General features: G+C 35.8%; 1 pseudogene; it reads left to right on the top strand.

Moving 5' to 3' along the window:
• The first annotated feature begins 27,536 nt into the window (after positions 1 to 27,536).
• LOC122753677 lies at positions 27,537 to 51,023 on the top strand (annotated as a pseudogene).
• Positions 51,024 to 72,089: the final 21,066 nt, after the last annotated feature.

Here is a 72,089-nt window from a genome sequence, read left to right on the forward strand (position 1 = left end):
AACAATAGTAATAGATAGTGTTTATATAATCCCTTATACCTAACCAAGAATGTTCTTCACAATAGCCCAGCAAAATACCATACATTTTGGTCATCATCATCAGTCCTCATCATCAATTATTATCTTCCTCCGATCATCAGTCAATCCATCCATCCAACCAAAAATCAATTATGATCATGCTACATTACTCTTGCCTCTGCTTCACATATTTTCAGTTACTATTGTTTCTCTTTATCCTATTCCCTCACCACTATATTTACTGTTTTCTATCTTCTTTTACCTTATCCCTCCTAAAAAGTGTTTTGTTTCTGACTGCCCCCTACCCTCTTCTGCCCTCGCTTCTTTCATCCCTCTCTCCTAATCCCCTTTCCCTCCTACTTTCCTCCAGGGTTAGATAGATAACTCCACCCAATTGAGTGTGTATGTTGTTCTGTCCTTGAAACAAATCTGATGAGAGTAAGGTCCTTGAGCCAATTCTGATGAGTGTAAGGCTCATTCACTGCCCCACTCCTCCCCTATCTCTCCCCCCACTCCATAAGCTCTTTCCTGCTTCTTTCATTTGAGATTTCATCCCATTCTACCTTTCCCTTTCCCCCTCCACCAGTGCAATCCTCTCCTCTTTCAATTTTACCCTAAAGATGGCATCATGGCAAAGCTAGGTGACACAGTGTAAAAAGTACCTGCCCTGGACCCAGGAGGACCCTAACCAAAATTTGGCCTCAGACACAAGACACTCACCAACTCAATGACCCCAGTCATGCCACCCAACCCTGACCACTCCATGAATAAATAAATTGAAAAATAAGTGAATGAATGAATTTATAAATAGATAAATGGATAAATAAATAAATGCTTTACAGATATCATTCCTTCATAATCAATTCCCACCTGTGCCATGTGTCTAAATTTATTCCTATCATCTGCTCTAATACTGAGAAAGTTCCTGTGAATTAGAAGTATTATCTTCCCATGTAGGAATGTAAACAGTTTAACCTTTTAACATCCGTCATGATTTCTTTTTTTTTTTATTTACCCTTTTATTCTTCTCTAGGGTATATTATTTGAAAGTAAAATTTTCTATTCAGTTAAGGTCTTTTCATCAAAAATACCTGAAAGTCCTCTTTTTCATTGAAATCCCATTTCCCCCCCAGAACGATTACACTAGGTAGGTGATTCTTGGTTGTAATGCCAATTCTTTGGCCCTCTGGAATATCACATTCAATGCCCTCTGATCCTTTTATGTAGAAGCTATTAGATCTTATGCTATACTGACTGTGGCTCCACAGTATATGAATTGTTTCTTTCTGGCTGCTTGAAATATTATCTCCTTGACCAGGTAGCTCTGGAATTTGGCTATAATATTCCTGGAAGTTTTCATTTTGGGATCTCTTTCAGGAGGTGATTGGTGGATTCTTTCAATTTCTATTTGACATTCTGCTTCTAGAATATCAGGGCAATTTCCTCTAACAATCACTTGGAAGATGATGTCTAAGCTTGTTTTTAGATTATGGTTTCCACATAGTCCAATAATTTCCTTTTTTTTCTTTCTTTCTTTTTTTTCTTCTTTACTGAGGCAACTGGAGTTAAGTAAGTTGCCCAAGGTCACACAGCTAATAAGTGGCAAGTGTCTGAGGCCAGATTTGAACTCAGGCCCTCCTGACTCCAGTGCCACTGCTCTATCCACTGTGCCACCTAGCTGCCACTGTCCAATAATTTTCAAATTATCTCTCCTGTATGTATTTTCCAGGTCGGCTGTTTTTCCAACAAGATATTTCACATTCCATCTATTTTTTATTCGTTTGGATTTGCTTTATTGTGTCTTGATTTCTCATAAAGTCATTTGCTTCTATTTGCTCAATCCTAATTTTTAAGCAATGATTTTCTTCAGAGAGCTTTTTTACCTCCTTTTCCATTTGGCCAATTTGGCTTTTCAAGCTGTTGACTTTTTTTTCATGGCCCTCCTGCATCACTCTCATTTCTCTTTCCATTTTTGCTCTACCTACCTTACTTTTCCTTCTATCTCTCTTACTTTATCTTCAAAGTTCTATTTGAGTGCTTCTATGGACTGAGATCAATTCATATTTTTCTTGGAAGCTTTGGATGTAGGATCCCTGATGTTTCTATTGGTTTCTGAGGGTGAACCTTGTAAAGAATTAATTGTTATTTGAGGTTTTTATGCCTCAGAGCGTACTGGCCTGGGGCTCTGCAAACCACATGGTGGTCCACCCACTGGTTATAACCATTTCGAGGGCTCTGCCACCTCATGTCATCATGACTCGCTGAGGCCTACATGGGCCTGGCAAAATTATAATGATGGGAAGCCTAGTAAGGGCAGTCATGTGACTGTCAGAGCAGCCATCCCATTGGTTGGGGCTGTATGGGGTGTTTCTAGGTTTGGGGAAGGAGAATTGGGCATTCTAGGTGGAAGCTGGAAAGCGACCAGTATTCTGCTGCATATTTTCAGCTGATTGCTGGGTGGTGGTATTTTTTCAGGTATTATAATTTCCCTTTCCCCTGTTTGGGTGTGTGTGTGTGTGTGTGTGTGTGTGTGTTTTTAAGTTCATTCTCATTAAAATAAACCTTGTTCTGTTTTGAGGGAGGCTGCCGGTCTCCTTCCTTGCCCCAATATTGCGGCGAGCCGCTTAGCTAGCACTTCCCAATTAAAAATTGGTCCCCACAACCTCAATCTTCCTTGCCACTAAAGAAACGTTCTATGGTCTGCATCTTTCTCTGTCTGCTCATCTTGCCCATCTTTTACTTGATATTTAACTCCTTCTTAAAGTGGGGCACTACTTCCAAGATATACTGTTCCAAGCTTCAGGGGGTCTAAGGTGGTACAATTTAAGGAGGAGCAGGTTCTTCACTCACCTGGCCTTTTCTCTAGTCCATAGATAACCCCAGGCCAACTTGGTAATTGACTAGGCAGCAAAACTTTGTGTGCTGCAGTTATTACCTTTTATGAGTCTGTGCCCCTCCCCCACCTGGGCAACTGCCACTCAAGCCTACTTCTTGGTTCCCAGCAGGGTTGAAACACCCAAGTACTTCCTCAGCACCAACAGGGACCCCAGTCATCTCCCCCAGTCAACTGCTTATTCCTCTCACAAGGCCATGAGCATAGTTCCAGACAACACTGGCACTGCAGCTGATTCAGAGACTCCAGGGGTCTCTTTTTCTGGCTTGCCCTCCCTTCTTTCACCCTTCCCTCCTTATCATTTTTCCACCTTTTAATCAAAGATAACCTTGATGTATGTGGGAATATTATTCTTATAAAAGTTTTGTGGTTATGAAAAAGTATGTATATAATTTGATATTACTGATAGCCTCTCCATCAACTTTTTAGCAGAGCAGTTTCTATTTTCCCTAATAATTTGGTAGCATTTCTTTTTTCAGATATAGTGAGAGTAAATGTTTTTTAGCTCTCAAGATAGTGTGTCACTTCAAACAAGGCTGTCTTCTTTTTATACCTTATTGGTCTACTTACTTTTCTGTTTTTCTTTTGTCTAAAGATATTCTACTTTTACATAAAACACAGTAAGGGTGAATTGCAAATATATTTTTTCTTTCATTGATGGAGAAATTGTTATAATGTAAAATTTAATTTAACCCTTCCATTTTTTTCTATGAGTTCATTATTAGAGTTTTAAAAATAATCTACTATAATTGTGTGTGAGTCTAATGTTCCTATAAATTTCCAACACTTATCACTAATTAATTAGTTAATATTATTCATAAATTTTTATCACCTTCCTTCATAATATTTTCTAAAAATGAACTTATTTTTCTAAATGTTTGTTGATCTTGAGTGCCATCTAGCTCCCCTTAGCAAGGAGATCACATATATGATTTATGAAGAAATTTCTAGGATAGTTTGTCCTCCATGTTGTGGCAACCGCTTGATATCAACCTTATGGTTAGTCTGAATTGAAATCTACTTTTTATTCATATCACTTTTTTGCCTTGATAATTTTTTTCAGTATTTCAGTTCAGTTTGTTTTGAGTATATATTGTGTCTTATCATTTTTTTTCATTCTAATTTAGTGTTGATTTTTATTTTACTAGTCAGTGACACAAAGTATTGATTCAGAATTGACTTCTGCTTTGGTATTCATTTTTTCCCCTGTTTAAGTGAAGGACTTTTCATATTTTATATTGTGTTATCCTGTGGTCTCCAACTTAACTGACTTCCAATTTTTTTATAGGACAAAATATTTATGAAGCATATCTATTTTCTTTGAAACCTATAAACCTTTCATCTATTTGTTTCTGTTCCTGACCAATATTTTCCAATATTTTCCCATTACTTTACATGTAATTATCTTTTCATAATAGTATTTCATATTTTTTAAAATTACCTTTATTTTGGAGTTTCTTATCAAATTCTACAGATGTTGCAATTAACTTCACTGGTCTTTTTGTTTATGTTCATTAGGAACTCTGAAATATAAAATGATTCTATGTTACCTAAATAATTTTACTTGTTGCTTTTGGATTCACAGTAAGATCAATATAACAAGGACATTCCATTTCTTGTTTTCTTAGATATATATTTTAGATGAAAGTCCTTGTTTTGAGCCTTACCTGAATTTTTTGCAGTTTTAGTGCAGTCTTCTTTTTTAAATGCTGTTACTCAAATATTTCTCCTCCCCTAATTTATATGTACATGAGTATACATATATGGTTCTATTGGTCTTGCATAATGACTACTTTCACCTTTTGTATTCTCTGATTTTCTTTTCCTTATTACTAGACATCTTTTTGCATTTAGTTTCTCACCCAAAGGTTTAGGTTTTTTTTGAGGTACACTATATGTAAATGCCTGAAATAAATAGCTTCAAGAAAGAACTTACTCTGCCAGCCCCATCCCACCCCTGCCCTTCCCCCACTCCACCCTTCCTTCCTTCCTTCTTTCTTTTTTATTACATGCTAATTCAGTTACTAATATGTGAAACATCCTTTAATTTCAGAGGTGGAGGGATGGGGGAAGGTTTAGAAAGAAAAAAAAATTAGATTCTGATCACAAGGGAATATTCATTCTTGTAGATCCTAGAAGTCCCCCCCCCAAAAAAAAGAATTGTTTATTAAAACACAAGAATGGAGAAATATCAAAATAATACTTTCTGTAACATATCTCTTCTGGACAAGAAAGACAGGGAGTAGAATACAGGTGGATATTTCAACACATGAAGAATGTTGATTGGGAGTAGGATGGTTGAAAAATGAGAAAGCAAAAGAAACATATATCCATGCACCACAGCTGTGGAAATTTGGGTAATAGCATCAAATAACAAATCAAACAAGTAGCTATTCTCTAAGGTAGGATGAAGATATAAGAGGCATTTTTAGATTGGTGATTCTATAGAAGCAACAAGCAAGTAAAAAGGCAAATGTCAAAATAGGTCAGCAGAAAGATAGTAAGTGCCCTATCTGTCATATTCCTATAGCCCATAACAATATCCCATTTGACTTGGGAAGTTTCCACCACAAGCAGTCCACCACCCATTTCTGCCAGATCGTTGAGCCCAGAATTCCATGGTAGTCTAAGCTCTAGGAGACTTAGGAGTCATGAGGGCTTCAGAATTACCTTTATTATCCAACAGTGTCGGTGGGAAGTTGTGTGGGGATAAAATTCTAGCTGGTTTGTCTAAAATATCTAATGAGTGGTCTCCAATAAATTATAAGCTTTAGCAAGACTTAGACTTTTAAGCATTTATTAAGGAAAATAAGAATTTGGTGAAGAGAGAGAGAAAGAAGCCTAGATTAATCTATCTATCAAAGGGAATGCACATTTTAGCTCCACTCTCCACAAGAGTCCTGACGAAAGTGAGCAAGCCACCCCTTCTTCATCCCACAAGCCTCCTGTGAAACCTGGAACATCCCATTCCACTCACACACACACACAATTCCAACCTAATTGCTAGTAGCCTTGATTAACAGTACCCAAGAGCAAACATCACTTCCTGATGCCAAGGAAAGCCATATGGCTTGCCCTCAGATGCCTTCTTTTTATGGCAGAGCTTTCCTACAGTAACTCTCCAGCAGGTGGCATCATTCCAATTATTACAAAGTTCAGAGTCACTGTCAAAAATCATTATTCACTGTATGTGTATGTATAAGATATACATGTGTACTATATATATATGTATATGAATATATGTGAATATGAAAGCAAGTCTATATATGTGCATATATACATATATGTGTGTACATATTTGAATGCATGCGTATGCATCCATAAATACACATAATATTTGGTATAAATAAGAGTAAACCTAAGAGAAGGAAGAGAAGAGTGGGTATGGGGGAAACGTACTAGTTTCCTAAAGATTCAACTGTTTGAAAGCGTTCTGAATCATTTGTAACTTAAACGGACCTCTCCAGAAGCAAGTGGGGGGGTCATTTTACATTAATTCAACGTTTCAAATTTGCCCCAACACAGGATATTTTAGTTTTAAGTTTTAATAGTTTATCTGCATCTTAGTACAGTTTTAGTCCAAAAGTCTTCATACACATTTAAACTTTAATGGGTTTAAGTTAAAAAAATGATCTTGAAAGCAAATTTTATAAAATGATGACTACTTACTATATACAGATTACTGTGCTATGCAACAAAGTATCACTCAACTACTGCTTTCTGAATTTAACTTGTATATAATAATAATGTTACACAGTAAGATGAAACTTTCTTGGGACTGCTTTCAATTTAAAGTGATATAAAAATTAAAATAGAAGAATAAACTAACAACAATTTTAATCTGTATTTTCATTCATATCATTGCTTCCCTCCCTCCATGACCATAAATAGCTCCCTAAGAACACTTACTCTGTTGAACTGCTTTATAACTTTTCTGCAAATGAGTGTTTACAGCCTCTTTAAAACATGTAGTAATGGCATACTAGACAGTAATTGCTCCAGCAAAGTAATCATTGTCAATTCATGCAATGTTCACTTAGTTGTTTTTTTTCCCCCCACATGGGCATAGTTATGTGAAGATATGTAATAAAAGCATGTGACATTTTATCATTTACCTTATTGAGGCAATATGTTATTGTATAAATAAAATGTGGGAGGCAGAGGGTTGTCATCAAAAGAGCATTGGACCTGGGAATTGGGAGATGTAGGTCTAAGCTCCACCATCCTCACTTTATAACCTAAGAAAATTTTCTGGCCAAGTCACAAACTCCTTCCACTTCCCATATCTATTCTGAATGTCTTTCTTCAGTATAAAGGAGAAGGCAGGATAAATTAACTAAATAACTGAGATTGCTTTTAGCTCTAACATTATGATTTCAAAAAAAATATTGAAGAATATTTAACTTAATTCAAGAATTTATGGTTTGAGCTGGATGCCACCTCCACTGACAAAGATAATAATTACTCTATAGAACATTATTGATTAGTTCTGAAAGTTATAATTTTTTTGAGGGGGAGGTGAGGCAATTGGAATTAAGAGACTTGCCGAGGGTCACAAAGCTAGTAAGTGTCAAGTGTCTGAGGGTGGATTTGAACTCAGGTCCTCCTGACTCCAGAGTCAGTACTCTATCCACTGTGCCACCTGGCTGCATCCTGAAAGTTGGACTTTTAGAAGGATAAGTTGATTAAAAAGCAGGGATGTGTCCAGACTGAGGACAAACAGGATTATTAAAGAGCTTGAATCCATGTTGTAGGAGAATGTAGAAAGGGGGGAGGGGGGAAGTCTCTTCTGGTTCACCTTAATTTTCGTATCTTCCTGTTTAGATTATCTCCAATTTATCCTGTTTATATTTGTCTTCTTTGTACATAGTTCTTTGCATTCTGTCTCTCACATTAGAGTGTGAGGTCTTTGAAAGCCACCTAAATTTCAATAACCTTCTAGTCCAACCTGAACCAGAGTAGGAATCCCTCCTATAATCTAACATACTTGACAAGTGATAATCCAGTCTCTCTCTGAATTTATGCAATGAAAAACTCATTATATCAAGTGGCAGTCCAATGTACTATGGGGCAGCTATGGGTATTTGGAATTGAAGGGTCTTTTTTCCTCTGGAGATTCTAAGAACAGATAGATTCTTTGCTCCATGTTAGTTCAGGTTGTTTCAGTTGCGTCTGATTTTTTTTTTTCTTGACCCTCTTTGTATTTGTTGTTGCTGTTGTTTTTGTTTCTTTGGTTTTGGGTTTTGGTTTTGTTTTTTGGCAAAGATATTGGAATGGTTTCCCATTTGCTTCTCCAGATCATTTTATAGATGAAGAAACTGAAGAAAATAGAGTAAAGAGATTTGCCTAGGCTCTAATTATTAGTGAATATCTGAGACCAACTTCAAATTCAGGAAAATGAGTCTTTCTGACTCAAGATTCAGGCTTCTTTCCACTGTGCCACCTAACTGCCAAACTATGAAGTCACTTCAAACTCTAAATCTTTACTCCTATGCACTTTCCAAATTATCCCGAATTCAAATGCATTATACACAATGTACTCTCTTACCTACCACTCTGAATACACCATTCTACTGAAAACCCTTTAGAAAATGGCCATGGCCATATAAGCAAATATATATATATATATATATATATATATATATATATATATATATATATATATATATTTTAAATCCAAACTCAAGATGCTTACAATACAACTCTAATTTACTTTTATTTACCCTTGTCTCACACTGCTTCCCTTCCTTTATTCTACATTATGATTGAAGTGGATTAATTCAGCAGAAATTAAGGAACTAGTTCTAGTTTGTTCTTTATTGAGGTTAAAAACAAAATATTTTTTTTCTTCCTGTTGAGATAAATAGTCACATTGTTGAGACAGACTCTACCTAAGACCATTTCATAGGTTTCTAATATCTTCTTTATAATTGTGTTGATTAGCATATCTTTAACAACAGTTTGGATATGAAAGTACAATATTCTATAATTCTCTGAGGCATTATTTTTGTCTAGAGATACTTAGCCATTGATCAAAGACAGAGGAAGACTTTTCTGGTTAATAAAATGTCCTTTTCAGAGTTGCATTTTATGGTACATGACATTATTCGACCTCCTGTCTCTCATTGCAAAAAGAAAATCTGCTTTAGGAGTTCAGCAATAATATCTAAAGGTTTTTCTGCTAGCTGAGCCCAACTGGAATCATTAACATTTGTAGTTCTTGACCAGGAAGTATGTATTGCACTGTGGTGTGAGCAAACAGTGTTATAATTGGTGCCATTAAAATAATCTCCATAGTCTGAGGTGTCTAATCTGTGTGCCAAATTTATTTCTCCCCTCTCTAATGTCTTAAAATAATTTTCTGAAGTTCCTAGTAAATGTTCAAAGTTGTTTGTGTTTCAAAAAGCTGTTTGCTTTATCAATAAGTCAATTTACTATATATACAGTATTACAAATGGAAAATAATGAGATGGACTCCTAATTATCACTAACAAAGTTATGATAATTACCAAAATCTTGATAGCAATAAACCAACCTGCCATCTGAATTATGCTTGAATTTTTCAGAAATGGAAGCTAAGGAGAAATATCAGTTCATTAAATGAGACACAGAGTAATTTACTTGCTATAATCAAGTTTTAATGCACTAATTAGAATTTTTAAGTCTTCAGCACAATATAATATTTTCCATATTTTGTGGGGTAATATTTCCCAAGAATGTTACATTCATTAATAATGTATCCATAATTATAGCTATTAGATAAGAAAGGGATTTTGGCTATGTGTAAAAGGAAAATATAAAATGTAATTGTGACATTGTGATTATTTTATTTTGGGATTAGTGATACTGACATCTGCTTCATAATAATATTGCAGTACCTTTGGTGCATAGAACATTCCTCTTCAAAAAATTTCAAGTACTTTTCAGATGTTATTAATTTAATTTTGTAACATCTGCAAGAGGTAGGTAGTAGGTAGCATTATATTCTATTTACATACTTAGTCACTATATCTTAAGAAAAGGAAGTATCTTGTTCAAACATAAAGTGGCAAAAAATAGAGCAATAGGGGCGGCTAGGTGGCATAGTGGATAAAGCACCAGCCCTGGATTCAGGAGTTCCTGAGTTCAAGTCCGGCCTCAGACACTTGACACTTACTGGCTGTGTGATCCTGGGCAAGTCACTTGACCCCCATTGCCCTGCCCCCCCCCAAAAAATAGAGCAATATAGTAGGTTCTCTCATTATGGACACAGATATATTAAAAGCAGTTGAATGTGATGTGGAGGTTAAATGTTATATAGTAAGATATTTCAAATGAATTTCAAGTGACAATTGTGAATTGCTGCCTTGTTTGTAGTGGATGAACTTGCCTAAATTCCCATAGTACGTTATTTCCCATAGTAAATCATTTCCACAACTCAGGTCTTCAGTGTATTATCTAAGGTACAGTATTCCCTGTGGGATTCTCTTCATTTTACAACATTAAAGCCATTAGTTCAATCTTAAGAAAATGAAGTATCTTGTTCAAACACTATGGGTGTGTGATAAAAAGAGTTATTACAAGGATATTTTGGAATCATCAGAAGCAGGTAGGTATGAGTTCATACTGTGATATTCACTTTTTTTTTTTGCAGGGTAATTAGGGTTAAGTGACTTGCCCAGGGTCACACAGCTAATAAATGTGTCAAGTGTCTGAGGCCAGATTTGAACTCAGGTCCTCCTGAATCCAGGGCCAATGCTTTATCCACTGAGCCACCTAGCTGCCCCAATATTCATTTTTAAAAATATATTTATTTCTTTTTAATATTCTTTTCTTTTTAATTTTTCTGTTCCTCCCTTCCATTTTTTCCTGACAGGCAAGGAAATTATATTGAATATATTTGTGAAATCATGTAAAATATTTCCATGTTATCCAAAAAGCCAAAAAAAAAAATAAGGAAAGCAAGAAGATTTATACTTCAATTTGCACTCAGAATTCATCCTGTCTCTCTGGAGCTGGATAGCATTTTTTTCATTTTGAGTCCCTTGAAATTGCCTTGGATTGTTACATCAATTAGAGCAGTCAACTCTTTCCTAATTGATCATCATTTCTACATTGCTGTTATTGTGCACAGTAAACACTTAATTCTTCTCACTTCACTTTGCATCAATTCATATAATTCTAGCCATGTTTTTTTCCCCTGAAACCATCCCCTTCATTTGCTTTAACTCTTCATGACCCTGTTTGGGGTTGTCTTGGCCAAAAATACTGAAGTATTTTGTCATTTCCTTCTCCAACTTATTTTACAGATAATAAAATTAAGGCAAACATGGTTAAATAACTTGCCCAGGGTCACACAGCTAGTAAGTGTCTGAGGCCAGATTTGAACTAAGGTCTTCCTGACTCCAGGATCAATGTCCTATTCACTGTGCCACCTAGCTGGACCCAACAAAATATTACTCCATCATTAACATATGGCATGATATGTTCAGCCATTCCCTGATTGATGAACATCCCCTCAATTTCCAATATTTTATCACCAAAAAGGAGTTGCTTTAAGTATATGTGTATACATAGGTCCTTTTCTTTTAAAAAAAATCTCTTTAGGGCCTAGATCTTGTATTGGTATTGCTGAAGCAAAGTGTATGAACAGTTTTATAGCTCTTTTGGTATTGTTCCAAGTTTTTGTACAAAATGAGACCAGCTCACAATTCCACCAAGAGCTCATTAATTTACCTATGTTCACTCATTCCCTCAAGCATTTGGCATTTCTCATAGCTGTGAGGTGATACCTCAGAGTTGTTTTAATATGCATGTCTCTAATCAATAGTGATTTACTATTTTTTCATGAGTAAGATAAATTTGATTTATTCTTCTGAAAACTATCTGTTTATAACTTTTGACAATTTGTTAATGTGAGATGTCTCTTAATTTTATATATTTTGGCTCAGTACCCCAGATTTTTGAGAAATAAAGTCTTTATATGAAAAACTTACTGAATTTTTTATTTATATTGCTTCACTGTCTATAGTATTTTTAGCAAAATTTAGTTTCTTTTCTTATTTTTAATTATGGCTCTCTTTGCTTTTGCTTTGTTAGAGATTGTGAATGGTATCCTTGTATTTTTTTCTTCACCTGAAGCATAATAGATTCTTCTTCTGCCTTTATTTTAATTCTACATGTTTGTTTCTATTTCAAGTGATTTCTTATAAATAATTTTTTTTGTTGGATTCTGCTAATTCATTCTATTTGCTTCCATTTTACAAATCATCTCATTCCATTCTCATTTATAATTAGGTTTTCTAACTCTGTGTTTTCTCCATCCTATTACTTCTGTTTATCCTTTTCTCTCTTTTTATCCTCTTCTTCCTCAAAAGTTTCTTCTGATCACTGTCTTCCTTGATCTGCCCTCCCTTGCATAACTCCCTCCCTTATCTCTTTTTTCCTTTCCTCTCCTATTTCCCTTTTGGTAGGACATATTTCTACACTCAATTGAATGTGTGTGTTTGTATGTGTGTGTATTCATGTAGTTTTCCCTATTTGAATCAATTCTGATGAAAGTAAGATTCAAGCTTTGCCCATGAATTCCCTCTAATTTCCCCCTCTATTATAAAAGCTCTTTCTTGTGAGCCTCTTTTATTAGAGAAAATTTTCCCATTTCTAACTCTACCATTCCCCTTCCCTGAGTTCATCTCTCTGTCTCACTTCTTAATTTTTTTGAGATCATTCCAAAATAACAGACTCATGTTAATGCCCTCTATGTGGATTCCTTCTAACTACCCTAATGCTGATAAAAATTCTTAAAATTTACATGAATCACCTTCCCATATGTGAATATAAACAGTTTAACTATAATGAGTCCCTTATGATTACTCTTTCATGTTCACCTTTTTTATGCTACTCTTGAGTCTTTTGTTTGAATGTCAGATTTTCTATTCACTTCTGGTCTTTTCACTCAAAATGCTTGAAAGTCCTCTATTTCATTAAATAACCTTGTTATACCTGGAAGATTATACAGTTTTGCTGGATGGGTTACTCTTAAATATATTTCTAGGTCCTTTGCTTTCTTTAATATTATATTCCAGCACACAAGGCCTTTAATGTGAAAGCTGCTAAATCTTGTGTAATATTGATTATAGCACCACAATAATTAAATTGTTTCTTTCTGGCTGCTTGCAATATTTACTCCTTGACCTGTGAGTTCTGGAATTTGGCTATAATATTGCTGTGGGAGTTTTCATTTTGATATTTCTTTCAGGAGTTTATTGGTAGATTAATTTGATTTCTTTTTTACCCTCTGAATCTAAACTAATGGTGCAGTTTTCCTTGATAATTTCTTTAATTATAATTCCTGGTATCTTTTTATCATGACTTTCAGGTAGTACCATAATTCTTAAGTCATACATCCTCAATCTGTTTTCCAGGTCAGTTGTTTTACTAAAGGAAATTTCACATTTTCTTCTTTCTTCTTCATTTTATTGTTTTTTGATGTGTCATGGAGCCATTAGCTTCTATTTGACCAATTTTTAAAGAATTAATTTCTTTGGTAATATTTTGTATCTCTTTTTTTTCTTTTGGTCAATTTTGGTTTTTTAAGAAGTTCATTTTTCAGTGAATTTTAGTACTTCCTTTAACCTTGGGAAACTTCTGGTTTTTTGTTTGTTTGTTTTTTCAGTGTGAATAGACTTTTATTTTCCAAAATATATGTAAAAAAAAAATTTGACATCAATTTTTTAAAAACTTTGTGTTCTGACTTCTCTTCCTCCATCCCTTCCCACCCCCCCACACCCACAAAAACTCAAGGAATTCATAATAAGTTATACATGGGTAGTCATAGAAACCATTACCAGGATAGCTAGTTTGTGAGAGAAAATAGTTTTTAAAAAAAGAACTTCAGATTAAGGAATTGTCAAAAACAAAAAAAAAAATTAAAAATTTGTTTCCCTCTGTTTTCAGATGGATTGCAATTTTCATGAGTCCTTCAGGGTTATATTGGATCATTGCCTTTCTGAAAATAACCACATGCTTCCCAGAGATCATTTTACCCTATTGCTATTAATTTGTATATAGTACACTTCACTCTGGTTCAGTTCATGTAGGTCTTTCCAGGTTTTTCTGATAGTATCCTGTTCATCATAACCTATATATATAGTACATTAAACTTAACAAAGAATTTTCTTCATATTAGCCCAGCAGAGTAGGTACCACACATTTTGCCATTATAATCAATCATCATGATAATTTCCATCCATCCTATTCCTTTCCCTTGGGGCAAAAATATATTACTATACCTACTTGAGTACATATGTTAGTCCCTCTTTGAGCCAATTCTAATGATATTAAGGTTCATTCATTCCCCCACTCCTTCCCCCTCTTCCTCTACCCTCCATAAACTTTTTTCTTGTTTCCTTCATGTAAGCTACCTCTCTCCAGATGATCTCTCCCCTCCCTCCTCCCCCAGCCTATTCCTCCTACACCTTTACCCTATTTTAAAGATGTCATCATGGAATAATTAGGTGTCACAGTCCACAAAGCACCAGCCCTGGATCCAGGATGTGCCAAGTCCAAATTCAGCCCCAGACATAAGACACCCCACCGTATCTGCCTCACAAAGAACGCAACATAAATACCTTACAGATATCATTCCTTCATTTTCAGTTCTGACCTGTATCTTCTGTGAATTCCTTAATGAAAAAGTTCTTATGAATTCAAAGTATTATCTTTCCAACTAGGAATGTAAACAGTTTGATCTTTTATTATCCCTCATGAAGTCTTTTTCCTGTTTACCTTTTTATACTTCTCCTGGGTCTTGTATTTGAAAGTCAAATTTTCTGTTAAGTTCAGGTCCTTTCATCACAAATGCCTGAAGGTCATCTTTTTCACTGAAGTCCCATTTTTTCCTATGAAAGTGTATACCCAGTTGTCCTAGGTATATGATTCTTGGCTATAGTCTCAGTTCCTTTGCCCTCTGGAATATAATATTCCATTTCCTCCAATCCTTTTATATAGATGCTGCTAGATCTTGTTTTAACCATATTGGAGCTCCACACTCTTTTAATTCCTTTTTTCTAGCTTCTTGCAATATTTTTTCCTTGACCTGGGAATTCTGGAATTTGGCTATAATATTCCTGGAGGTTTTCCTTTCAGGATCTCTTTCAGGAGATGATCAGTGGATTCTTTCAATTTCTATTTTCCTTTCTGCTTCTGGAATATCAGGGCAATTTTCCCTGATGATCACTTGGAGGATGATTTGTAAGCTCTTATTTTGGTTATGGTTTTCAAATTATCTCTCCTGGATCTCTTTTCTAGGTCAGCTCTTTTTCCAAGGAGATATTTCCTAGATCCCTCTATGGTTTTATTCAGTAATGTTTGCTTTACTGTGTCTTGATTTCTCATAAGGTCACTAGCTTCCATTTCTTCAATCCTAATTCTTAGGTAATTATTTTCTTGAGAGTTTTTCTATTTCTTTTCCCATTTGGTTTTTCAAACTGTTGTTTTTTTCTCATGACTTTCCTGAATTGCTCTAACTTCTCTTTCTATTCTTTCCTCCATATCTCTAAATCTTCCTTCTATCTCTCCTACTTTCTCTTCAAAATCCCTTTTGAGTTCTTCCATGGCCTGAGACCGATTCATAAGTTTCTTGGAAGCTGTGAATGTTGGAGCATTGACCCTGTTATTATCTTCTTCTTCTGAGGGTGTATTGTGCTCTACTTTTATTCCAAAGAAGTTTTTGATGGTCTGCTGCTTTCTCAACCTACTCATCTTGGCCGGCTATTTCTTGGCTTTTAACTCCTTAAAGTGTAGTGCTGCTTCCAGGTCACACTGTTCGAGCTACATTGTGGCCCAGGGTGTGATTGGGCTTCTTCTCAGCCTGCCTGACCTGTGAGTAACCATGGCCACTTTCACTTTGACCCAGAAACAGAAGTCTGATTAAATTCTGATTCTCTATGGTTGGAAGCTTGCTGTGCCTTTGTCCCTCCCCCACTAGGCCACCACCACTCAATTCAGCCCACTGGTTCAGAACCAGGGTTTTTCACCCAAACTCCAGCAGAGACTACCTCCCCTTCACCCCAGCCTACCGTTGAACCTCCTCACCAGTCTGCAAACAGAGCCTCAGAAGCTGCTGGTGCAGAAGACTCTGAGGCACTCTGGAAGCACTGTCTGTTCCTGGCTGGGTCTGGACTGTGTGCAGAACTGTTAAGCCTGATCAGTAGGTGATTGCGATTGCCCTCTTTTGCTGGAAAATTGTCTTACTCTGTTCTTATGTGCATTCGGCTCCTCTTTTTGTTGTTTGTTTGTTTGTTTGTTTGTTTTATAGAATTTTTTGGCAGTGAGTGGCTGAGTTAATCTGGAGCTTCTGGGAGTCATAGCCTCTCCTCTGCCTCTGCTTTGTTTTGTATGTTTTTTTTTAATTAAAGCTATAATTTTGCACAATACTTTTGTGGCTTTTACCAATACGTTAATTTTCTTTTCATACTTTTTTTTTTGCATGTTTCTCATTTCTTTTTCCAATTTTCCCATTATTGCTCTTAACTCTTTGTTTAACTCTTCCAGTAATTCTTGTTGATATTAGGTGCAATTAGCATTTTTTGTGGCTTTGATTATAGCTGTTTTCACATTGTTGTCTTATATTGAGCTTATAACTTGGTCTTCCCTGCCAATGTATTAGCTTTTTATGGTCAAGTCCATTTTTTGTTTCTTTCTTTGTTTGCTCCTTTCCCTAACCTATTTATTGACTTTGAACTTTAGGTTAAAGTTGCTTTCTGTTCAACTTTTGTTGGAGAGACTCTGTCCCCAGTTTCACCTCTGTGTGTGTGCGTGCGCGAGAGTGTGTGTGTGTGTCTGTGTGTGTGTGTGTGTGTGTGTGTATGCACACATATACTTATGCATGATGTTGTTTTCAGAGCTAGTTATGGGGTTCTGCAAGGTTTTTTTTTCTATTTCTGAGGTGATGTGATCTAAGGACAGGTATGGTCACTGCTCTCCTTGTCTGCACTCTGGCCTTTACCTGGGAAGGGCCCCAACTTCACTACAACCATAAATACTAGTGCTCATCTTGGCCTTGGAACTTGTTCCTTTGTGAATAATGATAATTGCTCCTCTTTCTTTTGGAACTATGACCTTAGGATCTTAGAAGTAAACCTAGAAGGGAATTGCTCTCTTTCCCTAGTAGTAATGGTAGTCAGAAATTCTTGCCCTTGCATATCTAAAAATATTGCACTGCTGTTTATGCTGAGATAACTCAAACACATAGGCAAACCTGACTTTCTTTCCAACTTAACTATTACTATCAAGAGCATCACTATCCTCCAGGTCACTTGGGCTCATAATCTTATTGTTATCCTCTCAATTCCTCTCTCACACTCATGCCACATATTTAATCCATTTCTAAGTCTTCTCATCATTTCTACCTTCACAAAATATCTCCTCTCCACTCAAACCAACTGCTTCCCTAGTAGAAGAATACATTGCCACATTCCTGGATTGTTTCAATAGCTTGATGGTTGAAAGTCCAGCATCAAAAAATCAATTGCAGGGAAACTGGTAGCTGCTGCTATTAGTAGTCACACTAGTGATGAGGATAGTGGGGGCAATGGAGCAGGCAATGCCAGCCATGAGTTTCTCAGTGTCAGTACACAGGAGCAGATCAGTTTGAGAGAATAAGCAAGAACTGTTTTGGGATGGATGCTATACAGCTGAATTCTTCCTGGGCTGCAAACCTAGCTGGTGACCCTTATCCACCTTTTTTCTTCCCATTACTTTCCTGTCTCTTTTGACAGGTTATGTACCAATTTTTCCAAACATTTATTTCTTACTTTATTTGTTTTCCTTTTGTTCTCTTTTATTTTTATTTTATATTTAAGTATGATATGCGTGGTTAGTGCATTAAGTGACTGATTTATGTCATTCTTTACTGAAATTGAGTGTATAGGGGCAATAGAGATATATTTATGACTGCAGTATTTTGTCATTTTGGGCTGGGATCTCAATGTTTGAGAAAACAGAATTACTGATTCATTTTTATATAATTTCCCAAGACCAAGAGAATACTTATTGGAAGATCCCTTAGCAATGAATGAGGCAGAATTTTGGCTAGGGATTATTTGGCTCTCTGGAATGGTATCAGAGGGGGTTATCATCTTTTCTTTTCCTTCTCATTGTTTTCCACTACTGTTTTAAAAGGGGAAAACATTCATTTAGTAGGGAGAATCTAAGGAAGGATTAGCTAGGGAAAAATAATTCCATTTACATAGAAGGTGAGATTGACAGCTCTGATAACATAAAGAAAAATCAAACCACTACTAGAATGGGTAAAATTACTATCTAGCCCAGTCCTCTCATTTCTAAATGAAGACATTAGGGCCAAAGAATTTAAATGATTTCCTCAAAGTCACACAGGTAACAAACATGAGGAGCGTTCGAAGTTCAAAATCTTTGACTTCAAAGGCAGGGCTTTTTTTTTTTTTTGAGGCAATTGGGGTTGTGACTTGCCCAGGGTCACACAGCTAGTAAGTGTTAAGTGTCTGAGGCCGGATTTGAACTCAGGTACTCCTGACTCCAGGGCTGGTGCTCTATCCACTGCTCCACCTAACTGCCCCCAGTGGGGCTTTATTTTATTGTTGTTTTGGGTTTTTTTCCTATATCATGAACTCTATCCACCAGAACTTTATGCCATTCTATTCAGTAAAAAAATTACATGGGAAAAAGTAAGGATTTATTGATAAGGATAAACATGTGTGTGTGTGTGTGTGTGTGTGTGTGTGTGTGTGTTTGTGTTTTAACTTTTCCTCTTTCTTTCCTGCTGGCCTTTTGTTTTTATTTTTTCATTTTGTTTTTGTTGTTTGTTTTTCTATTGACTGACCAATGTCTGTCTTCATTAAAAGGTATGGAATTTACTAATTCCATACCTGAAAGAATAAGAATAAAAAATATGTACATCTGTTTTCAGTGTTCCTAGGAGGAAGTTTCCCTGGGATTTATGATTTAGTAATGTCCCATGAAGATGAGACTAAATTAATAAACTGCATTAGGTAGGTATATTATCCTATAAAACCATTTCCCTGAAAACTTTCCATGGTTCCATAGATATAAGTGTCAAAAGAATGTTGTTGTTTTTGAGTTGTTTCAGTCATACCTGACCCTTTGTGATTCAGCTTGGGGTTTTCTTGGCAAAGGTCCTGGAGTTGTTTGTCATTTCCTTCTCTGACTCATTTTATAGATGAGAAACCTAAGGTAAACAGGGTTGAGTGATTTGTCCAGGATCATATAGCTAGTACCTGTCTGAGGCCATATTTGAACTAAGAGAGATAAGTCTTCCTGACTGACTTCAGGCCTAATACTCTATCCACTGCACGAAATATCTGTCCACAATAGAATATACTGATATCAATAGTTCATTTATTACTAAATCTACCAATGCAACACAGTGGGGAAAGTCAGAGACTTCACCAATTTTGGGAAAGCAAATGGGGAAATATCTTAATAAATAAGAGATTGTTCTGACTTTATGAAGAACACATCCTGAATATCATAGCTTCCACTGTGCCAGACACATAAGAAAAGTCACTTGATAAATAAATATTGAACAACAAAAAATGATTGATTTAACTGTTTACCATTTAAGGACTACTGTATTCAAAGTTTGTACCATTAAGGAGGCTGCCTTCCACTAAAACCCATGATCCTCTTTCCTCAAAATTCATGCCACCCAAGTATAAGTCCCTTTTTACCTAGAAAGACTGAGTAACTTATAACTGACTATTTTATTTCTCTGAGGACCAGCTTAAATAAGTTCTAAGTGGTTTACCATTAAGTTCACCACAAGTTTATGAAATGTAGCATGGCAGTACCGGAAGCCTGTTGTATGAAGAGCTTTTCCTCTACCATAGCAGAAAGAGTATCTACAAACTGCACAATTTAGATACTTAATTTACTGAAGAAGTATCTCATCCAATTACTGATAAATCCATAAAATTAATAAATACCAATAAAGTTCAGACAGCAATATCTAGTTATTTAAGCATAATAATGCATATATTAGATAAACAGTTGCCCCATTAATCCATTTCTCTGGTCATTCCATCTATGTTAATATACTTCCCCCTCAAAAATAAGAAAGAAAACAAATCAACTTATAATAGTTTATTCATGAATAAAATCATAACTAGAATCCTAGTCAAAGTAAATTATTTCATTTAACATCTATGTCTCTCTCTGTGTATATACATATACACACACATACATACATATATAGTATACTTCTGTCCCGAAAATTTCTGTTGCAGGGTTACATGAAGAAATATCAAAGTCTCCAAGCCAAAGAAAAAAGGTTTATTGAAAGAGGGATCCTGTCTCACAATAAAGCCAGTTTCAGATCTAGGACCCAAAGACCCCAAGCCTCAGGATGCATGGATATTTTTACAACATGACTCCTCCCACAAATTAATATAATCTCAGGGGTATAAATACAATATGTATGGAGTAGGAAGAAAGAAACTATCAGTCATACACTAGTGCACTCACTTGCTATTCTATATATCCTATGTAAAACAGCTCTGTTACTAAGTAACAGACTCATAACATAAGAAGCAATCTACTGGATTTCATCTTTACCACCTAGGACATAGCCTCCCTGGCCTGTCTTCCCCTGAATTGTTTCTCAGCTATCACAACATTCTACCATCTTACTTAAATTTGGCTTTCCCACTTCTCTCCCAGTCTGTTTGGTCCCTTATAGCTCAGAAGTTACTAATTTAAGTATCCGACCTTTAAGCTGATTGGTGGCTAAACCTAACCACAATCAAATAGTTGAATCTTTGGTCAAGCTTGTAGAGTAGAAAAATTGGCATTTGCCTTAGCTCCTTTCAATATCTATCTTCCTTATTTTATTTTTGTTTTGGTGGGGCAATTGGAATTAAATGACTTGCCCAGGGTCACACAGCTAGCAAGTATCAAGTGTCTGAGGCTGGATTTCAACTCAGGTCCTCCTGACTCCAGGGCTGGTGCTTTATCCACTGTACCACCTAGCTGCCCCTTATCTTCTGTACTTTTAAGGTAGTAAAGAATGTTTAAATATAATAACTCTTAAGTTAATAAAGTACATTTTTTAACTTTTAAGCTACCAAAGGATATCTAAATATTTTATTTCTTACTTTGTAGTCTATAAACTGATTAGTACTATAATGAAATCTCTTTTATTCTAAAGGATGGGGAAAATCTCACTCTTATGACCCTGTCTCTACAATTCTATAAAGTAGTTAGTTTCCAAATAGAAAGAAAAATTAGTGATTTCAAGCAATTATGCTTCTGATTTTGCTACCTGATCTTCCATTCTGAAGGATAATTTATTGGGCAGGTGGAAAGCATTTCCTTAAATTGACTCTCAGATGAAAGTAGAGCTTGGAAAAAATCTACCTTACTTAAAGAAATAGCAACATATTTTCATTTATTAATAACATAATCAAATTGTAAGCTTAACCTGCAATTAACTTTAGAAATATAGATAGAAACTGACAAATTATTTTTAAATATTTAGCCTCTTTCAGTTCCATTTCTTCATCTGTAAAATGGGGAAAATAATAGCATTTACTCCCAGGGTGATTGTGAAAATCAAATGAAATAATGCCAGGCACATAGTAACTGCTATTTACATGTTAGCAATTATTGTATTTATATTATTAATTAATGAATTAATATTATTAATAATAATATCTTCTGATAAAATTTATAGGAGAATACCATAGTCCTTCATTCAGAACATGATGACTCCATTTACATGAAATTAAAAGTAGTTTTTATTTTATACTTTACGTTTTTATACCTATCCCCTTACACAATGTTGGGCACAATGTAAACAACTTTCTGTTGATTCATCCTAATAATACTTGTTTACTTACTTTTCATGCCACAGGAATTTAAAACAGGGCCTACCTGCAACATTACAATAAAAAGGTAACCTGTTCTCTTCTCATCTCTCTCCCTCCCCTCCCCCCTCTCTCCCCTCCCCTCCCTTCTCTCTTTTCTCCCCTCCTCTCACCCCATCTCTGCTAAGTTCCTTATTTTATACTTTATTGAGAAAGCTGAAACTATTTTCCAGGCTTCCCTCACACACACACTCTTTTTTTTTCCCATCTCAAAACCCTTTGATATCAACCCCTATGTGATGTTTAAAATTTAAATGTGTGGTCGCCTTAAATTAGAAGCTTTAGTAGCAGGCTTTGGGCATTAAGCATTTATTAAAGCATATTAGGTATTAGTAAAAAGGAAAACAAGTGGAGTTCAGAAAATTAAGAAAAGGCCTATCTAGCCTAGAGTTCCAGCCTGGTCTTGCCAGGTGTGGTTACAATCTAATTAACTTGAAATAGGTTAATCAGCAAAGCAAGCACTCTCAATTAATTCAGTCAGTTTAGATTAATCTCCAGGTGGGGCCTTTGAGTATCTGCCAAATCCCATTATTTTCTCACACCTATTAAATTCTTCCCCACCACCATCCTAATCTATGATAGCCTTTCTACTTCCCAAGGTCAATCCTAAACATACCCTTGATCATATCTCCACCCATTTGCTCTGCAAATTGCAATCTCAATCGTTTAACCACTCCCTTTCTATCTAACTGCTCTCTATCTATTGATTAAGAAGTTAGGTTAAGTGAACTTATCATGAATTCATATCTAGCCTCAAAATACTTACTATGTAACCTTGGGCAAGTCACTATTTATCTCAGTTCCTCATCTGTAAAATAAGCTGTAGAAAGAAATGAAAACCACTCCACTATCTCTGCTAAGAAAATCCCAAAAGGGGTCCTGAAGATTTGACCAGCACTGAAAAACTGGACAAAATCTATTGATTTTTTTCTATTTTCTTCAAATATACTCAAACATCCTCCATCCTTAAGAACAACCTTCACTAGATCCTACTCTCCCCTCAAGCTTTCATCCTGTCTTTCTCCTGCCTTTCTCATCTAAATTGCTAGTAACGATTATTTTCTAATACTAATTACCTCTATTTTCCTTCCTCCCATTCATTCTTTTGAACTTTATAGTCTCGATTCTGATCTTATCACTCAACTGAAACTAGTTTCCAACTCTTGTTTACCAAATATGATAGTTCTTTCTCAATTTTTTTCCTTCATGATCTGATGCATTTGACACTATTACCACCCTTTCTTCCTGGATATTCTTTCCTCTCTGTTTTCATGTGCTCACAATGTGTCCCAAAGTCATATCAAACTCAACATTTCCCCAAATGGAACTCATTATTTCCCCTCTAAATCCATCCCTACTAACCATTTATTTATATGGAGGGTGCCACCATTCCTCAAGAATCCTAGGTTCATAACATTGGTATTATCTTTGACTCTTCACTCTGCCTCTCCTTAAGTTTCTAGTCAGTTGCCAAATCTTTCTTTTTATTTTTTTTTTGCAGGGCAATGAGGGTTAAGTGACTTGCCCAGGGTCACACAGCTAGTAAGTGTCAAGTGTCTGAGGTTGGATTTGAAATCAGGTCCTCCTGAATCAAGCACTGGTCCAGTGCTTTATCCACTGTACCACCTAGCAGCCCCCACAGTTGCCAAATCTTGCTCTTTCTACCTCCACAACATCACTTATATCTACATATCCTGGGACTCACACTTCTTTGAATTCAGTTCAGGTCCTTGTTTTCTTTTGCCTGAGATGATTACAATTGCCTCTCACTTTTCTCCTTACTTTAGTCCATACTCTACACAGCTAGCTGCTCATATGATATCGTTAAAAGTAGATCTGACCATGTCATTCCTTTCCTCAATAAACTCCAGTGGCTACCTACTGCCTCTATTATAAAACATAAACTCATCCACTTAGCTTTCTAAGACTCTTTAAAATCTGGGCCCAACCTATCTAACTGCTTTGTACATTCTTCCCCTTCTCACACAACTTTAGCAAATTTAGATTTCTTTTTTTATTCTGAATAGAATTTTATTTTCCAAAATATATGTAAAAACAAAATTTTAATATAAATTTAATATTAATTTTTTAAAAACTTTGTGTTCCAACTTCTCTTCCCCCCTCCATTGCTACCCCCCACCCACAAGAACTCAAGCAATTCAAAATAAGTGATACATGAGTAGTCATGGAAAAAATTCCCATATTAGCTAGTTGTGAGAGAAAGCAGTCAAAAACCCCAAAACTTCAGATTAAGGAATTGTCAAAGAGGAAATGAAAAAAAAAATTAAATGTTTCCATCTGTTTTCAGATACTACCAGTTCTTTCTCTGCATATGGGCTGCAATCTTCATAAGTCTTTCAGGGTTATATTGGATCATTGCCTTGCTGAAAATAACCACATGCTTCCCAGCAGATCATCCCCTACTATTGCTATTATTTTGTATACAGTACATTTCACTCTGCTTCAGTTCATGTAGGTCTTTCCAGGTTTTCCTGATAGTATCCTGTTCATCATAATCTTTATATAGTACCGTAAGCTTGACGGAGAATTTTCTTCATAAAAGCCCAGCAAAGTAGGTACCATACATTTTGCCATTATAATCAATCATCATAACTATTTCCCTCTGTGCCACTCCCTTCCCATGACATTTACTCTATCTTCTTTTTACCTATTCCTCCTCAGAGGTCTTTTACTTCTGACTGTCCTCTCCCTCACTCTGCACTCCCTTTTTTTTGCCCTTCCTTCCTTGTCCCCTTCCCCTCCTATTTTCCTGAAGGGTTAAATAGATTGCTCCTCCAAATTGGGTATGAAAGCTATTCCCTCCATGAGTCCACTCCAATGAGATCAGGGTCCCTGAGCTAATTCTATGCTCTAAATTTTTCTTCCTCCCTCCCTCCTCAACCCTCCCTATGAGATCAAGCAATTCAATATGTCATACTGGTGCAGTAATGCAAAACATCTTCATCTTCCTTGAAAGTGTTTTGATTTTTACTGCTCTATCCCCCAATTTGCGCTTTTCTCCTTCCCTTCTCCCCCCCTTTTCTCCCTCCCCCCAGGGCAAAAATATATTACTATACCTACTTGAGTATGTCTGTTAGTCCTTCTTTGAGCCAATTCTGATGATATTAAGGTTCACTCACTCCCCAACTCCTTCCCCCTCTTCTACTCTCCTCCATAAGCTTTCTTCTTGTTTCCTTCATGTGAACTACCTCTCCCCAGACCATCTCTCCCCTTCTCCCTCCCCCAGTTTATTCCTCCTACACCTCAACCCTATTTTAATGATGTTATCACAGATTAGTTAGGTGGCACAGTGGTCAAAGCACCAGCCCTGGACCCAGGAGGCCCCAAGCTCAAATCCAGCCCCAGACATAAGACACCCCACCCTGTCTGCCCTACAAAGAACAAAACATAAATGCTTTACAGATATCATCCCTTCATATTCAGTTCAGCCCTATCTTCTGTGAATTTATTGTGAAGACTTTTTATTTGTTTTGTTTTGTTTTGGTTTTTGGTGAGGCAATTGGGGTTAAGTCACTTATCTAGGGTGACACAGCTAGTAATTGTCAAGTGTCTGAGGTCACATTTGAACTCAGGTTCTCCCAAGTCCAGGGTCAGTGCTCTATCCACTGCACCACCCAGCTGCCCCTGAATTTCTTACTGAGATAGTTCTTATGATTCCAAATATTATCTTCCCATGTAGGAATGTAAATAGTTTGATCTTTTAATATCCCTCATGAAGTCTTTTTCCTCTTTACCTTTTTATGCTTCTCCAGGATCTTGTATTTGAAAGTCAAATTTTCTATTCAGTTTAGGTCTTTTCATCACAAATGCTTGAAAGACCTCTTTCTCATTGAAATCCCATTTTTGCCTGTGGAAAATTATACTCCGTTTTGCTGGGTATGTGATTTTTGGCTGAAGTCCCAGTTCCTTTGCCCTCTGGAATATCATATTCCATGTCCTTTGGTCCTTTAATGTAGAAGCTGCTAGATCTTGCTTTATCTTTATTGGAGCTCCACCGTATTTGCATTCCTTTTTTCTAGCTGCTTGCAGTATTTTTTCCTTTACCTGGGAATTCTGGAATTTGGCTATAATATTCCTGGAGGTTTTCCTTTTGGGATCTCTTTCAGGAGGTGGTCAGTGGATTCTTTCAATTTCTATTTTAGCTTCTGCTTCTAGAATATCAGGGCAATTTTCTCTCACAATTTCTTAGAGGATGGTGTCTAAGCTTTTGTTTTGGTCACGGTTTTAGGTAATCCAAAGATTTTCAAATTCTCTCTCCTAGATTTATTTTCTAGGTCAGCTGTTTTTCTGGAATGCTCAGTTCCAGAAGACGCTGGTGCTGCAGCTGATTCAGAGGCACTGAGGCAAATTCTTCGGGCAGGTGTCTGGTGTGTCAGCCTCATTGTGGGCTTTATTCATGGCCCAGCATGGCCCCCTGAACTCTATAGCTGAAGAAAACTCTCAGCCCGTGTTTTTTGTGTGTTTTTCTGCCCCAAGGGTTCTTTGATAGCTATTTTGGGGTTATTGTATCAGGAGCCCTTTGGGTTTAATGTCTTTCCTCAGCCATCTTGTCTCTGCCCTTGCAAATTTAGATTTCTTCCTGTTGTTTTGTTTTGTTTTGTTCCCCACACATAGGACACTTCATCCCTCATTTCCTTGCATTTACATTTGCCATCTCCTGTACCTGAAACATATTTTCTCTTCATAGCCCTTTCATAGAATCACTCTCTTCATTAAAAACACAACTCAAACTCCCTTCTACATCAAGTCTTTCTTGATGCCTCAATCTCTATTTACCTTATATTTATCTATATTGTGTTATTTTAATTTTTTCTCCTTATATTTCTTTTTTTTGTGGGGCAATAAGGGTTTAGTGACTTGCCCACAGTCACACAGCCAGTAGGTGTGTAGTGTCTGAGGCTGGATTTGAATTCAGGTCCTCCTGAATCCAGGGACGGTGCTTTATCCACTGCGCCACCTAGCTGCCTCTCATTCTCCTTATATTTCTAAGCGATATCATGCCCCCTCCCTTCTTTACCAAGAAGTTCCTTTTGTTCTGGTCCTATGTATGCTGTCTGGACCAGGTTCCGGGCTGTGGGAGACTTTTCTCCTAATGAGAGGGGAGATCATTAAATCCCACCCTGGGAGCATAAGGAAAAAATATTTATAACTTAGATTATTGTTCATGTCTCAAGTTTTTTTTCCAAAAGAAGACGTATCCAATGCCCAATGTGAATCTGGTATAGAATAGGTAATTTATCCCTACAAACAAAAGAACTAGTAAACATAAAAGATTCATAAATGCTTATCTAACAAAAACAAACTTAAAACATAATTCAATCACTTGTAACTATAACTGTAATCTCAGGGGAAGCTAAGCTTCCATTCAAGCATAAATTGATCTGTTTATCCCATCCACTTAAGAGTAATTTACCTTTGTTATGCAAGAAAACTTTGATTCAATCAGACCTTGAGTCAAAACCACTGTTTAAGGGAGATGTCAGTTATAAAAGCAAGCTAATTCAAACCCAACAGAGATTCCAAGTGTTAGAGACATCAAAGAAGGAACAAGCCTGGCAGCACACCTTTGAGAAGAAAGACGACTGAGCTATAGAACCATTGACTTTGCAAGCCTCAGACTCTTACATCAGAACCTGGCTCAGATAACAAAAAAGGTAGAACATGAAGAGAAAATAATTCAGAACAAGCAATATCAAATAAAGATGCAGAGCTCCATAGCTGCCAAATTGTGGTTCTTGACAGGTCTTTGAATCAGAGAAGAGTACCCCAACAGGAGATACTAAGAGCTCCAAAGGACAAATGTTATGAGGAGCAACTAGACTTCAGAGCTATGGTGATGGATGAAGTTGTGTTAACAGTTGAGCAAGGGAATTTGGGTCTCTTAATTAATGGGGAGTTGATCACTGCTTATCCCAAGGTGGTGGTTGTAAGGGTACCAACACCTTGGGTGCAGAGTGATAGTGATATCACTAATATGTCACCTAGAGAAGATGGGATGTTGGCTGATGAATGGCCTCAAGCTATGCTGAATTGCATCAGTAAGTTCAGGACTTTCCAAGAGCTAGCGAGCCTTGGTGTTCCTCTTCCAGATGCCTTCTCTTACAATGGTCATGAAAAATTTGCTACAATGATTGATGAAGCAGAAGTATTGGAATTCCCAATGGTAGTGAAGAATACACGGGGCCATAGAGGTAAAGCTGTTTTCCTGACTTGAGCTAAGCAGCACTTGACTGACCTAAGCCATATTATTTGCCATGAAGCTCCATACCTATTCCAGAAGTATATAAAGGAATCCCATGGCCGGGATGTTCACATCATTGTGGTGGGAGGCTGCATAGTTGGCACTATGCATTGCTGTTCAACTGATGTAAGGATGCAAAGCAACTGCTCACTAGGTAGTGGGGGAATGAAGTGCTCACTGAGTGAACAAGGAAAACAGTTTGCCATCCAGAAGTCAAACATCTTGGGAATGAATGTGTGCAGCATTAACCTACTGATGAAAGATAATGGCTCCTTCTGTGTCTGTGAATTGTGGGTAAAAATAATAAACAATATTTTCCATGATCATCATCAGAATATCCAAATAGACATGTCATCAAAACACTATAGCTACTTAGTCTTGGCTAGAAGGTTGGATTGGAACTGGGAGAAAAAGTCATTCATTACATACAGGTGATAAAAAATTATATGTACCAATGTGTTTTCTAAGTTAAATCTCACACCTTATACCATTACTTAGTGCATTGGAATTAGGATTTTTTGTCCATTCAAATTAGTAAGATAAAATGGATATATGAAAAATCATTATGGTATGTATTAAACAATGACCTTTACCAATTGAATTGCATTAAACTTTGTTACTTCTGAAACTTAGTAAATATCACATGACAGAATGAAATTTGCAAACATGAATAATAACACAACATACTTTCACAATTTCTAAGACTGCAAACCATTATAATTCTTGGGATTTTTAGGTGTTTTTTTTTCCCCTTTGCAGTTTTCATTGCTTTATCTTGCTTTGGCAATATGAGACACCCACATCCTTCCTAGGAACTGAGCTAAATTCTGGTGGAGAGCTATTAGCCTTGTAATGTAACAGCAGGTGAAGAGTAGGCTGAATTATCCTAGGGAAATTGTACTTTTTTTTTTTGAGCCCAAACTTCTAGCTGTTATAAAAAGCCATCTTTCCCTTTGAATCTTGGGATATTCCAGTCTCTAAAGAATTAAACATGCCATTCCCTGAAAAAGTACAGGCACGTGGTAATCATGAATAGGCTGCAATACATTGCAAATGTACAATTGTTTATCAAAGGTGATATAAATATTAATGAAATGTATGACTACACAGGAAAAAAATGGTATTGGGAAGTCTTTAAGTAAGGGTAAGGGGATAATGAACGGACAGCAAGTTTGTATTTATACTCACATAATGTGAAGAAAATGCAAGGAAAGTATGTGAGCATACTTCCTATGGGTTATCATAAGAATTGTTGCCCAGGTAGAAGACATAAAACATAACAATCTTTGAGCCACTGAAAATGAGCATCACAGTCATAGGATCAACCAGATGCCAGATTAGATAATTCCTTAGACCTATTATCTCTGGAAAAATACACACAGAAAAAAATTAAAAGGCATATTTAGAGTAATTCTAGTTAATAAACAAGACAAGGAGGAGAGAATCCTAACAAAGTAAAATCCTTCTAAATTAATACCAGAGGGTGCTAATGCTTAAAGCATTCATTTAGCACCCTTCCACCCTGGCTCCTTTCTAATCCCAGCAGTAATGTATACTGTACTGTCAGACTTATGCTTGGAGATAATTTTGACATCTCTTCTTGTAGCAGAGACTTTGTCAGTACACATCACCCCCTGCCTACCTACCTACAAAACACAAACTCATTTCTATGCACCATAATTCCTTTTACAATGGCCCTAGAATTTAGTTTATCAAGACATATTCAGTATTCAATCATCATTCTTCTAGAATACTTATTAATAATTGCATTAATCAGAACTCTCAAATCTTTCAAAGGTATTTTTTACATTATGTATATTATACTCCCACATATATTCCTACATATATGTGCATTTATACAGGTATGCATAGACATTTGTCTATATACACACCTTTGTTTATATGGGTTATTTTCCTCTTTTTCTGATCTCTTTTGATTATAAATTTTGGAGTCTATAATTGACCCAAACTTCACATTTTACTTCTGCAAGCAGAGGGGGATTGGCCAGTTTAAATAGAGCAAATAAAATCTCCCCTGCTGATTTGCAATGGTATTGTCCTATGAATACCAACTGTACTTTCAACTTGAAAGACTAAATCTTTAATTTTTTTTTGTTTTCAATAAAATAATATATTCAGAATATAGAAAGCATTCATCATAGCTGAATAAAATAGCATTAGTCAATCAGGAAAGTTTGATGTATTTTGCAAAAAGCAGATACAATGCATATAACAGAAAGCCCAATTGCAAAATTTGAATAAAGGTATTAAGTGATAATTGCTGTTATTTTTGTATCTATAAAATTAAATTATTTATTGCTGAGCAATCGAGACAAAATAGTTTTAAGTATTAATGTCTTTTTCAAGTTAAATAAAAATGGTTCTTATGTTTTTCTGTTAATTAATTTCTACACAAAAAGATCTAATTTAATTGATTTTATGAAAACAACATTTATTTTTCTTTGCCATACGGTTAACAAACAGCTTTCATACTTTTGTCTCTCTTTGGGCACATGTACAAAATTGTAAAACATCCCCACAAATTATTTGGCAGCTGGTGGTAGAATATAACAACACCATTAAATTAAGAACCTACTCACCAAGTTTTTTCTCTGAAATTGCATCATAAAACCATGTGTAACCATTCATAAAACAAAGGTTTTACCCGCAAATGATTATAGTTAGAGAGATTTGGAAGCCTTAACTGCACACAGACAAATGATCCTGTTTCCATGACAAGAAACCTTTCTTTTTGAGAGAATGTACCCACAGTAAAATGTACCATATGTTAGCAAACATATGGATTTGTGATTTGAGGCTTTGCTAAAGCTGGGGTGATGCAGCAAAGAATGCCCATCAGAAGAACGTCTATCAGGAACAAAATAGAAAGGTACTGCTACTTACCCAAGGCTTAAAAAAGGTATTCCTAATGGTAAGCCTCTTGTGAAATCTGGAAAGTTTATGCATCATTACATATCTATAGCAATACAGAAAGAACCAAGTATCAAAAGAACAAAATAGCAGTAAAAGTAGAATAAAAAAAGTAAATTATTATCAAATAAATGGAACAGAAAATCTTTAAAGATGAAAGTATTTAAAAGAGAAAAATATTTTTACTAAAGTTTATTTCTTAGACAAAACAAAACAAAATAAAACAAAACACAATATAGATAAGCCAACACCTAGTAGCATAAGACATAATAAATTATTGAATTTGTATAGAACTTCTTCCTCTGGAAGTCTTTAAATGTAATTGAAAACAAGCCCTTAACTTTACAGATGAGTAAACTGAGGCACAGAAAGGCTAAGTAATTAGATCATATTCACAGAAACACACATATTATAAACAAGTGATAGAGATAGAAATACATACACATACACATGCATCTACTTATACACATATACCTGACAGGCATTATAACATTCCATTTTAACGTGTGTTATAATAAAAAAAATCCTCATTTTATATAGAGATTCAACGATTGTTGTGTAAATAAGAGTTATCAAGATTTTACTCTGTACACTTTATATATTTCAAAGATCTGATCACCCTGAAGCTGGCATTTTCAATAAAAAAAAGTTTGATTAGACTAGCATAGAAAAGTTATTTTGAACTAACTTAACCAGATCAATCATTTATTGAGCTCTGCTAATAGCCAGTCAATGTACAACTTATCGTAGGTGAAGGCAAAAATTGGTCCCAATGGCCTGGCTTTCCTTTCTCTGGTCCCATTCATTAACTTTAGTTTGAGACAAAATGAAAAAGTGCTTTCATTTTCTCTTCCTTTTGTCCACTATATAAATTCCTCTTAGGAAACTAAGACAATTCACACTATTTTTTTTAAAGATAAAACTGAAAGATTTATCCCCTTAGGGAACAAAGCTGGAAGAAAAAAGGAAGGGATCTTTCAAATATTACAATCATTTTGTCCAGTATAAGTTTTAATGAAACTCTGATCTGGCATTTTTTATCATCTAAAATTGACTTTTTTCCTATCTCATTTCAATTTATTTTAACTCTATTTCCCTTCTAGTTCCCTCCACTCCCCAGTGAATTTTCTCATGAGAATGGATTTTTTTAACTCATTGAAAAGGATGTTTTAGAATATTATACATGCCAATTCCCAAATTTAATGTCATTATTCTGTAATTATCATCTGAAGATCTTTCATAGTACCTATCTGTACTTATAAGATACTCTAATTTCACCATTTACTGTTTCTAATAGCCTTATTATAGCTCACAAACAAATAATAAAAGTAAAATCACCTTTTTTTTTTCAGCAGAAGCATAGCTTAGCATAATGTATAAGCCCTATATAATGTATCATTCATTTTGGATCTTTATCCAAAATAAATTGTCCCTCTTGAAATGCATTCATCTGGGTAATTTGTTAGCATTCTATTTTTTTTTCTTGACCCACCTCTGGACCTGAAGGTTTAGGACATGACCTTGGAAACTGGAAAGCCTTTAAACTGTCCAACGAATATCCTTTACCTTTGAAGCAACTTGGATAAAAAAAGAGGATACTGTTATGAAACACTATAGGATGAAATGAGATCTTACTGTGTTACAAGAAATGATAATACAGAGAAACACGGCAACCTTAAGAGACTCATAAAAAGTAAGTGGAACCAGAAAGCACTGGACACAATGATTACAATAAAGTAAATTCTAAGAAAAAATATAGCCATTCAAAACTGCATGCTCTGGGGCAGCTAGGTGGTACAGTGGATAGAGCACCAGCCCTGGAGTCAGGAGTACTTGAGTTCAAATCCGGCCTCAGACACTTAACACTTACTAGCTGTGTGACCCTGGGCAAGTCACTTAACCCCAATTGCCTCACTAAAAACAAAACAAAAACAAAACAAACAAACAAAAAAAAAAACTGCATGCTCTGAAAGTATAAGAATGGTACTTGGCCCTGAAGTGAGATCTTGTATTGGAAAAATGTTTGTAAACAATACATTGCTATATAACTTAAGGCATTATCATTAAATTTTAACTGATTTGGAACAACTTACAGGGTTTTTTTTAAGGAGGAGTGACAGACTATAGGGCAAAATAGTTATGATTCTTTTGATAATAATTTGGAGCTTTTAATGAAGGATGAAGACCGAGGCTACCAGTTATTTCCCCACATTTGATGTTGTGGTAAAATATGAAAGTTTTTACCAGTTGGTTAGGATAACTGAAAGACACCAGTTTTTGAAGGACCACCCTTTTGGGGAGGAGACGAACAGTCCGCCTGCTGCGCATGTCAGACTGCCTGTGGGGCACTTGACTTCCGGGGTGGAGAGAACGGAAGTGGGGCTTTTGCCTGCTTGGCGGGACTCCTGATGGCGCGGCACAGACGGGCTCTCTCAAAAGGTGGCCTTTTCGGTTTGGTGAGTTTTTATAAGGAATATAGACTAAGCTTAGACTTAAGACAATTTGTATTGTGTTTCTACTTTCCTATCCTTCTAATCAACATCACCTTGTGACTATCATAACAATAAATAAAAAGGTCTATCTAGAAAACCAAAAGCTTCTTCCATTTACTAGTTTGGGAGATAAATTAAGGGAAAGGTTAAGTAGGGGAGATTTATGATCTAATATCCAATTTTAAATCACACAATGTGCTAGTGTGAGATTGGTACAGCTTGAAACCCTTCAAAAAGGACTTGTTCAGATTGTTCAATTCAGAGGCAAGCCTAAGAAGAAAGCATATAATGGCCATATGAAATAGACTCTTGGACACACAACTTTCTCTACCACACATTCATCATGAAGCTATTTGTTGAAGTCATCCACACCATATCTCTTTGCTATTTCTGATGATTCAATTGGTAATTAGATCCTTGTTATTTTACCTACCCAATACTTTACTCAGCCTTCACAGTGAGGTTTTTTGACTTTATATTGTTTCTTCAAGGATTTAACCCAATTCTTCCTAACTTTAGATTTCATCTATAGCTATTCGTGGTATTCTTGGATACACAGGCAGACTTAAATCTTGCTCTATACATATTTATATGTGAGACATATATATTCTTGTTTAGACACATTGGTAGTGACCACCACGACCATTTTTTGAGTTTTATCCCAACAGGGCTTTCTGATCATTTTCATCTATCGTGCATTGGTAGGTAAATTGCAAAGGGTATTTAGTTGGTCAATTTCACTTACTTCTTTTGAATATATTATTGATTCAGGGTAGAATATGTTGCAGCTATTATTTGGGAGTAATAGGATAAAAACAGGGTACTCCTAAAGATAGTTCTATAATTGATCCAAAAAAGGCAATGACAACAACAACCAGACAAACCAGTTTTAGGATATTCCACTGGTTCTTAGAATATTCTTATTTTCTTCTATCCTCCAAGGCCATGCCTTATCCATTTTCTAGACAACTAGATTTCAGAGGCACGAGACAACTTTCCATTCTAGAACTATGTATAGATGAAATTATTCACCACAGATTAAATTAAGATGGGATGACCCAGTAAGATCTTTTTGGTTTTTTGCAGGGCAAAGAGGTTTAAGTGACTTACCCAAGGTTGTACAACTAATAAATGTTATGTGTCTAAAGACAGATTCAAACTAATGTCCTCTTGAATCCAGGGCTGGTACTTTATCCACTGCAATACCTAGCTGTCCCGATCTTTGTTTTAAGAATACATAATTGGAAGCTGGGTGGAGGGGGATTGGAATGCAGAGAGTGGGTACAAGGAGATCAATTAGAAGACTACTGAAATAATCCAATAGATGAATAAGAAGGCTATTTTAATAGAATTGATAAGAGCATGAAATAGGGTAGAAACTATGTGAGTGAAAATACAGGAATAGATGAAAGAGGTTTTGTGAAATTAGAATCAAGACTTGGCAACTCACTGGATGGGAAAGTGAGTTAAAAGGGGATCATCAAGAATGATTCTGAGTTTGTGAGGCTGAAGAGGTAGATGAATAGTGGTGATATCAACAAGAATTTGGAAGCTGAGAAGAGGACTAGCTTTAATTCACTGTTTTTAATTTACCTTGGTGTTGTTTAAAAATCTAAATGTAGGTTCTAATCTGCCCCTCCCCCCGCCCAGTCTTTGGGAGGAGGAAGTTGACTAATATTACTGATAAATGCAGCAAGAGTTTAGGCTTTTAAAGATTTATTAAAACATGGGTCTATTTGCTATAGCCAGAGAGACAGAAACCTTTCCTTTCCTAGAAGTCCATGTGAAATCTCTCACTACCAAGCTGGTGTCTTAAAGACTAAGAGGGGCCTTTCATGTTCTCCATCTCCCTGCCACCAAGCTGAAGTCTCAAACCAAAAGAGAAAGCTCCTGTCCACCAGCCTCAGCTTCCTACTTCCTGTCCTCCTCCCTGAAATGGGATGTTCTTCAAGTTGATTGTTCAAAAGTGGTCTGCTATTGATGTTGCAGTCCACAGCCTCTGAGAACACTCTACTCAGGGTTGTCCATGTGTGATCTCAATTTAATCAACCTTAACTAGCTTCAACTTCTAAGAACAACACCCTACTCAGGGCCAGCCAGGTGTGGTCATGATTTAATCATCATTAAGTTCTCAGTCTCACCCAATTCAATGAATTCCAAATCAATCTTCAAGTGGGGCTCCTGGGTGTCTGCCAAGTCCCATTATTTTATCACACCTTCTTGATAAAAGTTAAAATTAAAAGCACTGGACCCTTCAGGAAAAGATATTATGTATAACTCAACCTTTCTCTCTTCTTATTCTCAGCCTTTTACACCAGAGTTACAATCGACAACCAATTGGACCTCTGGCAGCTCACAGATTTTCATTACTATTTCATGAGAAGAGTACTTGAAGGCAGTATTCCAAATACAGTATAGTCAAAGAGTATGCCATTATGCTTTGGTGATTATTCAGTTAAATATGCATTCATTAAGTGTCATATTCTATGCTAGGCACTGGGGATTCAGAGTACAATGAAAAGCATTTTCTGCCCCAGACAACTTACATTCCATTGGGGGATACCACCAAATAAACACAAATAAAAAGAAGCTAATTTGAGAAAGGAAATAATACCAATTAATATGGGGAACAGAAAATAATTTGGAAACCATGTAGGAATTGAGGTGATCATTGAAGGTAATTAAGGATTCTAAGAAGCAGAGGTGAGGTAAAAATTGATTACATGGGGCAGCTAGATGGCACAGTGGATAGAGCACCAGCCCTGGATTCAGCAGTACCTGAGTTCAAATACGGCCTCAGACACTTAACACTTACTAGCTGTGTGACCCTGGGCAAGTCATTTAACCCCAATTGACCCACAAAAAAAAATTGATTACAGACATTGGAGAGAACTCATGAAAAGGCACATATTCATGAAACAACAACTAGATCTGTTTGACATATACAGTATGCAGATGGTAATGTGAAATAAGCCTGAAAAGGTAAGTTGGTACCAAATTATGGAGGACTTCAAATGCCAAGCTGATGAGTTTGTATTTTATCCTAAAGCCAATAGAGAACCACTGACAATTTCTCTCTCTCTCCCTTTTTAAATTGAAGGGGATGATATGGTCATTCCTGTGTCTTAGGAAAATTATTTTGGAACCTATTTAGAGGATGGATTAGAGCAAGGAAAGACTAGAAACAAGGATATTAGATCAATTAGGAAACTATTTCCATAGTCCAACTTAAAAATTACCATATCCCAAAATTGTCAAAGTGTTATGTAACTAGAGTGACAGAGATAGAGTTGAGAGATTTGATGAAAATAGAGTTGGCAACTAACTGAATATGGGAGAATGAGATTGAAGAATCAGAAGTGGCATCAAATTTGTAAACATGAGTGACTCAGGCAGGCAGTGACTGTAACGTAAAGAGGAGTTTGAAGGAGGCCTTCCCACATTAATTTCCATTCTCAAAGTTTTGTTCTATTAACAATTGTTTGATATTTTCTAAGCTGGAATCTCCACTAGAAGACCTGCCAAATTTCAATTTATTCATAGGATTGCTCTACAGAAAGAATTATTTAGTGAGAATAATTGGCTAAGCCTACTACAGATTTATTAAATTCCTAAAGTGTGCCTGAGGGGCAGTTAGGTTGTTCAGTAGATAGCACTGGCCCTTGAGTTAGGAGGACCTGAGTTCATATCCAGCCTCAGACACTTAACACTTAGTAGCTGTGTGACCCTGGGAAAGTCACTTAACCCCAACTGCCTCACAAAAAAAAAAAAAAAAAAAGAAAAAAGTGTGCCTCAATTCTGCTATAGGTTGTATAATAATAACTTTAGAGGTAAGAATGCAAATATGGAGTAGAATGTAAGCTCCATGATCTAAGGGGATATAAAAATTCATTGAATGAATGATTGTAATACCAATGGAATTGTGTTATGTAAGTTATTTGGGGACTCAGTTGGGTGTTCTAATATTATTGTTGCTATAATATTCATTGCTATTTATATAATAAGGGCTATTATACCAGTTTTGGTAGTAAGCATTTGTTATTTATTAATAGCATATATGGGGGCAGCTAGGTGGAAAAGTGGATAAAGAACTGCCCATGGATATAGGAAGACCTGAGTTCAAATCCAGCTTCAAGACACTTGACACTTACTAGCTGTGTGACCCTTGGAAAGTCACTTAACCCTCATTGCCCCACAAAAAAAATTAATATCATATATTATTAAATTACTGACCATGTGTATCCCTGGTTTCCCCACTATCCAAAGGCTTATAAGTCTAAACAATTACATATCAAGCTGTAAGGGGCTAAAATTCTAGCTAGTCTGTCTAAAATATCTAATGAGTGGTTGCCAATAAATTATAAACTTTAGCAAGAGTTAGACTTTTAAGCATTTATTAAGAGAATAAGAATTTGGTGAAAAGAAAGAGAAAGGCCTAGATTCATCTATCTATTAAAGGGAGAGTGCATTTCTAGCTCCCTTCTCCACCTGAGTCCTGAGGAAAGAGAGCAAGAGAGCCAGCCTCTCCCCCTCTTTCTCCCACAAGCAAACGTCATTTCCTGATGCCAAAAAAAAATATTCATGGCCTTGCCCTCAGAGGCCTTCTCCTCATGGTAGAGCTTTCCTACAGTAAGTCTCCAGCAGGTGGCATCATTCTAATTGTTACAATCCCCCCTTTTTTCTTCAAGAAACATGAGGTGTTTCTTTGATGAAACAGTCAAAAATAACAGAATATAATACCCTATGCTAGCAAACAATGTGTTAATAACAATATAGAAAAGGGAAAGAGAAAAGTTTTGTCCAGAGGAGTGGTCCCTCATGAACTGATGCTTTGACACTAGGCTGCAGAGGGAGGGCCTCTGCAGAGAATACATATTGCAAATGGTGTACATAACAACAGAAAGGAATAAAAATCAACAAAACAAAACTATTCATTTAAAGTCTTTGAAAGTCTTTTCTCAGATGGTTCTTGGGACGTCCTCTGGGTAATCAGAAAGGAAAATTTCCTACAAAATTGAGTTTAACACAACTTTAAAATAGCTTTGTGAATAATCAAATCAAACAATAAGAGTTCTCCAAAACATGTCTAAAGGAATTTAGAATCTTAGTTGTTATACATGAAACATATAGTAAAACAAAAATTGAAACATTCTCTAAAACTTAATATTACTATAATCCCCCTTGTGGAGGGTAAATTGAGAAGACAATTGCTACAATATTAATTTAACAAAATATTTTTTATCTTTGTTTCATCACTTTTTGCATCATCTGCCTAATTGTCCTCATGCCATTATGAGAAATTAAAGAATCTAATATGATTAGTAACAGATGTCAAGTCCAAACCCAACACTGTATTTATCATGACACCTGAGATGATTATGGGAGTTACCATAAAAGAACAGAGAAATGATGGCATATGAGCACTCCCACACTTAAGCAATATATACTGCCAGTGCAGTATGCCAGGCTTAAAATCGGTGGATGGGATATATGCCCATGCCAGAAAACATATTGGAAGGAAACTGAGTCAGACTTAATCAGATGCATGGAATTGAGACCTCCAAAGTATCAGGCATATAGGAGGGGGCATAGAAGCCAGGTGTAGAATTAGATGGGTGGGATGAAAACTTCCAGTCATCTGTACAATATTGTGGGGGAAAAATTAAACCAAGGGAAACCAACCTCAACATTTGTCAAAAGCCAATCCCTCAGCTGTACCTTGACTTCATGTGACAGTTCAATGTCTGCTCTTGCATGTATTCCTCTTTTGAATGGATGGCATCTTGGCCAACTGGAATCTGATAACTCAGAATGAAGGCAATTAATGTCTTAAATATTAAATTCCTATACTCCAAGTCTCATATGGATTTAAAAATTGAGGATAATATGATCTCAAAAAATGTGAATGTACCTTGACTCAGAATATAATATACAATTATGCAATAATTTCAAATAATACCTTTTTTTACTAAGTATATAATTGCTTTTGTGAAAAATCAGAAGATATGCAAATATGAGTTAAAATACAACACAATCTTAAAGAAAACATTTTTTTTGAAAAAAGAAAACTTTTATAAATGTTCCCCTCCTTTTTTTGAATATTATTATCAAAAACAATACTTCTAGAATCAATTTACACTTGCCATGGCAACCAATTTGCCATGGAAATGTTTTATAGAGTTCAACCAAATAAACAGTTGAGAGAAAAAAATAACAAAAACAAAAAAACATCAGAATATGGGATCACAATACTACCAGAATTAACATTGTATTATGAAATCAAAACCATTTGAATTGTTTCACAATTAGAAAGATGAATGAATAGAAGAAAATACACATGGAAGAATAGAAGACAATGAAATTTAAACTAGGGAAATCTAAATGAATATGAACTTAACATTAATAAGAGTATTACAAAATAAAAACTTGATCACATGACTATAAAAAAGCTTTTACAAATATTCTCTTTTTTAACTAAGTATAAAACACAATCTTAAAAGCATGAAAATCTCTATGAAAATAAACCCATACTGCTAATTTCAAAATGTATATGTAATAGCCTAGAAATCCTATGTAATCTCTGAACTGACATCATTTCTCTATTTAATTTAGAATACTTTTGATTCTGATATCTAAAATCCCCAATACTCATTAATACCTTGCTGCTTACTTCTACATTTCTTTAAAATATGTCTTCTTGAAATAGGATAACGATTGTCATTTTTATTCAGCTTAAGGTTGTCTTCTTTAACCCTTCTATATTGTCTGTCAGTCCTTTCATAACAAAAATTCTTTATAAGGTTAGTAATTAGAGACAAAAGCAGATTATCAAAATTATGAATAAAATGAGCATATCTGGAATTTAAAGGGTTTTCTAAGGTTGGTTTGGGAGAACCACAGCAGGTTGAGTCAGAATCACAGCCAGGCTGGGGAAGGACTGAGCCTGACTGCTCTGGTAACTGACTAGAAGCTGCAAGTGTAGGTAGAGAAAGCTACACATGCTCTGAGGAGGGTGGAGGACTAGGAGGTGTTGCCAGAGGAGGCAGAGGAGATGGGGTCTGGAGAGGAGGGGAAGGGCAATTGGAATCAGGCTGATTCTGAACTCAAGCCTCATTTCCCCTTCCCCCACTTCTAGGGCATTAAAGGCTTCTAGAGGCTGGGTTGTTGCCTCCAGGCATGCAAAATTAGAGCAATAATTAGTGTTAGAATTTGGAAAATCTTCAGGAGTCAGAGTTTTCTCTGAAAAGACATGGTTGGGAGATGGGGATATATCTATATTTCCTTGTGTGAGCACCTTGCTGGCTCTTCTAACAAAAATAAAAATAAAAATAGAAAATCCACAAAAACAAAGCATTAACATGATCTTATCCCCCATTTCTCTGGTTAAACAGACTAAAATCAGGGACACGGTACTTAGGGAGTTTAAAAGATCCATTTGAAAATTTAAAGCAAAAACAGCTGATACTTAGCAGTACTTTCCAATTTAAGGGCACAGGGTAGGGGAAATCTTGCCCAACGGGAAGATAAGAAGATGGAGATTCAGCTTTCCTCTTCATGGTCAACTATCTGTAAGGGGCTAAAATTCTAGCTAGTCTGTCTAAAATATCTAATGAGTGGTTACCAATAAATTATAAGCTTTAGCAAGAGTTAGACTTTTAAGCATTTATTAAGGAGAATAAGAATTTGGTGAAAAGAAAGAGAAAGGCATAGATTCATCTCTCTGTTAAAGGGAGAGCACATTTCTAGCTCCCTTCTCCACTTGAGTCCTGAGGAAAGAGAGAGAGAGAGAGCCAGCCTCTCTCACTCTTCCTCCCACAAGCAAATGTCACTTCCTGATGCCAAAGAAAAGCCTTGCCCTCAGAGGCCTTCTCCTCATGGTATAGCTTTCCTACAGTAAGTCTCCATCAGGTGGTGTCATTCCAATCATTACACAGCATATTGAGTCAAGAGGGAAAGCAGTGAGAGAGAGAGAGAGAGGAGAGGGTGCATGGAGAGTAAAAGAAAGCAAGCTTCTCATGCATGGTTCAGTATTTTTACCCTCCTTTGGTAAAGTTGGATCACCATGCATTGAACTAAGCTAATTGGTTATCATCATTCAAGTCCATTGATTGACATGAATTGAGGGGTGGTCTTAGAGAGGGTAAGTTCCTGATCTAGGTTTGGCTTCCCCTAGCTAATCAAAAGAATCAATCTGCATTTCTTTTGTTAAGGTGCCCCAGCAGGTTTCAGGTGTGAGAGGGAGAGAGCAGAGAAAACTAATCTCTTGGTTTCTCCTAGAAATCCATTAATAATTATTTTCTCACAGAATTCAAACTCTAATGGATCCTTTGTGTTTTCTAGTCCAACCATTCCTTTTATTATACATTTGGAGATTCATGCTACCAAAATATTATTTTCATGAACTGTGGGCAGTAAATTAATTAATTACTAAGTAAACACGGGCTGGTTGTCAATTCATAAAAACATGAAAGTTTGAAAACCCACATAACTTAGGGATCATCTGTTAAAATAAAAATATATTTTAAATTAACTAATATCTTAAGTCTAACTCATACTCTGAACCCCTGTAAGAATCCTTTGTTGAGAAAGTATACTTCCCATGTGTATCTGAAGTATGCCAGGAATCATGAAGCACCAAAGTTATACAGGAAGTAGCTGACACACACTCTCAGTCTTTCTCTGGCCTTGAAGGAGGATTCAGAGCAGATTAGAGACTGGCTGCTGACTCTCATAGAAATTATGGACCACTGGTGGAGAGTTAAATCCGGCCGTTTGAATTAGCTAAGCTGAAAGCAAGTTTGGGTTTGAGACAGCCCTTGCTAGAGCCAGGGAGATTATCCATTTTCTTCTTTCTCTATTCCCTTGTCCTTGACTTTTAATAAAAACCTGATTTGTTTGTGGTAAAGTGGCGGTTAAACTCCTTTCTTATTGGCCTAGGAGAAATAACTAAAAAAGGCAATTCAGAGGGGAAGAATCTTTGGACCTAGAGGTCCCTCATTATTTTCTGAACCCCAATCTTAGGGCGAGCCACCCAATCAACTCTCCCGATATTAAATTTGGCCCGTACCCGGTCACACACACATACACACACATGTAAGTAAATGAATACATGAATGAAGCATTTATTGAGTGCTTGCTATGTGCAAATCATTGTATAAAATGCTGTTTGCAAATAGAAAAATAGAAGAATTTCTTTTCTCAAGGAGTTAGCATTCTTTTCTCTTCTCTCCTTTTCTTTTCTTTTCCTCTCTTTCCTTTCCTTTCCTTTCCTTTTATTTTTTTTTTCAGGGCAATGCGTGTGAAGTGACTTGCCCAGGATCAAAAACGGAGAAAGTTTCAAGTGTTTGAGGTAAGATTTGAACTCAGGTCCTCATGAATCCAGGGCCAGTTCTTTATCCACCGCGCCACCTAGCTGTCCCCAAGTTCACATTCTAATAGCAAAAAACAACACACATGGAAGCCTTATGTATCTGATAGTTAGATAGACTATGTTCCTTAGGGTTCAGGCCTATTTTCTACAGTCCTCAGATCTCTATTTGAACTCAATTTCAACACAGAGAGTTGCTATCTTACTGTTCCAGCCCAAATGAGCTTCTGCTTTTTGGCTTTCCATAGTGCAGACAGCTTAAGGAGCTATAGAGTTGAGTTGTACAGCAACCCTGTGGGAAAGTTTTTGCAGCCCTGCTATCAGAATGTTTGTTCATTGAACTTTTACTTTGTTGAGGTTCTTAGTATCCCAGATAATGGAAATAGCTGAAACTGCTTTAGCAGTTGTAAATCATTTATGTTTGAGAGTGTTGTGGGCTTTGTAGAAAATACCTAAAGCTCCATATTGTTGGTTGTATAACTCAGAGGTTCACCAACTATTTACTAAGTGCCTAGTATGTATAAGACAACTACACAATGCAAGAACACTGTGCCAAGTGAAAAAGACAATTCTGCACAGAAAAACTAATAGTCAAGGTACTATAGAAAAACTGGGAGTCAATCCTGCTTTAAATAAACTACTCATAGGGGCTTGGTACACAATTGCCATATCTACAGCCCACTTCATACTGAAGGAACTCTTGGACCAGTTCAAGTCAAATTGGTTAATTTTCTAATTACACTTAAAAATCTACATTATTAGTTCCACGTGATCTAAACCGATAATTTCATAAGAGTCTTAGTATCTTGCTTCATGAAACTGACTTAATATCCCTTCATTACTGTGATATCCAAGTTTAACTGGAACCCAGGACAGATTAGATTGCATGATTTTCTTTTTGTTGTAAGGCCGATACTCTTAGATAAAGATCATGACTATTACCTCAGTATGAATGAGTTGCCTTTGGTAATAGTGGGATTTTCATCACCAGAAAGCTTCAAGAAGTGACTAATTTATCACTTATTAACAATGTTGAAAAACAGAACAGAAGAAATAAATAACAAATGGAGAAAATGAGATTGGCAAGACTGTACCATAGGATAATTAGTTGAAGTTTAGTGTACTTTTATACTTGAATGAGTATAAGACTAGTTCTTGATTAGATTTCATTAGAAACATATAGGATCTCTCTGGTTTCTTTAAAAAAATTAAAATACAATTTTAAATGACAAATTTATATTATTATAGCTACAAATCAAATTGTCCATCTCACCCAAAGGGCCAATAAGCTATCAAATATCAGCAACATCAAATTAGGTCATTCTGATGTGGGTACCATTAAGGGACCAGTATCATGTTTCTGAAGGGGGGAAATAAAATTACTCAATATGTCCAACCAACACTGTTTTGAGGTTATGATAAAACACCACTGATTTGAGTTTTAAGAGGTCTCAACTTATTTGGCTTCTTTCCTTTCAAATTTATACATCTCTTAGGCCCAGTTGATGAAACTAGAGCAGGTGATGATGCTCTTTTAAAATGCATGCTATTCACCTATCTTGACAAAGGAAAAACAGGTTTCAGGAAGAAAACATATCTTATTAAAGTGGTATCTCTTCTAAAATGAGATCTTTTCAATACAATATGCCCATTCTCTGTGGCTTGGAGTTAAGATTGTATTTACATCAAGAGATATCCAAAAGATGTCAATTATTCATTTAAAATTTTTAATAATGTAAAGTTTCTCTGCAATTACTACATAATAGAGTTTCCATTACTAGTGAATTAGCCTTTGGAAATATTTCAGGAAATAGTGCTTTTCCATTGTCAGTGAAACCTCAGATTGTCTGAATAGCTCCTAATGAGACATAAAGGATTTGACCGCTCAAGAGAATCAACGAGTGTTGGTACCTGAAGTGGTTCCTGCTGGGTCCATTATTCTTAAAAGAGAGGGGAAAAAAATTCTCCTACTGTGACATTCGATCAATTGAAGAGCCTCACTTAACTTCAGGTCCTTGTCATGGTTTCGTTATTATTATTTTCTGTCTGATAAGTCCAATGCTAGCTGTGAGGTATTGAATTGCAGATCTATGTGAGTTTTGAGAAGCTAACTAGTGTGAATTAATGATGTGGTGCATTCTTTAGCATGCAGACTGTTTTGTTTTTTGTTTTTTTAATAGAAAGTACTGTACTTTAATTGGCAGGGCACTGGAGTTGGAATCAGAATGTTTACATTTAAGGGTGACTGGCTGTCATTCTCATGGTGCATTATAAGAAGTCCTAAATTTGGAATCAAGGGCCATAAACTTGAATCCCAGCTTTGTCACTGACTCTGTGGGACCTAGGGCGAGGGACTTATTTTTTTTTCTTGGTCTTAGTTATGCCTCATCTAGAAGGAAAATTTGGGCTAGTTAATTGATAATATTACTTCCATGCTGTCAATCTATAATCCTATATTATCTGTGACAGTGAGCAAATAATTTAACCTCATTGATCCTCTGTTTCTTCATTTTAAAAAATGAGGATAACAGCACTGGCAATACTTAACTCACAGGGTGTTGATAAATGCAAAGTGAGAAAAATGATTTCTGCATTGGAATATGGTCTATTTGGTGAAAATGAAATTATAAAATCCTGATGTTGATCAAGCTGGTGAATTAAAACAACAGAAAATAAGAGTATTATATAATCAAGATCATTTTTCTTCAATATTGTCTGGATTTTTGTAGCACATCCAGGACAGGCTGGGATATATATTTTCTTTTTGTCTGTTTTATATTTACTCATGGTGTGGCTCAAGAAATGATCATAAAACATAAATGCAGGGGCAGCTAGATGGCGCAGTGGATAGAGTCAGGAGTACCTGAATTCAAATCCGGCCTCAGACACTTAACACTTACTAGCTGTGTGACCTTGGGCAAGTAACTTAACCCCAATTTTCTCACTAGAAAAAACCAAAAACCCCCACATAAATGCATATTAATTTCCTGATTATTTATAAGTTACCACACTTTAGATGCTGTACTTTTTCATAAAGAAGACAGACCTCAGTCTAATACAAGGACTTGCTTATTGTTTTTACCAACAAAATATAACTTTCAAAATTCCACCATAATTCTTTGGATTTCTTTAAAATGGATTATGCCCAAAACAAATCTGCCACTTATTATCAAAAGGATAATACACTATGACTGGGTGGGATTTATACCAGGAATGCAGGGCTGGTTCAATATTAGGAAAACTATTAGCATAATTGAGTATATAAATAACAACCCCAAACAAATCATGAATATCTAAATACATGCAAAAAAGTGCTTTTGAAAAATATAGTACCCATTCCTACTAAAAAAACCTAGAGAGCATATTAACATATATGCACATAATATTAATATTTTCCTCAAATGATGTTATTAATATAATATATTATATGTACTATTAATATAATATATGCAATGACATATTGCTAATATAACAATATCATTAAAATGATAATTAGCATCTATCTAAAACCATCATCAAGCATTATTCATAATGGGCATAAGCTAGAAGCTTTCGAAATAAGATCAGGGGTGAAGTAAGCATGTCCATTATCAGCACTATTGTTTAATTTTGTACTAGAAATGTTGACTTTAGCAATAAGAGAAGAAAAAATTGAAGGTATTATAGCAGGGAAAGATGAAAAAAACTATGACCCTTTGCAGATGATATACTTAGAGAATTAACTAAAAACAACTTGAAACAATTAACAACTTGAGTAAAGTTGCAGGATATAAAGTAAACCCACATAAATCATCAGCAGTTCTATATATTACCAAAAAAGGGGGAGGCTAGGTGGCACAGTGGATAAAACACCGGCCCTGGATTCAGGAGTACCTGAGTTCAAATCCAGCCTCAGACACTTGACACTTACTAGCTGTGTGACCCTGGGCAAGTCACTTAACCCCCATTGCCCTGCAAAAAAAAAATCAAAACAAAATAAAAAAATAGCCCAGCAAAAAATAGAGATATTCCATTAAAAAAATGTAGATAATATTAAATATTGTGGAGTCTACTTGCTATGACAAACTCAGGAAGTATATGAACAGTATTATAAAACATTTTTCATAAAAATAAAGTCAAATACAAACAAGTTGGAAACTATCAATTGCCCATGGGTGGGCATTGTAATAAAAAAATCACAATCCTATCTAAATTAATTTAATGTAGTGCCATCTCAATCAAATTACCAAAAAATATATTATAGAGCTAGAAAAAAATAATAAAAATTAATCTGGGAGGACAAAAGGTAAAAAATAATATCAAGGGAATTAATGAGAAAAAATGCAAGAGAAGGTGGCCTAGTTGTACCAGATCTAAAACTATATTATAAAAGTGTCAATAATCAAAATTATTTGGTACTGGCTAAGAAATAGAGTGGTGGAATTTTGGAATAGATCAGCTCCCCAAGACACAATAGTGAATGATTACATTAATCTATTGCTTGATAAACTCAAAAACTACAGCTTCTGGAATAAGAACACACCACTTGAAAAAACTGTTGTGAAAATTGGAAAATAGTCTGGCAAAAACTAGGCATAGACCAACATCTCACAGCATTAGAAAAATAGACTGGGAAGCCTCTAGATGCAAAGAAACCAACCCTTATTAAGAAAAACAAAGGTGGTGTCCACAGTCTGCCCAGTATAGTCTGAGACTCCACTATATAGAATTCATAGTTATTTGTAGTTTTCTTGGTTCATATATAGTAGAAAAATATCTATTATGTAAATATGTTTTCATAGTAGGTCATTGCAAAACAGAGAAACTATTTTAGGAACAATCAGGGCAAAACACTGCATTTCAATATAAAGATGATTAATGCAGCCAATATGATTAATAAAGTCACATACTGCTATATTTAGTTATACTTTTAAGGCTGATGAACATAGGAAATTGCTGGGACCATATTATAGGTTGTTTATATGCAGGTTTTTGTTTCCTTTTTTTACTTGGGAGTATGCTTTTACTATAAATCACACAGTTGTTTTATTTTTTGTTTGATTTTATCCTAATGATTTTAACTGATAAAAGATTGGCAAGGCAATACAGAGCAAGGCACTAAAGTCATTGATTAAGGATCTTTTTCATTTCAGCATATACAAAGAAAATGTCAAAATGACTACATGACTTAGATATAAAGGGTTATACCCTAAGCAAATTGGAGGGCAAGGAATTGTTTAGCTGACAGATCTTTGGAGAAGGGAAAATTTATGACAAAATAAGAGATCATTATGAAATGCAAAATGATATTTTTCATTACATTAAATGCGTGAAAAAAACAATGCAACCGATATTAAAAATGAAAGCAGATGAATCAGAATGGGAAATAATGTAATACAACTATTTCTTCTTGCAGATGAGAGGATGATGTGCTTGAAAAATCCTAAATATTCAACTAAAAAGCAATTGAAATAATATTTTCAGCAATGTAGAAGGATAGGAAGTAAACCCACATAAATCATCAGCATTCCTAAATATCACCAACAGTATCCAACATGATGAGATAGCTAGAGATATCCCATTTAAAATAATTGTAGAGAACATAAAATACCAAAACAAACCACAGATCTATATGAACAAAATGATAAAAATATTACACTCAAATAAAAACAGATTTAAATAAATGGAATCCGATTGAAATAAATGAAATTGCAATAAATGAAAAAAAATATTAATTGGTAGGCAAAGCCAATATATTACAGATGAAAATTTTATCAAAATTAATCTACACATCCAATGCTATCTTAATTAAATTGCCAAAAAATTAGTGAGGTAGAATAAATAAGAACAAAATTCATTTGGAAGAACAAAAGGTCAAAACTATCAAAGAAACTAATGGAAAAAATGTAGGGGCTTCTATGTCATGCAGGGATAGAGCACTGGCCCTGGATTCGGGAAGACCTGAGTTCAAATCCGGCCTCAGACACTTAACACTTACTAGCTGTGTGATCCTGGGCAAGTCATTTAACCCCCATTGCCTCACCAAAAAAAAAAAATGTACACGAGTGGTACTAGATATTAAATGATATTATAAGGCTGTAAATATCAAAATTATCTGTTAAAATCTACAAAACAAAAAGGAAATCTGTGGAACAGAGTAGACATATAATCTACAACAGCAAATGAATATAGTAAATTGGTGTTTGGCAAGTATAGAGACCTACGTTTTACAGATAAGAATTGATTATTGGGTAAAAATTGTGGGGAAAGCTTGAAGGAATTCTGACAGAAATTAGGCATAGATCAGTATCTTATGCCCTATATCAAGATATGGTCAAAAGGGATACATGACATAGATATAAAGGGAGTTATTATAAGAACTGAAGAAAATGGAATGTATTCCCTATCAAACTTATGGATAATGAAACAATTTGTGAGCACACAAGAGAGAAAGAGTATTATGATACATAAAATGGATAATTTTGATTACCTAAAATTAAAAAAAAAATGTACAGATAAAAAAATATAGCCAAGATATGAGGGAAAGCAGAAAACTAGAGGGAAATTATAGACAATTATTCAGATAAAGTCTCATATCCCAAATATATGAAGAATTATGTAAAATCCGTAAAAATATGAGTCATTCCCCAGTTGATAAATGATCAAAGGATATGACCAGGCAGTTTAATAGCAAAGAAATCAAAGCAATTTATAGTCATCTGAAATAATTCTTTAAACCAATATTTTCAGAGAAGTGCAAAATAAACAACATATATATCTTTCTCTGTCTACATTTGCAACTCTATCTCTATCTACTACACTTATCAAAATGGCTAAAATAATAGAAGAAGGAAGTTATAAATGTTAGAGGGAATGTAAAAAAATTGGGACCTTAATTTATTGTAGGTAGATCTGTGAACTGATTCAACCATTTTAGAGAGAGATCTAGAATTATGCCCAAAGATTTACTAAATTGCCTATGACCCAGCAATATCACCGTTAGATTTGCTTCTTGTGAGAAAAAAATGGAATCTGCCCAGATCCTCAAAGGTCCCGCCTGGAGATTAATCTAAACTGATTGAATTAAGTGAGAGTGATTGACTTTGCTGATTAGCATACTTAAAGTTAATTATATTGTAACCACACCCGGCTGGCCCTTAAGAAGGTATTGTTCTCAGAAGCTAAAGAGTTTGAACTCAACTGAAGACCACCTCCAAGTCCAGTGAACCAATGGATTTGGATGAAGCTAACCAATTCTGCTTGAAGCAGTGTGTAAGCCCTGCCTGTGCTATGAACCTATAAAAAGCTTCCACACTCAGTTTGCGAGGGCAGTTCATAGTTGAAGCAGGCTCATGGTGGAAGACTTGAAGAAGAACCAGACCAGACTGGAACTCTAGGCTAAACAGGCTTTTTACTAACTTTCTGAGCTCCAAGTGTTTTTGTTTTTACTCATATCTAGTATGCTTTAATAAATATTTAATGCCCAAAGACTGGTGCTAAAGTTTCTAATTTAAGGCGACCACACATTTAGATTTTAAACATCACATTATCAAGATGATTAGGGGAAAAGGAAAAGAACCTATATGTTTTAAGATATTTATATCCACTCTCTTTTGGGTGGCAAAGAACTAGAAATAATAGGCATGGCCATCAGTTGGGGAATTGCTGAGAAAATATTGGTGCATTTCATGATAAAATATGACTCTATAATAAGAAATGATGAGCTCAATGACTTTAGAAAAGCATGGAAAGAAGGAGGTGGAACCAAGATGGCAGAGGAAATGAAATGACTTGCCTGAGCTGCCCTCCACATACCCCTCTAAATACTTTTAAATTATGTCATAAGACAATCCCTAGAGCAACAGAAGCAAAAAATGTAGTGTATGAAATAGTTTTCAAGCCAAAAGCAACTTGGAAGGTTATCAGGAGAGGTCTACCACACCCATGCAAGGATGGAGCACAGTCCAACACAGTCTGTGCCAGCACAGACATGGCTGCAGCAAACTTGCAGCAGGCCTTGGGAGGCAGTGAATCAGTAGTGTTACCAGCTGCTTCTGAAACTTTTAGACCACATAGTGTAAAGGGTGAAACAACTGGTCAGAAGGAGAGTACTGGAGTTTTTTTGCTAGCACTGGGGGGCAGGACTCTGTTGCTTCACCCATATTCAGATTCACTTTGAAGTACAGGGGCGCAGACCCCAGGCAAGGAGGAGCTCCAGCATGACAGAGCTTACTGACTGAAGTGGATTAGGAATGTCCTCACAGTTCAAGAGCACAAGAGAGTGATTGTGGTCATTCACAGACCAGAGCAAAGGGCAGGAGGGTAGTAAATATACGTCTCCTTAGATCATAATATTTTGGAAGAAGTGAAATACTTAGAGGTTCCTAAAAGTATTTCTGAAAGGAACTGCATAAACTCCCTGAAATTTGGGACAGTGTGTCCTTCACCCTGGAAGTTGTTATTGTTATTATTTGTCCTTCATTCTCAAAGAGGAACATAACATCAAGGTGATGTCATGACTTGCGCTAAATGGGATTTAAGTGAGTGAAGGCCGTGAAAGGTCACCCACCCCGCTTTCTCCTCCAAAACCATCTGGGTTGGGGCAAGAAATACATCAGGATGCCTGGAGATGGCCCTGGATGTCTCAAACAATTGGGGTTCAGTGACTTGCCCAGGGTAACATAGCTAGTAAGTGTATAAGGTGAGATTTGAATTCAGGTCCTTGACTCCAGAACCAGGACTTGATCCCCTGTGCCACCTAGCTCTTCCACCCTGGAAGTAGAGCCCTATTTTTTTTTAGTGAGGCAATTGGGGTTAAGTGACTTGCCCAGGGTCACACAGCTAGTAAGTGTTAAGTGTCTGAGGCTGGATTTGAACTCAGGTCCTCCTGACTCCAGGGCCAGTGCTCTATCCACTGTGCCACCTAGCTGCCCCTAGTAGAGCCCTATTTTAACAAATAGTTAAACATTTTAAAAAAAATTAGGCTGGGGAAAATGAGAAACAATAGAAAAATTTTGACCACACAAAGTTAGCAACATGACAAGGACTATCAAAACAAACCCTTAGAAGAAGATAACAAAGTCAAAGCTCCAACATCCAAATCCTCCATGGAAAAAAAATGAATTGGTCTCAGGCCTTGGAAGAACTAAAAATGATTTGAAAATTGTGTAAAAGAAGTAGAGGAATAATTGGGAAGTGAAATGAGGGTGATGCAAGAAAGTCATGGGGGCAAAAGCATCAACAGCTTGGTAAAGGAGACAAAAAATACTGAAGAAAATAACACTTAAAAAACCAGACAAGGCCACATGGTAAATGAGGTACAAAAAAGTCAATGAGGAGAAGAATGTCTTGAGAAACAAAATTAGCCAAATGCAAAAGGAGGAACAAAAATTCACTGAAGAAAAAAAAAAAGTCCTTAAAAAGTAGAATTAGCAACTGAAAAACGTGGTACAAAAGCTCATTTAAGAAAAGAAGTCCTTAAAAATTAGCATTAAGCAAATGGAAGCTAATGACATAATAAGAATTCAAGAAACAATAAAACAAAACCAAAAGAATGAAAAAAATAGAAGAAAATGTGAAATATCTCATTGAGTAAATAACTGACCTGGAAAATAGATCCAGGAGAGATAATTTGAAAATTTTTGGACTACCTGAAAGCCATATTCAAAAACAGAGCCTGGACATGAGTTTTCAAGAAATTAACAAATAAACCTGCCCTGATATTCTAGAACCAGAGAGTAAAATTGAAATTAAAAGAATCTGCATATCACCCTCTTAAAGAATTCCCCAAATGAAATATCCCAGGAATATGATATCCAAATTCCAGAGCACCCAGGTCAAGGAGAAATTATTGCAAGATGTCTCACCAGAATTGGTTCAAAGAGGGAATGACATTCATACATAATTGGGTATAGAAATCTATCTTACCCTGCAGGAAAGTAGCAAGGTAATGACATAAGGATGCAGAGGTGATAGAAGGGAGGGCAGATTGAGAAAAGGAGTAATGGGAAGCAAAACACTTTAGAGGATGGACAGGGTGAAAAGAGAAAGAGAATAAAATAAATGGCCAGGAAATATGATGGAGGGAAATAGAGTTGACAATAGTAACTGTGAAAAAAAATTGAAGGAAATTTCTCTGATAAAGGCCTAATTTTTCAAATATATAGAGAACTGGGTCAGATTCATTAAAAACAAATTCATTCCCCAATTGATAAGTGATCAAAAGATATGAACAGATGAAGTAATCAAAGCCATCTATAACCAAATGCTCTAGTTCACTATTGATTGGAGGGATGCAAATTAAAGAAATTCCAGGGTATATACCTCACACCTATTAGATCAGCTAATAGGACAGAAGAGGAAAATGACAAATATTGGAGGAGATGTGGTGGAAACAAGACATTAATGCACTGTTGGTGGAGATGTAAACTGATTCAACCATTCTGTAGAACAATATGGAAGTATGCCCAAAGGGCTATAAAATCATCTTTGACATAGCAATACCATGACTGGGGTGGGGGCAAGTTGGTTGAGCAGTGGATAGAGCACTGGTTCTGAAATTGGGAGGCCTTTTGAATTTCTGTTAGAATAACTTATTTAACTGACTGTCATAATTTGGGTAAGAGATTCTTCATTTTGAGTATGGAGACGCCATTGCTCTTTGAGTGACCATTGCTCACAATGAGGAAGACTTGTAGTATAATGGAGCTTGATACAATAACAATATTCCCCACAAAGAGAAGCGTAATTAGGCAAAAGTCAAATATTTTGTATTCAAAGTTAAATTTATATTTATAGACAAGGTGGAAATTCTATGATACTTAGGATCTCTGGATTCCTTTTTCTACCACCCTTTCATCATCACAGTAAACAAAAGAAAAATGCATGTCATTAATCCAAGCGGTATGCTATTTTTAATTTTTGTATGGATATCAGTCAATATACATATCCATATTTATATACATCATGCATACATGATAGTATCTATATTTGTATGTTTAATTAATATCTACATACATACATGTATATGTGTATATATGTATATGTATATATATATATATATATATATATGTGTGTGTGTGTGTGTGTGTGTGTGTGTATCCTTATTTAATGGCTAATCTTTTGATACGCCTATCTGTATGAATCTTTGGCAGTCATCAAACAATAGACACAATCATTTTTTCTCATATACATTTAATTAATACCTTTACAGCTTGGTAGGCCATGCCATAGTCTGTGCCCTTCTTGCAAAGCCTTGAGAAACCAAAGTCCATTTCTTTCCCATGATTAGGTTCAGAGGAGGATATTTTTTGAAGGAATTTACCAGATCACTTACAAAGTTGTGCTTTTTGCTCAGCAAAATGTGATATTTTACATGTAATTGTATAATTATTCTATTGGATAGCAAAGGTAATAAAAAACCCTTTAAGGAATTCTAGTCCTTCAGAATTTCTAGATTTAAGAAAATAATAATTATAACACTTTATGCTTATACAGATAATTATCTTGCCCTACAATAAATCAAATGATTTTTTATTTAACTTTCAATGATATCAGGAAATAAAGTAAGACTGCAGAATACAATATCATATTTCCAATTTTGAAAAGTATTCATGAGAAAATACTTCTTTTTTTGAAAATAATGTTTTTTTGGCATGTAGATATAGTTTCAATTGAGATTTCCCTTTAATTCCTCATTTTTAAGACTGGCATTATCACTTCACAATCTTTCATTGGTGGATACAGCTCAAATTAAGACTTTGATTGCTCAGGGATCCCCAGACACTATCATGCTGATTTTCTCTCTGTTGGCTATGTACACTAAAATGCACATAAATCACCTCCTTTAGATAGTGGAAACAAACAAAAATAAAACTGGATGACTCTAATGGTCATAAATAAAAGTTATTAAATTATAGTGCATTAAATGAAAAATATTTAAATGCAAAAAAGGGAGTAACCTTCAAAGATCAACATCATTTTAAAATTTAACTCTCATGATTGAAATGGGACTTTGGGCTAATGCTGCCAAAGGAGGCAGCAATGAAAAGAGATTTTCAATAATTTCTACATTGTCAAACTTAAGACAAAATATGGACATGTAGCTGATTAGTACCCAGCATCTTTGAAGCTCTACCTTACATACATAACCATCATGTGTATATCAAATGTATTTTGCATCACCTGAAAATGATTTTTTGTGAGACATTGTAATTATCATAATATGTTCCTATCTATAATCATTGGAAAATAACTTTTAAAAACCTACTTGCATGTATGATTGTGTGTAGATATGTGCACATACACTGTACTGAAATTGTTGTGAAATCTTTTAAATGAAAAAATAAAACAAAACTATAAAACATATAAAACTATTTACATGTTATAATAATTTCTGTGTGACCTATTTAAATGTGCTATTGATGTGAAAATGAGGTGGGGAATAAATGGTGGAATGGACATCCAAGCATACTAACATATTTTCCTGAAAATGTTTATCTGATGAAAATCAAATGAAATTCAAAAGACTAAAAAAGCTTATATAAGCCCTCAGTCAGGGAAATATTTTATCTCCTTGCTTTTTGGTAAGATGGAATATAAACTATAAACTTGATAATCATTTTTTTTTGCAGGGCAATGAGGGTTAAGTGACTTACCCAAGGTCACACAGCTACTAAGTGTCAAGTATCTGAGGCTGGATTTGAACTCAGGTCCTCCTGAATCCAAGGTGGTTGCTCTATCCACTGTGCCACCTAGCTGCCCTGAGAAGTGATATCTTGTGAAACTGAGAATCAGTGAAGGAAGGATTGAAAGAGTAAGGATAAAAACATCTTTGAAAGAAAATCATCAAAGTAAAAACATACTAAAGGCATTCAATGATGAAGTTGGAATAAGGACAATAAAAATAAGGATAATGGAAATGATGCTCTATTAGGAATACTTTTGATAAATGTGTAAATTATATAAATGTATCATTTGAATAAATAAAACTCACTTTAACAAGAAGATGCATGCTGTTGCCACTTAGTTGTATTCATTGAATTTCCTTATTTAATTTAATAAGAAGTCATTAATATGTCATCAATGTTCAAGTTACATGATATCTGCTAAGCATAAAGAGACAAATCTAAAAACTGTCCATGTATACAAAGAGGTCACAATATACAAAATGAGATATGATATGTGAAAGGATAATAATATGGAAGATAATATTAAGAGGGAAAGTGTATTATCAATTAAACAAATCAAGAAAGTCTTCGTATAGGAGTCAAAAGATGAAATGCACCTTTTTTTTTTTTTTTTTTTTTTTAGTGAGGCAATTGGGGTTAAGTGACTTGCCCAGGGTCACACAGCTAGTAAGTGTATATTAAGTGTCTGAGGCCGGATTTGAACTCAGGTACTCCTGACTCCAGGGCCGGTGCTCCATCCACTGTGCCACCTAGCTGCCCCATGAAATGCACCTTTAAGGGAGCTAAGGAATCTAAAAAGTGGAAGTAAGAAAGAGTAGAGAGGAGTATGTAAAACATGAAGTTGCAGGAGTGGGGCATGCTATGTTGAGTTGGAGGTCCCTGAAACCAAAAGAATATGAACAGAAATGTTGTGAAATATACATAGATAGATACCAGATTATAAAGGGCTTTAAATTCCAAGCTGAAAAGTTTGATCTTTTTTTCTTTCATTAAGGAGCTGCTAAAGAAGTATCAGCAGATGAATGACACTGGCAAAGCTTTACCTTAGGAAGATTTTGAAAGTACTTGTATTAATATTCTTATATTTTTATTGGGTACAAATAGTGACCAATTGATAGTACCATGAATAAGTGGTTTTCACTTTCATTACCTTGTTTTTTTTTCTTTAAAACCATCCCATACATTGGAGGGTCCTATATAATGGAGTTTCTGTTGTTATCTCTTTAACAACATATAATAAAGGAGCAATATACTTACTCTTACCCTATCAAAGCTAGGCTAATTTTTTCCTCAAAAGGTATTGTGACCATTCTAGAAACATCATGATCTCAGAGGACTGAAGGCTTAGAGTACTGATACTGTTTCCTGGTCATCTGAACAAAACACATCTATTGAAGAACTCCCCATTCCTTCTTTATACTTTCCTGATAGAAAACAGGTGGTAATTCAGGCAAGGAGATTTTGTTCAAGTAAATCTATTTGAGGTGTCATCAATACTTATACTTATTAAAATATTCATTTCCTGTTATGGCTAAGTAAATCCCTTTTTGTTAACTATTGAATGATCTGTAAGTGTCTCATTTTGTTCTAGTCTTGAATTAAAATTATTAGGCAAACCTTTTCTCTTTGGCTGTGGGTAGAACATGTCCATTTTACAGATGAAGAAATAGATGCAGAGTTATTTAAAGCCACATAACTATAGAGTGATTGAATCAAAACTAGAACTAAATTCTCCTAATGCAAGCCTGCTTTCTAGTGCAGTGCTCTGTTAATAAAGCAAGACACATATTAGTGAACTTCCTCTTTTCTTTGTCTAAGTACCCATTTAAGCCATATGGAGACATCGTCGAAAATTCACCAGGCATTCTAAATGAGACAAAACAAGACTAAGTGATGGAAAATGTTTTCCCTTTTTTAACAGCCTGTATTATATTTGTTTTATTATAATAGTACAAAAACCACTGTTTTTCCAATGAGTTTATCTCAACAATCCTAATGTTGTGAAATGAAGATATGTACCTGAAAAGCAATCAGAAGAAATAAGCTAGAGTATTAAAAGCAAACATGAAACTTAAAAGAGTTTCTAAAAACACAATGCAGAAAGGTATTTTTGTTAAAATATGGACTTCATATTCAAATTCTGCTGTATTTTAATATCAAGTAAACTTAGAATTACTCCTATTGAATTTTTTATGAGGCCAGAAAAGCTTCTTATATTTGACTGGCTGATTTTTATTTCCAATCTCACTACTGTATTTCACCACCAGTCAGTTCTTCCTTCACTGTAAAGCTCAGTCATAGAGGTTGATGAGAGGTTGGGGAAATGCACTCCTGCTTCCACTCAGAAGCTGCCTCATGACATCTCGCCTCTCCTTTTTTACTTGAGTAAACTAATTTAGTGAGTCATCGGAAAGAAAATAACAGGCTGTGAAGGTGACAGACAAGGCAGCTGCCTCATTTGACCTAGGATGATCTGCCAGCAGTAGAGAAAACCAGAGGGAATGTACATTTTAGTTTGTGAGCCACATTTCATATATAATATAAACATTCAGCCATGAAAAATTACAGGACATACCATTATTCACATAATATTTTACACCTGTGCTAGATAAACATCATATGCTTCATTTTAGTTTAACCAACTGAAGTAACTGAGCCATGGATCCCGATATTCTTCTAAATAGGGAGGGAAAGGGCATGATATTTTGCTATTGTTTATCTTGTTTGTCTGTTTGCTTTAACACAGAGATCTGGGGTCAAAAAATGATAGAATCTTATGGATGAAAGCTATCTTAGAGGTCATTTATTCCATTGAACTGTCTGATGGATGACTGCCATCTATAATATGGTCAACAAATAGTTGTCCAGTTTCTGCTTACACAAATTCAATGATGGGAACCTCACAAGATTATCAAAGAACTCAATCCACTTTGAGACAGCTATAATTGCCAGTTCTACTAATAGAAAGCAATGAGCTGCAGTAAAAATGAATTCCAGGTATAGGGAAGTTTGGAATCAGAGTGATCTTCCAGAATCCTGCTCTCCCCACTTTAGACATACTACAACTTATCAGAAGCAATTCAAAAATCTGACCACCCCAATGAAATAAAATTCTACTTGGGATAAAAGCATGTAAAATTTGGAGAAATAAGTATAATACAAGATAAAATATGCTTTCAGGTTGAGTTCTCTATTTGAGGAAGGGAACATGCTCAGCTAGGAAAAGGTGGTTCCTAATTGAGTCTTAAAGGAAAGAAGGATTTCACCATAATGAAATGAGGAGGAATTATGTTCCAGACTGAGTGGATACACAGAGATGATGGAACAGCTGGTGATTTATGTTGAAGGGAGAAGAAGCATTTAGATTTCATGAAGGGGAATAATGGGAAATCAACCTGGAAAGGCAGATAGGAGTCAAATAGTGGTGGGTCTGAGGCAACACATAATCTGGAAAAACTCTGAGAGAATTGTAAACAGTGTCAATAAGACTTGAGGAATGATTGGATGGTGGGAGTGGGAAATGGGAAGGGTTATGAAGAGGATTTTCCATTGATAGAGGACTCAAAACTCCTGGGTTTTGAGCCACAGTGACTCTGAAGTTGATTCTGTTATCAACATAACCCAGGAAATAGGTGTAATGGTGTCAGTTTGGCTTAAATATGTTGCATTTGAGGTGCTGGTAGCATATCCAGGTCGAGGTATTGTAAAAAGAGCTAGGGATATGGGACTATAACTCAGAAAGATAGAATTTCATTGATAAGAAAAAGGGAAAGCAATTAACCCTGTGGCATGTCAAAAAACCTCTCTGCCAATTGATTTTGCCTTTTTATATTTGTTTCCCTAGTTCTTAGTTATTACCATACTTTTTAATAGCCAACAGAAACCAGGATATTTATTAACATCTCTTCTCTTGAGCAATGAGCTTTTTTAATTTATTTTTTGCAGGGCAATGAGGGTTAAGTGACTTGCCCAGGGTCACGCAGCTAGTAAGTTGCAAGTGTCTGAGGTCAGATTTGAACTCAGGTCCACCTCAATCCAGGGCCAGTGATTTATCCACTGTGTCACCTAACTGCCCCGAGTAATGAATTTTTTCATCATTAATTCTTTCTACTTTTTCTTTTCCCTCTATTTTATACTTACTACTTTCTGTGATGTGTGACTTGGTAGATAAAAGCAGGAAATTTTCACCCTTTTTCTCCACCTTCAAATTAAAATCACCTCTTAATCAGCTTTAGAAGAGTACCCAAACATATTTCAGTGGCTTTTTATTAGATGCATGTTATCCCTTGCCAAGCATGGTCAACAAATCTAAATCTCATTCTGAGATATCATCTCCTTAACATGTGAAGTGATGATTGCTCAAATATAATATATGGATTGCTTTATATATTTCAGTAGAATCAAAATTACATGTGTCCTAAAGGGCAGAAAAGATGGTATGGGTAAGTAGGCTGAAGCACGTTACCAATATGAAATGTGTCCATGAAATGGCATAAAAACATCAGTGTGCAGGTGCGACTGGAAAAACTTTGGGAGGAAGGGTATTCTTGTCATGAGAGTAAGTGAGTGACAGTCTAAGTGTGACACAGATGTAGGTAATAAATCTGTGTGTCAAAAGGAGTATACAAAACCTGTAACATAATAGATAATCTTGTATGACAGATTTATGAAAGGATACACAAAGGAACAGGAGTTTGTGTAGGGAGATTTCCAAAGTTGACCTAAGTACGAGATACTAATATTGATCACTCTTTCCTTCATTCTGTTTTTTTGTTTTTGTTTCTTTTTTTGCAGGGCAATGGGGGTTAAGTGGCTTGCCCAGGGTCACACAGCTAGCAAGTGTCAAGTGTCCAAGGCCAGATTCAAACTCAGGTACTCCTGAATCCAGGGCCAGCGCTTTATCCACTGCGCCACCTAGCCGCCCCCTGTCCTTCATTCTGAAAGAGGACCATGACATCAGGCTGATGTCATGACTTGCACTGAATTGGATTTAAGTGAGCCAGGGCTGTGCAAAGGCATAGACCTCTCTTTCTCCTCCTAAATCATCTGGGTTCAGCAGCAATATATGAGAAATGACAAAAAGAAAGGTATCTTTTACCTAGTCAAAAGGAAAATGAATAAATAGATAGATATGGGGGGGGAGGGAAGACCCTTAGGATTTCTAGCTAAACAACAAATAAACAAACAAAGCCCAAATAGGGCAGCTAGGTATCACAGTAGATAAATCACTGACCTTGGTCATTGAGGACCTGAGTTCAAATCTCACCTCCAACACTTACTAGCTGTTTGAACCTGGGTACCTCATCTCCCACTGCCTTAAACATCCAGGGACATCTCAAGTCATCCTGATATATATCTTTCCACTGAACCCAGATGGCTTTGGAGGAGGGAGTAAGGTTTGTGAATTTGCACAGCCCTCCCTCATTTAAATCCATTTCAGTGCAGGTCATGAAATCAACCTGATATCATGTTCCTCTTCAAGAATGAAAGGACAAACAATAACAGTCAAAATGGAAATAGTTGCTTTTTAGACCCTCTCTGAACCATTGAAAAGCAAAACTATGGCCTAATGAACCCTCCGCTGTGGCCTATTGTTGGCCAATCAATAAGAACCAGTTATTTGGGTTTAAGAAGCAGTCTTTAGAAGAAATCTAGATGTGAACCCCAAGAAATCTTTTGGGGTTTCTGCAAACAAATATATTCCTTTGGGCAGAGCACACTGCAGGTATGCATTGTGATATTTAAAATCTAATTGTGTGGTCATCTAAAATTACAAGCTTTAGCACCAGTCTTTGGGCATTAAGCATTTATTAAAGCATACCAGGTATTAGTAAAAAGAGAACATGTGGAGTTCAGAAAGTTAAGAAAAGGCCTATGTAGCCTAGAGCACCAGCCTATTCTGGTTCTTCCTCAAGTCCTCCACCATGAGTCTGCTTCAGCCATGAACTCCTAGAGCAAATTGCGTGTGGGAGCTTTTGTTTTTTGTTTTTTTTGGTTTTTTTTAGTGAGGCAATTGGGGTTAAGTGACTTGCTCAGGGTCACACAGCTAGTAAGTGTAAAGTATCTGAGGCCAGATTTGAACTCAGGTACTCCTGACTCCAGGGCCGGTGCTCTATCCACTGTGCCACCTAGCAGCCCCTGTGTGGAAGCTTTTAATAGGTCCAGAGAAGAGGTGGTCCTTAAACACTGCTTCAAGCTGATTGGTTAGCATCATCCAAATCCATTGGTTCACTGGACTTGAGGGGGGGCTTGTGTTGATGTCATAGTCCAGAGCCTCTGAGAACACTCCCCCTTGGGAGTCAGCCAGGTATGACTATAATTGAATTAACTTTAGGTGGGTTAATCAACAAAGTCAATCACTCTCAGTCACACTTAATTTAATCAGTTCTAAATCAATCTTCAGGTGGGGCCTTTGGGTCTCTGCCAAATCCCATTATTTTCTCACAGGGTATAATTCCCTATCCAGAAAGAGGAGGAGAGGGGAGCAGCAGAGCAGGGATGGGAGGTGGGGTGAGGAGAAAGGAGCTGAATTACCCAACTGGAGTTGGCCAGTTGGATCCTGAGAGAGATAGCTGTTACTCATAGAATGTTGGCTGTTTGTCCTTGATTCTCTAAGAAGACAATGACATGGGAAGGTCATGACTTGCACTAAATTGGATTTAAGTGCAGCTGGGCTGTACAAAGTCTCCAACCTCACTCTCTCCTTGAAAGGCTGATCATAGAAACATCAAAGTAAGTACTTAAATTTAAGTTTTGCCAGGTTTCTCCATACCTTATTCAGAAATAAGAAAATGAATCATTGAATCAAATATTTCACATATGGAAGAGTTCACCTATCCAAATATTCACATTCATTTACAGATGAAAACATTTCTTGAATAAATAACAAAATATTTTCCTAACATAAATATTTGAATTATATGTCTTCATAAAAATATTGGCCTAAGACTTCTTGCCACTACTCTGATTTTCTCACCATTGTTTTAATGTGTTCTAGGGATCAATGACCCTTTTTAAATGGGAAAAAATATGAATTATCCAGTCATTTGGTAATACACATGATGATATTACTGTAATAAACATTTAGTTGTGTATCAAAATGAGCTTTTGTAGTCTCCAACTGGAAATTGAATTGTATTGTAAAAACATTTCTTGTACAGATCAATTTCAGCTTCTTTGCTTCTCTTAAACTGTCATATGCACTAGACAAGGCCCATGGGATATAAGTAGAAAATTAAAAATGGCTTATACCACTAAGGTCATAGGGAGGCAGTGTATAAACAGATATATACATAGATGATATTTTGAGAAAAGAAAATGCAGTAACAAATAAGGTCAAGAAAAGCTTATAGTAGGAGATTTTCTCTGAATGAAGCCTTTGAGGAAACTAGCAATTCAAAGTCGTGGAAAGAGTATATATATTTGGGATCCACAGACAGCCTGCTTTGACTAGAACATGGTATGCATGGAAGAAAACAATGTAGAATTCTTGGAAATGGAGACTGGAGCTAGACCTCAAGCTCTTTAATTATGAGTAACTTGCATTTTGTCCTTGAGGCAATAGGCAGACATGAAGCTTAGAGATATACTTTGGGATTATAACTTTCACAGAATAAAAGAGAGGCCAGAAACCATTAGTGAGATTTGGACACTGTTCCAATGGTAAAGATGAGATTTAATTAGAGCTTGAATTTTGGGTTGCAGATTATATCAGTGCCCCAAAAGTATAGATATAAATATATAGATATACAGAAAGAAATGAAAATATATAACAAATGACAAGATATGGGGGTTTAGGGTGAATGAAGAATCAAGGATGACTCGATTGTTGTGAACTGGGGTGAATAAAGTATGGTGAAACCCTCCTCATGATAGGTAATTTTGGAGGAGGATGCGTTTAGGTAACAAGTTGATAATAAGTAGATAAATAATTTATTAAGTTCTAAAAACTATATACAATTATAATTAAGACAATTTCTGACCTCAAAATGTTAATGGGGGAGACAACACATAAAAAGGAAGTAGAAAGAGGGGATGGTGTGCACTTTGTGATACAATTTTGAAATAGAAAGTAGGATGTGAAGGAAAAGGCCTACTTCCAGGAAGGATGAGACAGAAGCTCAATTCTCAGAACTCAAAGTGCCAGAGGTATATTCCAGTTTCATTGACAAGGAAGCAGCATGGCAAGAAATCGACTGAAAAATAGGATTCTGCTCTAGTTCCCAGGAAGACTAGGTGAAGATACTGGAGAAGTAAGAATTAATAAAGGGAAAAATCTAATGACATTAACTTTCTTAATAATTACTAGTAATTTGGCAAGTATTTCAGAATGTATTGGAGAGGAGGACCTCATAGTGTTTGATAATGTGTGTATGTGTGTGTGTGTGTGTGTGTATATACACACACACACATATGTGTGTATGTGTACATGCACACATGATACACACACTATATACATATATACATACGCACACATACATATACATATGCACACATAAATACACACATGCATGTGTACACACATATATGTGTATATATATAAATATACATACACACATATGTATATGGAAAACAATGGAGACAGCTTGGTTTGTAAATGGTGACTGGGAAGTATTGTGAGGGCCTGAATTTGGGCAAGGTATGATGAAAATTCAGTTATTAGAGACTAGTGTCCCAGGGGCTGAGTACTAGTTTCCTTTATAGATAAAAGAGAGTGAGAGAGAAGCATAACATCCAGAGTTGTTATTGTTGTTTGTTCTTCATTCTCAAAGATGACATCAGGATTATGTCATGACCAGCACTGAATTGTATTTACATGAGGGAAGGCTGCACAAGGTTACCAAACTCATCCTCTCCTCCAGAGCCATCTGGGCCCAGTGGCAAGATATATATTAGGATGACTGGAGTTGGCCCTGGATGTTTAAGGCAGTTGGGGTTAAGTGACTTTCCCAGAGTCACACAGATGGTAATGCCTGAGTTGAGATTTGAACTCAGTTCTTCCTGACTCCAGGGTCAGTGCTCCATCCACTGTAAAACCTAGTTGCTCCATAATGGCCAGAGTACAGGAAACATTACAGTAATATAGGCATTTTTGGAAATGATAACTATGACCCACACACAAGGAGTTTCTTTTGGGTAACAGTGATAACTTGATATAATGATGGCTCTTGTTCATCTAGATAGAGATGTTCAAAAGGTAGTTTTAAATAGGGTGAATGAATCTAGGAAAGATAACAAGACTAGGTATGTAGATCTGGGCATCATATATGGAGAGAAAATATTTTATCACTTGGGAGTTGATGAGGTCATCCATATTGCAGATATAGAGATAGAGGATAAAGAAGGCCCAGGAAAAAATAATCTTAAGAGATGCTCTTAGGGAGTGGGACATAGATAATAATCATACAATAAGACTGAATGAAGTTAATTATCCAGGTAGGGGAAAAAATCAGAAGGGAGGAGTCACAAAAACCTTTGGAGGAAAGCATATTCCAAAAAGGGATGGGCAGCAGGTGTGGTCAAAAGTGTCAGATGCTTCAGAAAAATTAAGTATAGGGACTAAGAAAAGGTCATCATAATAAACAATTAAAGAGATGATTAATACTTAAGAGAAAGTTTTTGTTGTTGATTTGTGAGGGTAAAAGTCAGATGACAGTGTCAAGAAATGAGTGAGAGAAAACCAACTGAAAGTAAGGGATAGAAGGTAGGTCTTTTCCAGGAGTTTGGCTGTTAAAGAAGGAGAGATAGATAGCAGAAACATCACATCATTAGTAAGTAGCAGATGAGGTGACTGTAGCCAGAAACACTGACAATGAGGAATAGCAGGGAACACAGATAAAGGAGAAAAAAAAAACCCACACAACAACAAACAGTAACAGAAAGGCAGAAAATGTAGACAAGAAGTCAAAAAAGAAAATCAATCTGGGACCATTATATGGAAGGTCATGTGGAATCCTTATAAATGAGTTCCTATTTATAAGTGCCTTAATTGTGTTATTGTATAAAGATTTTCTTTTTAAAAAAAGAAAAGAATTTTTTAAAGGGCATAGAAAATACAGGTGTGCCTCTGGCAGAGACCCATGTCTGGGAGAGGGAATGGATTAACTCATAAAATCTTCACAGCTATTTCTTTTTCCAGGTTAGTTCCTTCTTTGCCTCAAACACTAGTGAGATGAGGTATGGGAAATGATTGACCATATTTTTTTCACAGAAAGAGAAATGAACATTTCCTACGTTTTTAGCTGTGAATTGTGAGGGTAAATGTTGTACTTTTATTGTCCATTATAAAATTTCATTGATTTTTTTTTCCATCAACAAGTTTCATTTTTCTAAGGCACATGAAATGGTGTCTCCTGAATTCTGTTCCTTTATTTGGTTGTCTGGCATGGAATTTCATCAGGAAATATTTCTACTAATCAGTGACAATTGTCTTGGTATCTTCAACAGGGAAAATCAGCAACTACAGAATTTCAATATTTGTTTAAGATATATATTTACTATAGTTATTAACTTATAGAATCACAGAATTGGAAAGAACCTCAGAGGCCATCTACTTTATATTAAAATGGATTCATTTCAATCTAACTCAACAAGCAATCTATTCTGTGCTAGACACTGTATTAGGCAATGTAACTACAAAGAAAATTCCTGACCTCAAGGAACTTACATTCCATTGGAGGCAATCAAAAGTACATAGACAATTAAAAACAAAATACACACAGCCATTTCTAGAAGATCTCAGGTGAACTGAGTTTAGTTAGTTGACAATAAAAAAAAAAAGAGTTCCTCAGAACACAATGAAAGCATAGGTTAAGGTGGGCTAGGGACATGGGAGGGATTATAGGGATTCTGTTTGGAAACACAGGGCAGGGCAAAAGGTGGTCACATCCTTCAAAACATTAATGGTAATACGTATTTGCATATTTTGGGACACTACATAAGTGGTATCAGGGAATAGGATGGTCTGACAAGTCCTTAGTACTTTCTGATGGTCAATGAAGGAGCCAGTGAAGTTCTTGGTATTTCGCTGGGAGCATAGAATATGTTTAGACACACATTGCTACTCATATGGACTATTGGAATAGTCTCCTAATTGGTACCCTGAAGCCAATCTTTTCCTGCTACAATCCACTCTGTACCCAGATTCCAAATTAGTCTTTCTTTCAGTAGGATGGGTCTCAGCATATCACTCCCTTTCTCGGGAAATTATAATGGTTCTTAATTTCCTTGAGGATAAAATACAAACTTCTGTGATCAGCATTTAAAATACTTTCCAGTCTGGTTCCTATCTACTTTTCCTGTCTTCTTACATAGTCATTACCTTTATGCTCTCTATGATCTAACCAGACTGGTGTATTTTCTGTCCCCACTCCATAATATTCCATCTTCTAACTTTGTGTTTTTGCAGTCTCTCTGGATTTTAAACATCTGCCTCATGAAATACCTATCTACATAGAAGTCTCAGCTTCGGGACTACTTCCTACACTGTTTGTTCTGATGCCCTCAGTTGTTAGTGCCTTCCCCCCTGAGAAATTCTGTTATATTCATATGTCTCCTTTCTTTCACCTGCTCCCCACCTAATGGAAGTTATAGGATTAGGAGGTTACTTGAGGACTCCAAATGTTCTATTTTTTGTTCATCACTAGCACCAAGTATAGTGCCTAGAACAGAATAGGAGGTAAAAATGTTTTTGTTTTTGTTTTTAATATTTGGGGAATGCAAGATTACCTGACTGGTCTTATCCATTCTCTACTTGAAAATTCCAAGTGAGAGGAATTCATTACCTTCCCAGGCAACAAATACAACTTTTAGTATGTTTAACACAAATGTGTCTATTTTCAACTTTTAACCATTATTTCTGGATAGTTTCTACGGTCAAACACGACATGTTGACTGCATATTACAAATGTAAATCTTTTTAAAGTACTTGAAACAATTATCACACACACACACACACACACACACACACACACACACACACACACCCTGCCCAACTGAAGGCTGCTTTTCTCTCTGATAGACATTATTTAAACTATATTCATATTTCATTATCTCAAGGTGTTTCACCACACCATTTACCCACTCTGGACACTCTCCAGTTTATCAATGACTTTCCTAGACCATAGTACTCAGAATGAAAAAAGCACGACTGCAAATGTGGTCTGTTTTCACTTCATGTTTCATGTATGCATATGTAAGATGGTCAATTCTTCATTGGGTCAAATTTAGAATCTGGCTTCTGGGTGGGTTTCATAGATTTTTGCAAACCAAAAAGGACATTGAAAATCAATTAGTATATCCCATATAAAAATAAAAAATCTCTGTTCAATATCATGGCTTCTATATAAAGATGAGTATAGCCAGTGAAAAGTGGACTGAGTAGGATAGGATCAGAAGATTTAGACTGTGAAAGTGAATTTCATTTTAACTCATTTGCTTTTTTTTTTTTACACGGCAGTGAGTGTTAAGTGATTTGCCAAGGGTCACACAGCTAGTAAGTGTCAAGGGTCTGAGTGCGAATTTGAACTCAGGTCCTCCTGAATGCAGGGCAGGTGCTTTATCCACTGTGCAATCTAGCTGCCTCCTAACTAATTTACCTTAAAAATTATCTGCAGATAATTTTAATTTTTAAATTGTATTTTATTTACCTTAAATTGAAGTTAAGAGAGGAAAAGGAAATTGCCTGGTCAAACAGTCCACTTAGCTATTTCCATACATAGCATTCCATTTTCCATCTCCATGCCTATGAATGAGTATTCTAAAATGCACTCCTTCCTTAAACTCTCCCTTGAAAGATTTCAAGCTTCATTCATATCAATTCATATCAAGGTTCATCATTAATGAAGCATTTCTTTTAATTGCACAAAAAAGTACAGAAGGAATTTCAGAAGGAAATAAATATAAGTAGAATACCTTTGGAAATAATATATTGATTTCGTTATAGAATTTTTTAAAAGTTTACAGAATAGAGGTACTCATATTCAAATCTCTTTAATCTTTCATTTACATATAAAATGTTCAATTTGTTTATGGTTTTCAGATGCAGAATTGGTATTGTTTTGATGGCAATGATGATGATGGAGGGGGAGGAGAAGAAGAAGAAGGTGGTGGTGGTGGTGATGATGGTAGTGGTGGTGTTGGTGGTGGGAGATGATGATTTAGGGAGAAGGGAAATTAAACATTTAAATAACACCTCCTACATGCAATAAAATGTACTAAGCACTTTAGAATATAATTTGTTTCTCACACCAACCATGTGAATTAGGTGTTATTAAAATATGCATTTTATAGTTGAGGGAGCAGGTTAAACAGAAGAAAAATGTCTTACCTACAGTCACACAGCTAGTAAGTGTCTGAGTCCAGATTTTAATTCAGATCTTCCTGACTCCAAGCCTAATGTTTTATCTACTGTGCTGCCTACATGCCTCTAATAAGTATTAATATAGGACCTACTATGTTATAGGCACTGTGCTAAACTCTTTTTACAAATATTATCTCATGCCATTCTCACAAAAAGCCTTGTAAGTTAGATGATATTTTTATCCCATTTTACATTTGAGGAAATTAAGTCAGATTCAAAATGACTTGCTCAGGGTGATACAGCTAGCAAACATCTGAGGACAGATTTAAACTAAGCTTTTTATTCCAGGTCCAGAACTCTATCTACTGCAACACCTAGATCCCTCTGAAATAATAATCATCATCACCATCCTTGAGGAAAATCTCAACAACCACTATCTGGAAAATACACTACCAGATACCCTCAATACAAAGTATTCCCTTTAATTAACATTCTTTCCCTTTTGGAAGTACTTTGTAGTGGGGCAGTGAGGTGGCACAGTGGATAAATCACTGGCCCTGGATTCAGGAGGACCTGAGTTCAAACAGGACCTCAGACACTTGACACTTACTAGCTCTGTGACCTTGGGCAAGTCATTTAACCCCTCATTGTCCGGCTCCCTCTCCCCCCCCAAAAATAGGAAATGAATTTACTTTGTAGTTACTCATTTATTTAGATGTTTATTTTCTGCCCCCAGTTAGAATATGAGCTCTAAGAGAGGAAAACCAGTTTGTTTTTTTGTCTTTGTATCTTTAGTCTGTAATAGATACTTATTGTTATAGTGAATTGAATTGACCAACATAGAAAAGCTGTGATTCAAGTTTAGCTTTTCTGACTCCAAATACAAAGTTCTTTTCACTACACCAATTTGCTTCAGATTTCTCTTTGTCTTTGACATTATTTCTGTTTCGTATTTGTTTCTTTGTTTCTGTCTGTCACCATCTCTCTACCTTTCTGTATGTCTTATTTCTGTTTCTCCCTCCCTCCCCCTCCCTTATTCCTTCCCTTCCTCCCATTCTCTCTCTCTCTCTCTCTCTCTCTCTCTCTCTCTCTCTCTCTCTCTCTCTCTCTCTCTCTCTCTCTCACACACACACACACACACACACACACACACACACACATGTATATACATATCTCTCAGATTTTCAAGTTGATGAGGAAAAATAATATTTTGGGGTCCAATCACTAATCCTCCACATAATAAAAACTGTGAACACATTTTGAAGAAACAGTTTAAAACTTTGTTTATAAAAAAAATAAATAAACATTTATACAGAGAATTCAAAGAGTGCGAACAAGGGTACCACTATCTTAGTGCTGCATTCAATTTTGTTATTTTTTATCCTTTGTTTCTAAATGTTTATTTTCAGCAAGAAGATTTTAGTAATCAGTCATTATGGCTAGATTCAGATACACAAGCTTCCCCATTGGTTGTCAAAGAGAGATTTGTGTTATATAATGCTGATTGACAGTGGATGGCCTTGGAGTCCAGAAGACCTCGGCTCCACTTTTGCCTCTTATGCATTCTAGATTCATGTCTCTGTACAAATCATTTACCCTCTCTTTTCTTCCAGGGAACTCTTCTAAGACTGCAAGTTAAAGAGGAGTTCCTGATCCTATAGTGGTGAAGGGAGTTTACATATCAGGACTTCCCCACAAAGATGAAGTCTCAGGAACAGATGAAAAATAATTTACCAAACTACAACAACAACAGTACAAATCATACAGAAAATTACAGGGAGATATACTTTTGGGTCAAAGGGTTTAAATCTCTTGTCCTAATTAATACTTAGTTTGATTTGAGCATATCCAAATATCCGCACTGGTCCAGAACACTTGTTATTTGTTTTTGGAAGTGAAACAATGCAGATCTCTGGGCATATGTTAGCATTGCCACATCCTAGTCGACTCAAAATTTATGAACTACTCTTTTTTTGCCAACATAATTTGTAGTTCAGTCCTCAAGAGGAAACGACAGGATAGTAAATAGCCCTTCATAAATAGAAGAGAGGAAAAACAAATCACTCTACAATTCTCCCTGCTACCTCCAAGGACTCTGGATTTCTCAAAGCCATGAAAATATTGGCAAGCAAAGTGAGTCTCAGAAGTTCAGATACAACACCCACCAGATAGCTCTTTGTTAATACAATTTTTAGTCATGTAAATTATGTTGCTGTAGGTAAATGAGTACAGCTTTCCAAAAAAATGCAGTTGTTTGATGACCTTTTTATGGGCATGGACTCATTAGATAATTAAAGACTTGATCTTTAGCCATTTCAGTTCATTGTATACTACCCCCTTTACAAAAGCTACATTCTCTATCCAAAATGGGACATTAGCAATTTCCCAAACTTGGTTCTTCACCTCCAATCTCTGTACAAATGTATAAACCATTCTCCATCTCTAGAATGTCCTTCATTTAAATCTATATTTTCTGAATCTCATTTATGAAAAAGGGCTGAGAGACCATCTGATTCAAACCAAATATACATTCTATATCACATTGAAAACATGGTAATAAAACTTTTCCAGTATTTAGTTCCAAGGAATGCCATTCAACTTTTAGATAGTATTAGTTTTGGGGAAGTTTTATTTTTTTTCCTTACCTCAAGATCAAATCTATTTCTTTATTACTGCAATCCATTGCTACATTTCAGTTTAGTGACAGCAGGGGCCATCTAGTCCAACATGCTTATTTTACACCTGAAGAATTGAGGAGCTGACGTCCTGAGTGCTTAAAGAAATTGCTCACAGTAACACAGAATGTTACAAAGAGCTTAGTTATGAAGCCAAGTAATACTCCAAATCTACAACTCTTAAGACATTAACACACTGCCTTCCTATATTATTATTTTCATCTGTTTCTTCCATCAAAGGAATGAGGTTAAGATGGTGAAGAAAAGAAAGATGATAGGGAATTAAAAACCCAAGTGAGGAGAGACATAGATTTCATCTAAGAATTCAAGAGAAAAAGAGAAATCCCAGATGTCCTACAAAGAATTCAAGTCACTATGCCAGGATGAATTATATCCAAGTGTAATAAAAAATGGAATATGTGGTAATTTATGTCAGAAGTCTTTGAAAGATTTTGGGGAATGGGAAATGTAGCCTTGAGACTGAAAAAGTGAAAATGCTTCTACTTAAGAACAAGAAGAACAATGAAAGAAGAACAACAACAAGAAGAAAGCTGAATCTGCCAATAATAGGCTTGGTTGGT

The sequence above is a fragment of the Dromiciops gliroides genome, chromosome 1 (genome assembly GCF_019393635.1).
Source record: "Dromiciops gliroides isolate mDroGli1 chromosome 1, mDroGli1.pri, whole genome shotgun sequence".
Classification (NCBI taxonomy): Eukaryota; Metazoa; Chordata; class Mammalia; order Microbiotheria; family Microbiotheriidae; genus Dromiciops; species Dromiciops gliroides.